Source organism: Mesocricetus auratus, unplaced genomic scaffold (genome assembly GCF_017639785.1).
Source record: "Mesocricetus auratus isolate SY011 unplaced genomic scaffold, BCM_Maur_2.0 Super-Scaffold_100691, whole genome shotgun sequence".
NCBI classification, from domain to species: domain Eukaryota; kingdom Metazoa; phylum Chordata; class Mammalia; order Rodentia; family Cricetidae; genus Mesocricetus; species Mesocricetus auratus.
The window spans coordinates 23,771,363-23,843,451 of NW_024429267.1; positions in this window are offsets into that span (position 1 = coordinate 23,771,363).

Below are 72,089 nucleotides of genomic sequence, written 5' to 3' on the forward strand. Positions count from 1 at the left end.
TTAGTTGTCCAACTAATGAAGGTCTACTAAAAACAGGAACTAAGATGATGGTATTCTAATTGTGTGTTTAGTCTCAAAAGGCAATAGCTCTCAGGAAGAAAAGACACACTAGTATGTATATGGCTTCTCTTGGATGACAAAGAAAAAAAAATGGGAGAACTAAGCACTGTACCTTTAAAAGGCACGATTTACAAAGAAGTGTCCAAATTAGAGCTCACCCTAATAAAGATCCCAAGTATTTTGATGATGAGCTTCAGGCATCTGACTGACACATTGCTAAGAGGAAGCAAAGGTGAATGGAGAGTTCTATAGCAAATTTGGGGGGGGGGGGCGCAGGGTAATCTACAAATTAGAGTAGTACTTTTGAGTATGTGTTATTGTCTCTGAAGAGACAGGAAAACAGTGTCATGTTTATATTCATCTGTTCTCCGAGGAAACAGTGTTTAACCATGTTTTCATACTTGCTGGTTATGGGTAAAGGGTTATTTACAGGAGCAGAGATGACTCAGACCCAGCTGCAGCACCAGAAGTCTACCTCAGCATGACTGACAGTTCACAAAAGTTAGAAACTTTGTACTCTAGAATCAGCAGGCAGCTCAACCGGTTGGAGAATGACTCTTCTAGGCTGCACAGTTGATCCAAGCCTCCAGGTATCTCCACTGATCTGTGTCTCATCCAGGCAGTTTAGCTGGTCGGGGCCTCTTTCGGGAGACTCAGCTTGGCAGAAAATAGCTCTCAGCAGTCTTTACTATTTGTATATGCTTGGGGGAGAGAGAGAGAGAGAGAGAGATTTAATGGATTACTTTCAGGGACTTTCTGAAGGCTAGTTCATTTCTTGAGTTTCAGGAGCTCCCCTGCCTTAGAACATCCCGTGTTGATGAACCACCCTTCAACATCTAAGGCTTTAACCCAGGAAATTACTATGTACCAAGGAAGTCACAGGTCAATCTTGGATTCCTTCCTAGGGAGATGTCTACCTTGCTTATTTGCATTAGGGTCTCTATGGGGTCTGAATCTTTCTATTAGGCTAAAGTAACAGGCCAGTGGATTTCCTGTCTCTCTTCATAGCATATTACACTGTTCTTGGCTTTTTATGTGGGCTTTGGAATATGAACCCCGGTCTTTTTCACACATGTGCAATAAGCACATGGCACCATTTCTCTAGTCCTGCTCAGCTAAGAATTTTGTGAAAAACAAAAGTAATGACTGTATTTTGTAACTTCTAATACTGTGTATAATATACTTTATAATAATGAAAATATATAATTTTAGTAGAAATGATTTATGTAAATTTGACAGAGTAAGCTGAACATATAATAACCCATTTTAGATTACACTTTAACATGTAATGATGGCGAGAAAATAAATTATTGGAGAAGAAATTATTTGTTAAGTGATGTTGGAAAATGAGCTTGAAAGAAAAATGGAATTGTAAATTAATTGAAACAAATCATTATTTAAATGTTATTTAATAACATTGATGTTTTATAGTAGTATCTTTCCTTGCACTTCAATGAGGCATTTGATTTGTGATGGCCTGAAGCAAAACAGAACAAATTTTTTTTTGTTATACAAGTGCAAAGAAACACAAGTGCTTTAGGGTTTATAAATTGTCTTGCCAAGCATTGATGCTGAGTATATATTTAAATGTTCACAAATTTAAATTTAATTATCAGGATTTTAACCTGAGTTACAGTGGTCTTCAGGATGTGGTTAAGTGTGAAGCTCTGCCTATGTGCAGTAGAGTAGTTAACAGCAAAAGAGTATATAGTGTTTGTCTTTTAACTTTTCTGCTCTCTGCCAGTAAGGATAGCATAGAAAGAAAACTGCTCTAATCTGGGTCTCTCAAGAAGTAGAAATGAGTGGTGCTTATCCAAGTGGAGGATATAGGAAGAAGAGGTTCAGTGAAACAGCACTGGATACTGAGTAATTCAAGGAAGTCTAACAAACTTTCCACAAGACCTTCATCCAGTGACACAATTAGTTTCTGTGTTTTTCACAGTTACTGGTACATTATACCTCTTAGTTTCAGTGACTGGGATGCTGGATTTCATAACATGTCATAAGCCTTCCTATGCTGCCAGCGCTAGGACATGACTGCCAACCTAACTAGAATGACGGACCCCTAGATTACTAAACCGTACTTGTGGGTATGTCTGTGAGGGTATTTACAGAGATGCCTAGCCTACATGATAGAAGAAGGAAGGGGAGACTCTGGGTATAGGCAGCATTATTCAATAGCAAGACTACAGATGAATGTAGAAGAAAGAGTAAGTGTTAAACATCCCTTCTGATGCATAGGTATTGTTGCTGTCAATATCTAGGGACATCAGACTGCAGTTTGCTCAGTTCCTTTGCTGCATCTTAACACCTAAGACTCCCCAGTGAGCTTCCCTGCCTCCAGTCTCTGATGGAGACAGTATATTATAGCTGTCTCTTATAGTTAGGCTTCTGGCTTCTTTATATTGTTTTCAGTCATCTGTATTTATATACCTTGCATGCTTATACTAATCCTTAAAATTACTGTAAGTTCCTTTAAGATGGAACAGAACTAATATAGAACTAGTATATATATTCCTTTAATATTTAATTATGAAATTTTCTGATTCTGTGTTTTTTGTTACATTTGCTGTATGATTCATGCCCCTCAAATATGTGTGTGTGCATACGTGAGTGTGTGTGTGTATGTGTGTGTGTGTGTGTGTGTGTCTTTCTTAGATTGAATTACTATTACTATGATGAAACATCAAAACCAAAAGCAAGTTGAGGAGTAAAGCATTTATTTGGAAGTTGAACAGGAATTCAAACTGGGCAGGAAACTAGAGGCGGGAGCTGATGCAGAGGCCATGGAAAGTAGCTACTTACTTGCTTGCTCCACATAGCTTGCTCAGTATGTTTTTTTAAATAGAAATAAAGACAATCAGCACATGAATGATGCCACCAATAATGAGGTAGGCTCTCCCCCATCAATCCCTGTAAAGGGAAGCCTTCCCACCAGCCTGTTCCAGAACCACATCAGTCCCAAATAAACACACAAGAGGCTATATTAATTATGAAGCTGTTGGCCTTGCTTTTTTCTTACTGGCTAGCTCTGACTTAAGTATTTACCCCATAATTGTTAATCTAAGTATTTCTCTTACCGGAGAGAAGTTTCCGGGATTCTTATCCCTATGGTAGTTACATCTTGACTTCCTGTGTTTCTCCTACCCAGAGTCCTCCTCGACTCCTAGTCCCACCTATCTTGCTTCCCTATTGGCCAACAGTGCTTTATTGACATATACACAGGACTTCCCCCATCAAATCCCCAATTAGGAATATGCCATACAGGCTTACCTCCAGCCCCATTTTACAGAAACATTTTTCTTACTTGAATAGTCTTTAATTGTATTTAAATATTTTCCCAATAGTGACTCGTATTTTCTTGACTCGAGATCCCACAGGAGATATGCCATTGTATTTCATTTTCATTTTTGATCCCTTTTAACATGGAACAATTCTTCATTCTTCCGAAACATTATAATCCTTTTAGCAATGTGCCACCGTAGACAGTGTTATAGCACTTGTCCAAAACTAAAAGTGTACATTCACATATATGTCACTGTAAACGGTGTTATAACACTAAAAGTGTACATTCTCATACACAGCCATAAGTCATAGAGACCCCTCAGTTTTGGGATTACTAAAGGAAAGCATGCAGGGGTGTCTATCATTTTATAAGCAAAAATCATATATTAATTAAAAAATATGCATCATATTCTCATTATGTGGAAGAAGGTAAATTATTTCATAATGATAATGATGTTACTAGTCAGAATCTCTTAAAAATTTATCTGTGCCTCAGAGAACAAACTCTTGGGAATTTCCATTTGAGTCACATTAAAAAGAATAAGAATTTAAGAATATTGAGGTATATCCATTTAAGATTGAAAGGCTTTGGTTGATCCCAGTGTTATTGCATAGCTTTTATTTAATCAATTATATTTTTGTCACTCAGTAAAGCTAGCACATCCCAAAGGGAGAACTGATTAAAATGTTTTTTAAAAGTTATGGTGAAAAAGGGCATATATCTTAAATTATGGAATGGATTTCTAATGGTTAATGTTCTTGGACAAAGAATCAGAATTTTACTATAAATTATGTTTATTCAAGAAACATAAATAAAATATTTTTAAATTGAGAGGGAAATATAAAATATTTGTATTTGGAGATGACATAATTTTACAGAAAAATCCTAGTTACTGACTAATATCTTGTATATGTAAAGAATTCAATGACAAGAGATAAACAACCCACTCAAAAAGTGAACAAAGGACTTGGATAAACATTACTATAAAGAAGATATTTAACTGTCCAGAAAGCAAATGGAAATAAGCTTACCATCAGTAGACATCAGGGAAATGCGAATGAAAACCACATATGCATTCCACTTCATGCTAAGAGAACTATAATTAAAAACAGATATGGAGAGGGTGTGGGGAAATTGGAACCTTCCATACAAATGGGTGGGAATATAAGATAGTCTTTCCCCCAAATAATATGGCATTTCCACAAAGCATTAAATATAAATTACTACATAATCCAGCAGTATATTTTCAAAGGGAATGAATGTTTACTGACCTTTAGCAGTTAGCACTGTAGTCTGAGAGTCATTAACTCTAAAGCCATGATGCCAACCTCAAATTTTCATACATTCAGTTATTTGAAAAGTTTTGTTTGACAGTCTCATACACTTCCCTCATCCCCTTCCCTCTTTTGCTGGAGTCCTCTTCTCAACAAGTCTTCCTCCTACATTTATGCCTTCTCATTGTGGAGAGGATGTGGAGAGAGAGGAACACTCCTGCACTGCTGGTGGGAATGCCGACTCATACAGCCTCTTTGGAAATCAGTATGGAGATTCCTCAGGAAAATGGGAATTAATCTACCACTAGACCCAGCAATTCCACTCTTAGGCATTTATCCAAATGAGGCAGGTTCATACAACAAGGGCATCTGCTCCACTATATTCATAGCAGCATTGTTTGTAATAGCCAGAACCTGGAAGCAACCTAGATGCCCCTCAACTGAAGAGTGGATAGAGAAAATGTGGTACATTTACACAATGGAGTATTACTCAGCAGAAAAAAACAATGGAATCTTGAAATTCGCAGGGAAATGGATAGCACTGGAAGAAACCATCCTGAGTGATGTAACCCAGTCGCAAAAAGACAAACATGGTATGTACTCCCTCATATATGGATTTTAGATATGGATCAGGATAGTGCCAGTCTGCACTTCCACAGATAGAGAGCCTGGGAAACAGGAAAGAACCTAAAAGATATGCATATATGCATAGTACCCAAGAGAAGAGGATGGAGACAAGATCCTCTGAATGGATGGGGAGGCCCACAATCTTCCTAAGTACAAGGTTAAAACCTATGGGAAAGGTGTGGTGGGTGGTTGTAGACTTTTCTATGGTTTAGCCTCCTTGGAAAGCCTAACACTAATGCCAATCTACTCACAGTCATCATGTTCATAGAAAGTTGATCTGGCTTCTTACTGTTCTCAATGCAGTAACCTCCACCTCTAGAACTTCACATAAGGTGAGAACAGTTGTGAAATTCCTTGTGGAGGACCTGCCATTTGTTTGTAAATTAGTTCATTTAAAAATGCGGATTACATATATATTTTAATACTGTACAGCGTTTTTTAGTTTTTAGGAGATCAACAATGACTTTTATGTCTTGCTTGACCAGAAGTAGAAGTCTCATACAATCTTTGTTCAATTCCTTAGTTCTAGGCTTCAAAATTCTGGTATATGAATTAATGACCATAAAATAGGTCTCTTCCATAGTAATGGTTTCTGTGATCATTCACTTTCTTACATAAAAAATTGACTTATTTATTTATTTTTAGTTTAAAGTATTTGATGATAGATTATTAGATTAGGATTTTCAGATTATATCTTGTTAACTCAGGGTGACCTTGAAATGGTTACCAGATTCATCACTCTCCCCAGTGTATAAGGCACCCCATTCATCTTAAGTTTTAAGAGACATTACAAATCTGTCTTTTGCAGGGTCAATTTCTTTGGTGCCACAGTGCTTTTTAGAGTCACAAGGACTGACAGTTGAAACTTACTGCTTGTTACATTAAGTGCAGTAGTATTTAACAAGATGATACTCAAAGACAGCACTTGGATTTCTATCATTAGCCCTAACAAACTCAACTGCTTTCACATACATTTGAGATCCAGAGGATTTAGAATGTGTCAATAAATGAAGGCTTTAGGCTTTATTAAAGAATACAAAACTTGAATTCCTCAAGCCCTTAATAATTTATTTTCCCATAGATTTCTCTAGATGATGTAGTTGTCTGAACACACTTTCTAAATATTTTGGATTTTGGAAATCAGAACTTAGCTCAATAAGGAGAATTAAGTGGAAAATAAGACACATTCATACAATATGCTGTCTTTCATTTCCTGTTTTCTATAGTTATCAGATTGTTTATTTCTAAAGAGAGTAAGTTCCATTTATATATTGCATAGTTCTATAGCTGTGGCATTTGACAAGAAATATACAAAACTATGAATTTACTTCAGTGCAGTAATTTGAAGAGGTTTTGTGTACCTCTGCCTCACAGGCAGAGCACAAATTTACATACATAAGACTATGCTATGTGCTTTTGATCATTGTGGCACAGCTTAACACTGTTAGCAGGTCCAGTCATCTGCTGAATAAAGTTCTGATCATCAAACCTGTCATTTTAGGTGTCACAATTTCATACTACAGGATTTTCCAACCTTGTCATTGGCCATGAGACACTTTTCTTGGTGATAGTAATCAGATAGTTATTTGAGAAACATGGAGATGAACACTGGAGTTCTGGAAAGGAACACTCAATTTAGTGGGAGAAAACAGAGATGTGGGATTTATATACCTAATTTCTCAACCCAGTTATAATTCATCCCATTATGATATGTTTAACCTTAATCGGCTGTACAATTTGGAATGGAAGCTATTAACAATCCTTCTAAATTCTGACAATTTTTAATTAACTTTTAGTTAGATTATTTTTGTAATTTACATAGGCAAAGTAAAGGGAAATGACACTGTTGAATCTTCTGTGTTTTTACCCTGCCCTATCCATGTATGCTGTCATTTTGGTAAGAGAATCTTAAAAAAACTTGATGATTTGACTTAGAAATATGTCTAAGTTGGTTTGAATAAAGTGCCACATGAAATTTTTTTCTTGGTTTGATTTTCATAAATACCAGCAAAAACATTTTTAAAATCTAACTCTGCAAACTCAACTTTACATTTTGAGAAAATATGGAAAGATAGAATTTCCTTTGACTTACAAGAATGTCTCTGACAGCATGTAGAATAAAGGATTCTCAACAGCTTTCCAAAGTTAGAGACTGAGTACAAGCTATGCTTCCAGAAATATCTCATCCTTCAAGCTCACTGAGAAAGTAGCTAGACCATTTGTCAACAAAGAACAGATTTTCTGCTGAGGTAATTTCTGCTAACACAGTCCTCTCATTCCAGGTTGCACTCTGTGGCCAGAGACCACACCTTCTATTTCAGACTTTGTGACAAATGTTCCTTGTTTTTACACTAATCCGGACCCGACATTGGTAAGACTGCTTTAAGTAGATAATGTGTCTGAATTACCTCACTACCAAGTAGGTTCAGGAGACCCTCCACCTACTCCACCCAGGCACTAAATCTAGTGCAGAGTACCACTTTGGAACCTTCCTTTGCTTAGAGCTTAGAGCATCTGCTCTTCTCGCTAATGACAACTGAATGACTTCAGTTAAGTTCTGGCATTTCAAAAGGAGTATTAGAGATAACTAGGCAGGTGTAAATTGAGCATAATTTCGGAAACTATGGTTTTCTTGATAAGGAATTATGAATTTTTGCTTGCCTGGAACTTTTCTGGTTAGATGTGGTGATGAGTTTAGGTCATTGGAAATATACTCCACTGAAGCTGTGAACAACTGATGACACTAAGTAGTTCGAACAAGTTTCTTGAGAAATTGTTAGTCATTAACTTCACCTTAGCCCTTAAGAAGGATCAGTGTGCCCTTATATTTCAGCATTTTCATTGGAAAGGAAAATTAAATTCTTACTTTTGAATAAGAATATATATATGCTGCATGTTTAACATGCATACTTAATCTCACAGTTGTCTTGCGAGTGGAGAAAATTGCTGCTTTTTATGCACAAATGAAATGCAGTAAGAAAAGAAGCAGCTTCTATCAAATCCCTCAACCTCACGTGCCTGATTTGAAAGCTGTCCTTTTTTTGGGGGGGGGTGTTTTATTGAGTCTCCCTCAATCTACCTTTGTTCCTTAAATTGTAACTTATTAAGAAAAAAATGCTCTCAGTTTGGTCTAACACTTGTGAAAGGAGCATGAAATAACTCTACCGCATCAGTAGAGGAAAACTTCTTCAAACACGTCTCTTGTTAAAATTGCTTAACTTGGGGTCACGGTGGCAGATGCTTATCATGCCCGTAAGTCAATTACTGCAAGTTTGAGGTCATTTGGGAATACAAGGAATTCTAGGCCTACTCATACCATGCGTAAAAAGAAAAAAAAAAGATGACAACAAGGAAGTAACCTAATGACCAAATGAAACTGGTTAACTTTCAGACATATTTTAACAAAAAACAAATATTTCACACTTTCGATAAAGAAAAATAAGGAGAGAAATGAAAACAATACACTTTTCTCATTTAAGTAAAATAGTCAATTAATATATATATGAAACAGTTTCTAACATCGAGTATTTGCTTATTCTTATTATTTTTCCAAGTTTTAATTTGAACATTTATAAGGAAAATTATATAAAGAACAAAGATTAAATATGATCATTTGTCTTGTAATATATGAAAATGGAGTTTATAGTATCTATGTAATACTTTTAACATGTGCAAAATGAAACTGACCTTCTGTTTTGGACAGATATGCTAAATAAAATTTGGAGACTACAATATTTATATGTTTATATATTATGGTCATTAAAGTTTTCTGTCTTTTTGTATAGAATTTTGGCCATAACAAAACTGAGAAAGAACTTGATGACAGAAATAAATAGTTCCATATGTTAAGAGTCAGCCAGCTAGTAGCTGACATACCCAGTTATTTACCTAATGACAAGTAAATGGGGAAGCTAAAGTGAGGAGAATCTCAACAATTTATTTTTTCTCTTCTGTGGTCATTAAAAATCATTTCCCAAAAAATCTGAGACAGAATAACACAGACACTATAGAAAGGGTAATCTGTGTTATTATTTGGGGATAAGAGTTTACAGTAGGGAAGAGGCAAGTACAGATATTCAGGGCCAAGAGCTTAATAGGAGTTCATTGGAGAGCAGGGCGCCAATCAGGAGTGCGTGGAACACTGAGATAATGAAATCTTGGGAGGTAGGGCCTGAGAAGCAAAAGAGACTGTGTGACAGAATAAAAGCAAAGTCTACAATTTCTTCAGAATTAGCTCTTTGGATTGCCACTATGATGGAATGCTCTAGTATTTTAGTACTTTGTGTAACCCATTTTCAGGCTGTGAATTGAAACTGGAAGCTTCCTAGAAGCTGTGAGCACATGGCTGTGTTAAGGGAAGCAGCATAGGTAGTGATTCCTTCAATTGCCACACAGATTAGCCAGTGTCATTGCTCACTGTGATGCATAAGCAGAGTTGCTTTTTGCCTAGTCATTCCGTACATTTGCACACTAATAATGAGTTTTTGCAATGAGGAAGCAAATGCACAGCTGTTGCTGAAGTACAAACAGTGTAACTCTGCAAATGAATCCAACTATTCTCTCTGTTTTCTCCATTACTCAAACTTCCAAAGAAATCAAAATTGTGATGTTTAAATTATAGCTACTATGAACTGTACATGCAGGCAAAATTAGCTGAATATATTTTTATAAAAAATGGTGTTTGCTCATATCTATCTTGTTCTGTGTAAAGAATATAGAAATTGATATAATGCTGCAAAATGAATTTTACTCTCACCTTTCCTCCATTACTTAGTAAGTTATAAAGAACTGCATTTCCCACAGAACCAACTTCAAAATCAATACATAAATGAATCAGGTTATTTCATGCTATTTAGGAAATTATTACCACCTATGGTTCACTTTTCAAAGAAAGATACTAAGTGAAAATGAAAACTTCTTTCAATAACATCTTTCAAAATTCAATGTGAAAAACCATGGTAGCTTCCTTCTAAAGCTGAATCTGATTTGGATAACAAATTCATCAGTAGAACTTTCACATATTTAGCTTGCTAGGGAAAATAAATAATGATTGTGTCCATTTGGATGTCCATTTTTCTCATCCCCTAACAAATTAATAGCTAAGACTTCAAAAAGACATACTTTATATATGTTATTTAATAATTTTACAAAATAACTTTGAAAACTACTAAGCCCATCTATAGTTCATATCATAACAATCTGGAATTTTGAATTGCTAAAATTAAGTAAGTGGTATGTCTTAAGTGGTATGCCTTCCTTAATTTCTGTTAGAACCATTCAAGATGCTCTCTGAATGTAGCAAATCATAGAAAATGTAGGTTGTAATAAGGCACCCAACAGAAATTGACTATAGCATACTAAACCATTGTGCCTGAACTGACTCCTGCCCATGCTTCATGTTCCATATTTCCATTTTCTGGGATTCTTAAAATTATCAGCAACCAAGTTGTGTAACAATTAAATCAGAAGTTTTGGTTCTATATCAAGCATTAAGGTTTTTAAAAGTTCCCATGGTGTTACCTTGACACATGTCAAAAAGGAGTATTATCTTTAACAGTGTACAAAAATGAGATTGTTAAAAAGTAAAATAGAAAAAATGCTACCCAAACCAGTTGATTATTGTAGTGGACTGAGTTCTAACACTCTTTCAATCAGTTCTCAATGAAAATAGCTGACTATTTTTCCACTCTGGTTAAAACAAATTCTCAGATAATTATATGTAGATGGCAGTATTCCAGTGAATTAATAACCTGTTTATGTTGATGTCTACATTATATCTGAGGATAGGAACATGCATTCATGTCTTCATTAAACACTACTCTGGATTTTGTGACCATATACCAGCATCACTCATAGGGGAAGTCATGGAACTGAGGCATATACACCATCTCCATATGAGAAACTTGCAAACAATAGTAACAACATAAGTGCAAAAGTAGAAAACATGAAAAATAAATTTGAAAAAATACACTGACAGACAAGAAAGAGGATAGAGAGCATGGGATGGAAAATACCTGGGTATAGGGTAAACAGAGAATAGGAAAGGGCATAGTGAAAACAATACATTTAATTAAAAGCCTAACTGAGGAGAAAGAAGCCTGCCGTGTGGTAATTTGGATATGAGGGTACCCAGTAGGATAAAGTCAATTTCAAATATCCAGGCCATGAACTTCCGGAGAGTCCAACAGAGAACAGGGTGTCAGTCAATGAGGCTGGAACAAAGAGATGACATTACTGGTGAACCAGGCTCCAGGAAACAACAGAGCTCATGTGATCTGCGTATTGTCAGAACTTGAAGAACTCATCACAGCTCTGGTTAATCATACTCCCTCAGGACTGTGACTTTCATCTTTCCCTCCCTGCATGTTATAAAGCAACATCAGTTTCTGGATCTACTTTAAATATTACAACATCTTAAATGCCATTCTTAAAACTCACATCCATTCCACTCACAAGTTTTTCATCTTCCTCCATAAAAATTGCATTCAATATACACTGTCTGTTTCTTTCTCTAACCTGCCAGTAGAGCTGGAACAAATGGACAATGAGAGCATTGTGAGGTAAGGTCAGAAAAGTGCTTGAGGTCATGTGCCAAGGACCTTTACTCTTCTTGCAGCGGTTGGGGAGCCAGAGAAGGATTTTAAGTACAGGACAAGGCAAGAACTGACTTACCTTTGAAAATAGCCACTCTGATCAATGTACTAGGGACTGACTAGAGGAACATATGGCAGGAATAGATCAACAATCTGTCACAGAGTTATAGAGTGTTACATGACCTCAAAGAGAATATTCTGGAATTAGAAAGGCACATATGCCTTTCTCAAGTTATTCAAAGAAGCATGTGTGCCATGGCATGCTCAGTTGAGGAATATGAACAGATTATCTGAAAAGGAAGCATGTAACTTATTTCAAAAAGAAAAAACAATAGCAGTGTATCTACAATGTTGCATTCATAAGTGGTATAATCCGCATAGGCACAGCATGCATGCACAGTCAAGATGTTAAGTAGTTTCTACTTCACATAAGCAATGAGGTAATTAAAAATGTTTTTAAGTAGCTAAAGAATGAGGAAGAAAAATTTGAATGATGAAAAATTGGAGGCAAACAACTGATTCTTGCCTCGTTCTCAGTCTAGCAAAGAATACAAATTACTTGCAATTTAATAAAAGCAAAACTAGTGTGTACAGAAATCAATTGAAGTAGAAGATGGTGAAAGATACAAATTCAATAGAAGTATCGAGAATGGGACTGATGGAAGCAGAGGCAAACACACAACTAAGCACTGAACTGAACCCAAGGAACCCAGTGACAGAGAGAGAGGAATGATGAGCAAATTGGCAAAGAATGGGCTGGCAAAACCAGCAGAGACAGCTGATCTGAACAGGGGAGTGCTCTTGGACCCCAGACCGACAGTGGGGAGGCCAGAATGGGACTGATCTGGACCCCCCAAATGTGAGTGTCAGTGAGAAGGCCTGGACAACCTATGGGGCTCTGAGCTGTGGATCAGTGTCTATCCCTGGTATACAATCTGTCTTCATGTGCCTATAGCACAAAGAGAGATGCTCTCTCAGCCTGGACTCTTAGGGGAGTGCCTTGACCCTACCAAGAGTAAAGTGATAGACTCTAGACATCCCCTATGTGGAAGGATTTGGCAATAGGGTGGGAGGGAGGGTAGAAGGGGAGTGCGGGAGGAGGGGAGGGAGAGGGAACTGGGATTGACATGTAAAACAAGCTATTTAAAATTAAAATAAAAAAAATTAAAAAAAAAGAGAATGGCATCTTTGAGGGAGTCATTTTTTAACTGAATTCTTGAAGTCAGGGTGTTTTTATTTTTAAGTCATAAAGAGGAAACAAGGTTGTGAAAGAATGAAAGACACAGGAAACTTCCATGAGAACTTTTGAGCATATGGGGAAAAAACCCCAAAATCCTCAGCTAGGGAGTCAGTGGCAGAACAGTCTAACTTGGTAAATCATTGAGTTTCCTGGGATTCCTTACAGGAATATGCTAAGATGTCACTGATAGAAACCTAGAAGAATGAAAAAAAATGTTGCAACGCAGAGTTCTCTTGAACAACTTGCAGGCAGCCACAGGCCAGAAAGCCTCCTTTCCCTGTCAGTCTTACTGCTTATTTTCCTTGGAGGGGAGCCTTGTGAACAATGTAAAGGATTTTCTGGGATTTGTGGGTTGTTTCCTTTCTAAGCCTTGTAAGCTTTGTTTGCTTCCTGAATCTTGAGGACGCTCCTCAAAAGGAATATCCCCATTCAGAAAAAAAAAGCTACACAACAAGCTTCCAATAGGATGCATGGTCTCTGAAATATAGAACACAAGCAAGGGCATAAGGAGAAAGGGAGAGAGGAAAGAAAATGGCAACACCAAGGAGTTGGTAGTGTTTGAATGCTTCTACCATCTGAGTGGACCTAATGGAAGACAGCCTTGAAATTCTCAGGCTGGCCTTGTGGAAAGATGTTGAGGGATGTCTTTGATAATATCAAATCTTTGATAAAGATTTATCAAAATCTTTTATACTTGTTAAATACTTTCTGGTGGAAGAAGCCTGGATAGAACACTGTTCAAACAGTCTACACCAGAAACATAGGGTTGTGTTAGACCAGCAGATATGAATGCAAATTAAGGGATGGGCTCATGAGGTAAGTCAGAGACCAATTCAACTGTTTTTGGTGACAAATTATTTGACAAGAAAAGAGAAAAAGGAATTTCAATGGCATGCATTCATGTAAGAAGTAGAGAGAAGCTGGGCAGTGGTGGCACACCCCTTTAATCCCAGGACTCAGGAGGCAGAGGCAGGCAGATCTCTGTGAGTTCGAGACTAGCCTGGTCTACAAGAGCTAGTTCCAGGATAGCCTCAAAGCCACAGAGAAACCCTGTCTTGAAGAAGAAAGTAAGTAGAGAGAAAGGATAAAGATCAGGTTAGGTGTGGAATTAATAAAGGATCTGATTGACTTGAACATGTAAAATTATAGAGAGAAATCCAAGATTTAAATGTCTCATAAGAAGAGGAAATGTTTTAATGCATAGTAGATGGCATACAGTACATATTTAATATTTTCTCAATTTGATATGCAGCACTAAGTGAAATGAAATTAGGTCAGCATAACTTGCCAATTTGTAACATTCTAACACGCAGAATCTTGCACTTCCATCACATTTCATTGGTTCACTCCTACCCTACCTGTCAGTGCTAAATTCTCTATACACAGCAAGCTAAGTCTCAGAACTACCACAGTCAATTCAGAGAAACAAAAATGGTGCTGAATTTGCTGTTCGCTGTTCGCAGGTAAATCTTTACTGGGTTGGTAATGTTCATTAAAGTATACTTTTATTTTGATAAACATTTAGCTATCATGCTCAAATTAGATATGTAATTTAAATACAACTAGAAGAAATGAGAGAGAGAGAGAGAGAGAGAGAGAGAGAGAGAGAGAGAGAGAGAGAGAGAGAGAGAGAGGTAGTGAACTTGGGAGACATGGTCCTTCTAATCTGTTATAAAACACCTTGTCACAGTTCTACTGTTGTAGTTCATATTCATTGTAAATGAACGGAAGAAAGTCCGTGTCTCTGTTGTTTCTTTAAAGAAAAATATAGTTATATAGCTCTGTTTGGCCAATTTGACATTCAATATGATTAAATAATACACATAAAATAAATAATCACTGTGACTACCATATTAAAATAAAATATATTAAAATTTATGCTACAAAGATATTTTCTACTAAATAGTTCTGCATAGTTAGAGCTAATGAAAGACATTTATTTCTCATGCCTCCTTAAAATAACATTCATGTATTTTAAAAAATGTGTGCCTAATGAAAATTAGAACAAGAACCATGAATTCTATATGAATTTATATTATAAATTCACAGAATTTAAAGTGTATCTTTCTTCCCATTTTTACACTGATTTATTGCTTTGAGGTCAATGTCCCACTAAATAATGCAAACATAATTGTGGCTCAAATAATTACATATCTGCTTAGGAATTCCTTGTTTGAGGAACAAAATTATTTGGAAATACTTAAAATTTAAGTATAATTCTTATACAATCTGTTGTCCTTAGTGTGTTTAGAAAGAAAAACTGCATGCTAAACTAAATGATGTCTTTGTTTTCTATGCTTCCTAATGCTGGTCACCATGAGGAGCCTCAGGAATACTTCCTTATTACACTGCAAAATTCACTAATATAACATTTAAGATAGCACATTTATTTTCCTAATCCAAAAATCCCCTATACATATAATACTATTGACTGTATCACAGACAAGAAAAGAAAGGCTTAGAAAAACAGGGAATCTCTTATCCCAACATGACATATTTAATCATGGGCAGAATTATCTTTGACCAATCATGTATACTAATCCAGTATAGGTCTTAAAATTTGATTTGAACGTACCAGCGTGCTGAGAATAGAGAATGCCAGTGCAGGATCATCATGTCTCTAATTTTCCTTCAGTGGTCCAAGTGCTTTGTGTTGTGCTACATGAACCATGACCACTTCTGTGACATACAAGTTCAAGGTTCATTCCCAGTGAACTACTTCATATACTTGTTTTTACCAGAGACTGCACTACTGTATTGAACCAAATCAATGTTCCTATCTCGTATATCCTCACCATTGTGATTGATTACTGAAAAACCTTCACATCTGTTTCATCAGTCAGTGCCATGTCTCACTTTATTATCATTTTATTGTGTTTTATTTTGTCCTTCTTATCCCCCTTCCTCCTCTTCCTTCTCCCCTCCATTCTCACTTCTTCCTCCAGTCTCTGAGTCAGTTAAAGACAAGAATATGAGAATCCTGGGGTGCTCACTTTTGTATCAAAAGTGCTTGGCATAGAGTAGGAATTCAATCAGTGATGCTGAACTGATTTTGTCTGCTTTACCCTAGGCTATATACTTTTCCAGCTTATGCATTGTAACCATGCCAGTTGGCCATGGTGTCATTGTTACCCTTAAGCCAAACTTTTCCAGCACCAGAATCAGAGAGACTTTCAGAAATACAGGCTCAAGGGTCTCACTGCACAATGTGAATCAGAATCTGCTTACAGGTGAACCAAATCAATAGTACTTGGGTCAGCTGTTCTGTCCTCATGTGAACCTTGGTTTCAAGTAAAGGTCTTTTGTTTGCCTGGTATGGGTAAGAAAATAAGATACTCATTAGGAAAATCTCAGTCCACCATGTTTTATTTAATTCCACACAGGAAATCAAAGTGACTTTTAAAGCATTCATGAGACAAACACATTGAACTGTCAAAATTTATAACTAGGTAAAAAATAAAGTATAAACTACGTATGGTGGCTCACACCTGCAACCAAAGCACTTGGGAAGCAAACAGACAGATCACCATGAGTTTGAGGCCAGCCAGGTCTACATAGTGCATAACAGGAAAGCTAGAGTTACAGCGAGTCTCTCAAATTTTATGATACAAAAAAGATAAAAGCATACCAAAAGTTGCTACCAAGATTGAGATCATTTACTGCAACTATATGGGTAAAATTGTTGACAAAAACAAATTCAAGATTGTTACTCTTTTTTTGTCATTTTTCCCTTTCATTGAAAATAATTTCTTTTCACACACACTATATCCTGATTATAATTTCCACTCCCTCTACTTCTCCCATTTCTTCCCCCAACTCCATTCTGTTCCAGATGCACTCCCTTTCTGTCTCTCCTTAGAAAAGAATAGGCTTCTAAGATATAAAAACCAAACATGAAAAAATAAGATAGTAAGATGAAACAAAAACTATTATATCAAAGTTGAACAGAGCAACCCAACAGGAGGAAAAGAGCCCTAAGATGAGAGAGATTCAGAGCACAGTCATTCTCACAGTCGGAATCCCCATAAAAATAACAAACTAGTTGCTATAATATATATGCGGAAGATCTGGTGCAGACCCATGTAGGCCCTGTGATTGTTTCTTTAGTTTATGTGAGCTCATACGTGCCTTGCTTAATTAATCACTTGCACTCCTGGTATCCTTCATCCCTTCTTGCTTTTAAAATCTATCATTCTCTTCTACAGGATTCCCTGATATATTAGGAGAAGGATTTGATGGATACCTCCCATTTAGAATCTCTCTCTCTGTATAATATCTGGTTGTGAGTCTCTGACACTGGAAGTAACCTCTCTGATGATGACTAGATAAAGTGCTGATCAATAATTGTAGCAGACTGTCATTTGTAATAATTTTATTTGTTAATTTTTTTCAGACCAGTAGTTTTGGTTTTAGCCTAGGTCTCTGGGATATCTAGTTCTTGGTTCTTGGTTACCTGAGCAATGTCAATTATGGGTTACTTCTTGTGGAGTGGGCCTTAAATCAAGTTAGATGTTGGTTGACTGTTTCACAATTTCTGTGCCACCATTGCCCTAATATAGCTTGTAGTAAGGACAAATTACAGGTCAAAGGTTTTGTGACTTGGTATATGTCCATGTTTCTCTTTTGATAGCTTGCAGAATACCTTCCTGCACAATAAAAGATTACAACACAGGGGAATTATATGGATATTGCCCTCAGCAATGGGGCCCTGCTATCAGTTTATGGAGAACAACCCTTTGTCTTAGCAAGAGCTTGGGTGGTTTGAGGATTTTTATGGGACCCTGTTGAATGTAATGAGCATTCTCCCACCAGCCTGGTCCCATCACTGCTTTAGCCCCAAAATAACACAGGAGACACTATGTTAAGTATAAAGCTGTTGGATGTTTGCTATGGTTTCTCAATGGCTATCTCTGACTTAATTATTAATCCATAATTTATATATATGAATATATATTTTTATAAGGTCTTATCTTACAGAGAATGCCAAATTCACATTCTCTCCTACTGGGATCACATGGTGACCCCTACTCTTAACTACATTTCTCAGAATTCTTGTCAACTCCTAGTCCCACCTATTATGCTTCCCTATTGGCCAACAGTGCTTTATTCATCAACCAACCAGACAAACATAGACACAGAAGTACGTCCTCCATAATCTCCTCTATTCTGTCTAAATAAAAATGTTTTAAATTTAACGTAGTCAAATTATATATAACAGAGCAGTTGTCAAGTAAGACCTATAGTTACAATATTTAGTTCATTAACATTTAGTAAGATTTAAAGAAAGTATTTCATTATTTATCCTATCCATGTGAGTCTAAATTCTTACAGGTAGCTTATCTTTTATCATAACTAAGGAAAACTATAATTATAACAATATATAAACACTGAAATTGACAGAGATATCTTGCTACCTGTAGAGTCACCCAAAGTTCCTCTTTAATTTTGGGGCATTCAACTTCAGCCCATAGGCCACAGTGTGTCTGGCAGACTTCTCAGCGAAGCAGGAAATTTTAACTGTCCATATGCATTGGAAGTTTGTCAGTCATTTTTCTGAGTCCTGAAGAATGTCTGACAGACTTGTTCGTGATACATGAACCCTTTAGGACTACCCATCTTGTTTTTTAAGTTTAGCAGTCACTTACCCATGGAACCTACATGTCCAGTTTATACAGCAACAATCAAACAGTCTAGGCAAGAGCAGTTTCTTGCCCGAATGGCTAGGTTAAAAGCAAACTCCATAATGAGTTTCTTTGATGCCCATCCTCCTCTCAGACATAATTGGTGTGCCAAGAGCAGTTGTGTCTCACAATCTTAAAAAACCCTAAACCATTTAAATGCCATATATTCTGTAGGTCTTTGAAAGGTTTGAAGAATGTCTATTCATCTCAAATACATCTTTGTATATCTAGAAAACCTAACTAGCCTAGCTATAAATTCTGACTATTATAGGTAACTATAATCTGTATTTAATTATACATTACATTTTAAATGAAGTATACAAATACAATATCTAAACAAGAGAAGAATATACATCTCACAAAACTGACCTTAAAATTACTCATTTCTATATGACATTCCCTTTCTTCCCTTTAGAAAGAGATTGACTGTGATCATTTTCATTTATTAGCAACCCCATTGAAATGCAAACAATATTTGGGAATTTGGGCGTTTTCCACTCCAAACTGCTTCCTGCTGGTTTGGGACATTGTCCATACGATGGGGATCCTGACCAAACTGAGAAATCTGGCCAAGTCCTTGCTTTTGTAGTCTGAAAGGCTGAATCATCTTATCTGTTTTAGATGTTGAATCAGCTGAGCCACTGCTTCAGAGAGTCTTGCTTCATCAAACCATAGAAGTGGGGAAGGAATCCACAGCTTTGCATTTTCTGTGGAAACACAACTAAAAACTCTCCAAGTAACCTGTCCTTATATTTAAATTTAGAAGTCAAAGCATTTTTTAAATACATAAGTTGGGTTAATTTAGCAGCATTTATAACCAAGTGTATTTTAGCAGGTGTTGTTCCTTCCTTAGCAATTGAACAACTGAAAGACAACACAATAGCCTACAGTATTGAGACTCTTTGTGTATTTTCCATAAGTTTGCCAACAATGTAGTCAAATGAAAGCCTTACCTAGTGACAAGAGATGATCTGTTGAGATTCTGTATCCCCATTACTTAGAGTCCTCATTTAGATCACCTTCAAGCATTCCAGAAAGTTTCCACTGCATTAGATTTCTATCCCAATAACCCCCCAGAAACTGTTTAAAACTAAACACGCTTCTATCTTAGAAGCTCCTCACACTTTTCCAACTGTATTTTTTAATTATTCAGTATGTGCATAGCTGTGTGCCTGTATGTGTTTCTGTGTGTGTGTGTGTGTGTGTGTGCATGTTTCTGTTTACTACACATGCACAGAGTACAATTTAAATACCAATATGAGTAGTAACCTATTCCTTTAGGTTTAGATAAAAGTTTGAGTCACCTTTCCCTTTCTCATCCTCTTTGGAATGGAAGGTAGCAGATTTCTTCTGTCAAAATACTTTCAGACATGTTAGTAATAAGAGGGATGTGAGCTTGGAATGTGGTGTGTCACAATGAATCTAGAAAAGATGGAAACAGGCCCTGCCTGCATTGGTCCAGTCATTTCTCCAAGTATCTCCATCAGGGTGATATAAATAAGATTAAATGGGGACTAATTTTCCATGTCACTACAGATTTCAGGAGAATTAATTTTATTCTCAGAGATAGCTGTCATTGGGGTAGAGCATATCCATTCTCATTCCCTAGGAGCTGAAAAAACAGATCTGACACCATCTTCAACAGTTACTGATGAAGCAACAGTGACAGTTAACTAATGACAAATGCCCTGGCTTTCCCTTCAGTGGAAGAAACTATTATTGCAGTACTTAGGGAGCAGGGAAAGATGTTAACTGGTAATTGCCTGGATTTCTTTGCCATTTAAATGAAGACAGAAGATGGAGGAAAAAAAGCAAACAGTAAAATTAGGCTGGTTCCTTTCCATTCAGAAAAAATTGCCCTGGAAAGGAAGGGGTGAACTAAGAACTTCAGTTAGACCCTGAGAGTGACCATGTCAGCAGAGCAGACAGATGGTAAACAATGGAGGATGAAGAGAAGAGCATTCTGCACTTCTCTTCCCTGGTGTCCTACAGCCACAAAGCCACAACTGCTTACTTATGAAAATATGCCATTTACATGGCAATGCAGAACAGCCAAATGGGAATCAAGAATTGCCATTTACCCAGAGCTTGCAATAGCCAGAGCATCTGCCAGAGGTTCAGATGCACATAGAGGAGAGAAAATGTTTGATAATGAAAAAAAAGAAAAGGTCCAATATGTCCTGAAGTGGAGTCTTTGGCCTTGAGAAACTGGTAGTGGATCAGATATACACAGGAAACCTGATGTACTTAGTGAGGGATGCACACTTGACTTTCTCTGATGGGTATAAAGCTGAGACCATCACTTTTTAATCTTGTCATGTTATTTTAATTAGATCATTATACAAGCCACTGAGAGATTTTCTGAATTATTGCTACTAATAGTAAAATTCTTACAATGACTATTGGGCTGTAGATTTAGAATAGATAAAAAATGACTTATTGGAGAAGGGTCTACATACTGTAGAAGAGAGTTCTCCTTTTACACAAGTAGGCTAATGTTGCCTTGATAGGTACAGTCTCTCATTTGTAACTTTGTCACTCAAAAACTGAACCATAACCCAGCAATACTGGAATCAACCTGAGTCTTTAATAAAATGCCGATATTCCCAGATCAAAGTCAGTAGACCTTGGGGCAGGAGAGATGGACATGAAGAGGACTGACTGCTTTTCCAAAGAATCAGAGTTAGATTCCTAGCACCAATGTCAGGTAATTCATAACTACTGGTAATTTCTGCTCCAGTGAATGTGATGCCCCTTTTCTAGCCTGTCGGCAGCTAAACACACAACATATATGGCAAACACACACACACACACACACACACACACACACACTGAAAAAATATTTTTAAAACTCTCCAGAATCTACAATGTGATTATTATGCATGTCAACATTTGAGAAATAGTAGATCATAAAAAGATACACTGTACCACTATCGATTTTTAACACTGTATAACTATTTTAAAGACAAGAAAATTAAGACTTGACAGTTGACAGGCTAGGCATGTATTCTATGATTAGAATAGCCAGGTCAAGAGGGGAGAGGAGGACATGAGGGAGTAGGAAGATTGAGTCCAGGGAAGAATAGAGGAGAGCAAGAAAAGTGATACCACAATAGAGGGAGTCATTATAAGTTTAAAGAGAAATGTGGTACCAGGAAAATGTCCAAAGATCTACAAGGATGACCCCAACAATCTGAGCAATAGCCAAGAGGCTACCTTAAATGCCTTTCTCTGATAATGAGATTGATAACTACCTTATATGCTATCCTATAGACTCCATCTAGTAGTTTATGGAAGCAGATGTAGACACCCAGAACTAAACACTGAGTCAAACTCCTGGAATCCAGTTGCAGAGAGGGAGGAGTTATGAGCAAATTGGTCAATACCAGGCTGGAGAAACCCACAGAAACAACTGACCTAAACAAGCAGAGCTCATGGCACTCAGGCTGATAGCTGGAAAACCAGTATAGGACTGTTCCAGACCCCCTGAACATGGGCGTCAGTTTGGAGATCTGGTTAATCTATGGGGCCTCTGGTAGTGGATCAGTATTTATCCCTTGTACAGGAATGGACTTTGGGAGCCCATTCCACATAGTGGGAGACTTTCTTAGCCTAGGCACCTGGGGGAGGGTCTAGGCCCTACCTCAAATGATATGACAGACTTTGAAGATCCTTCTTGGAAGGCCTCATCCTCCCTGGGGAGCAGAAATGGGATGGGAGAGGAGGTCGATAGGGGGCAAGGGAGGAGTAGACGGAGAGAAAACTGAGATTGACATGAAAAACAAGCTTATTTCTAATTCAAATTTTAAAAAGGAAAACACAAGATTCCCAGTAGCTGCCAAGCCCTGCATTTTCTCTAGAGTGAAGATAGAACCATATGCTAGGGAAATGTCTATATCAACTATGCATAACAAGATACCAGACAACATGACCACTATCAGTACAGATGCTGATGAGGGGTCATTAAGAGTAATTAGTATTAAAAAGCATTAGGAGTCTATGACAAGGACATCATGAGAAAACTTTGAAGATCTACCTTTAGAACATAGTCAATTAAGCTCTGACATGTGACATTTCTTCTATCTCATTGGAACCAGAGAAATTAATATTTTATAATCAATATTCCTAAGCAAGCATTTTTCCTCACAGACAATAAACACAAATAGCAACAATGATAGGACGGTTTTAAACACATATGAATTTTGTAAGCTCTCATAGATTCTGAAGTTGCTATACAAACTGGCAACAAAGAAAAGAAATGAAAGAAATTAAAATCTAGATGTAAAACCTATGAACAATGATTACTAGCATGGCAATATATGCTGAAATGGAACAGTGCTACTTAAACACAGCTTCCTAATCAGACTTAACTCCAAATCAACAGGAGGGAAATGATGCCTGGGGTTGTAAATATAAACAACTGCCCATGACTGGTGAGATCATGGAATCTACAGAAAAGCATAATGTAGTCACTTTCCTAAATCAGTAAATTTCTCAACTGCTTTCTACATACATATTCTTATATCCAAAGATAAGTGTAGCTCTCATCCATCATCAAGAAATCATCTGTTTGCATCAGTGAAGACCATTTCAGAAATTTATATGTTTAAAATGTGCAGAACAATTGGCCAATCCTAACGGATATATCTGCAATACAACCAATACACCTACTGCTCAAGGAGCAACATGACAGAGGGAGCAGGCTTCTTATTGGCTAGCTCTACGTGTAAATTAACCCATTTCTAATACTCTATATTTTATCATAATGGCTTGTGGCTTGTTATCTCACATTTTGCTTCCCTGGTGGCTACCTGGCGTGTCCCTGACTCTGCCTTCTTTCTCTCTGCAATCCTGCTTGGATTTCCCACCTGGCTATACTCTGCCTTACCATTGGCCAAAACAGCTTTGTGCATCAAGCAACACTTAATCGAAGCACACTGAAGGACATCCCACAATCGATCTGTTGACATATTAATGTGAATGGTGGAAAATCTCACAAAGTCCCACTTCTAGATGAAGAACTATGGATAATAAATGGTGTGAAAGAGAATCAGTTTTCACTGATGACGATGTTGGGTAATACCTTTGATAGATTATCCAATCCCAATAATCATCCTTAAACACATGTGTGTATCCTATATATACAGGAACAACTACAAATGGACTAAGGAGAGGGTAAGGTGGAAATGATATGAACACAATACTCAATGTATGACATTCTCAAAACAATGAAATATATACTACAGAAAAAATAATGCTTTTAGCATTGTGTTGTTAAAGGACAGAGAAGGACTTTTTCTTGGTATTCTAGGATTAGAAAGCTGTGGTTGGAAATCTAACCACTGAGCATGTGCAAACAAAATTGTAAAGTTACAGAAGTGTGTCATCAAGAAACCACAGTATCCACATCCAAGTTATGATGCAAACAGGATGAAAATGTCCTACTTTTGTCTCTGAAACTGTCATTTGATCAGACTCAAGAAGTTGTTGATGATAGACTTCTCTATGCTCTGCTGGGTTCTCAATGGCCATGTGAACAACAGAAGCTTCCAGAAGCACAATGGACATGAGCTAAAAGGTCATTGCAAAGACTGGTACTATGTGAATCTTAAAACAAAATCAATGCTGGACTTTGATTTCATCCCCCTCTCTCCTACATATTTATTAGTTCTTTAAGAACATCATACAATGTATTTTGGTAATAATCAACCCTTCTCCAAATCTTCCAAAATCTAACCCTTTCCTTAACCACACATCTTTATGTCCTCTCTTTTTGTTGCCTGTTTTATTCATTCCTCTCCTTTTTTGTCCACATTCTAAAACCATTTAAGACATTAAATTAATCAACTGATACTACCCTTTGCATAAAGAGTTATGTATTTTATAGGATGTAAAAGCAAGACAGACTCACTTCAACTTTTTAAACATTTACAAAAAACAACCTTTATTTATTAATATCTTCTCAAAATGTTTATAACAATGACACAATTTCTCACTAGGTTTTAATTCTTAGAATATAGAATAGAAACTCCATAAATTCCCAATTTTAATGGAGGTGATAAAAAAATCCATCATATAAATGCACTTACTATTTTGAAAAGTATTTTCACCATAAAATGTAGTACAAATATTTTTAAACATTTCATTTTTTCTCAATAGAAAGAAATAATCCCATTCTGGAGAAATGTGCAACACTCCAGACAAGCTTAGCTGAATTGCCCATCTAATAAAGAATCATTACATATGGCCTAGAAGATAAACTTCTATGACAAAATTATAACTCTGACTGACTTATATACTAGTTTTAAGTAATAATTCACCAAAAAGAGTAAAACCAGGAAAAGAAGGTTAAAAAGACGCTCTCAACTTCTCTTACACACACACACACACACACACATTTTTACTGGATATAATTTCAAGATTTCATTATTTTTTCCATGGCACAATAGGAAAAGGCATTAAGGAAAAAAATGAAGCCATTTTACTTCCTATTGAGACTAGAAACCTTTCCTAGGACATTATGTTCAGTTTGTTTCATGTTTTATTTCTTTGGAAAACTCAATAGTGAAGACTCATGGAAACCCTGAAGATTATCTCCTATGCACTGCAGTTCTGATCTATAGAGACTGCAGACCTCCATGTGGCAGAGTAAAACCACATTTCATGGTCATGCCTTGCATACTCTAGTGGAAATACATCACAAAGTCCCAGGGCTAGCCAGAAGTATATTCAATAGCTACTAGTCATTGTGGCACTTACCAACATTTAAGTAACTGTAGCATAAATTTTTGTCATACTATTCCCACATATTTCATATATCCTTTTAATGTTTAAATCTTCTACAAAATGCTACACTTCATAAGTTGAATTTACTCTATTATAATTTACATACTATGCTAGAAAATTATATATCTACTAGATACATGGTATATATACATATATATGTAAGCTGTAGTTGTACAATATTCCAAAAAGATATAAACATAATAGCATACCAAAGTCATAATGCAAATACATGGAGAACCAAAGGATAAAGCATTAGTTCCTAGAGTTCTAAATAAAATCAAGCAAAAGTTATTACCATATGCATTCCCAATGTAAAACATCATTAATGGGAAGAAAATGAATATAAATTATCCAACATTTCAAATACTCCAAATGACAGAAAGTATTCTGATTACAAAGTAAGTGTGCATCTCTTACATTTATTCAAGCAGCCAACCTGCAACGTTATTTTTACTTCATGATTTTTCCTTTGGTAGTCAAGCCCAGAGAAGGCATCATATTTCCACCTTGCCTGCAAATTCAGGAGTGCTGGGAGCTATTAAAGAGGGACCAGTGGTGGTTTCAGAGTCAATATACAGAAAGCATATGTCTTTGGTGAGTCACAAGGCTAACATCTTTAAACACAAAATAAAATATTCTACATATATCATACATTTCTCCCTTCAGAAGACTAATATGCTGAAGTTTAAGACTCTAAAATATAAGTGGATACAGACTTGGAACATCTTTAACTCTGGATAAAAAATTCTACATTTCAAATAATGTACTATGCTGTAAGCAACTGGTACAAAGTAAATTATCCTAAAAAGTTACAATATAGGTCCAATTTTGAAAATATGTCTTGAAATGGTTATAGCCTTTTAAAATTTGAGGTCTCCATTTTTAAGTAACTTATATATGTAGACCATAAAATTATGGCCTAACCTAGCTCCTTCAAGTCTCCACGCACACCCTAAAGCCCAATCTCCCAACATCATGTCTGGTTTTTGGATAACCAACTTAAGTCCCCTTACTCTTGCCATGTGTGCATGATTGTGAAACTGTTCTCTGGAGCTAGGGAAACTTACCACTGGTTGTATCCTAAATAGAGATAGTTTCTACCTCTCCCAGGAAATATCCACTGCCACTATCTCCTTATTAATGAGTGTGGCCTGGTGATCATCTAGCACATCCAGGCTGGTGTGTGGCATAGCTTGATCTTGTGCAGCTCTTGTATAGGTAACCATAGATGTTGTGAGTCCATGAGGATGATAGCCATGTCAGGTTCAGAAGACAGACCCCACAGGAATCCTTCCCTTTTGATTATGAAGTGATAAGACTTTGAGGGAAAATTATCAAATTATAACTTATCCTCATTGCTTAAGCAGATTCAGAAGGGTTATTGTTGATGGAATGAATTAAACACTAGTAAATATAAGAGTGAACTCTGAGGTGATAAGATCTTTCATTCTTTAAACCTGCTTCTTAGGAAAACACCTGAGGCAGGGAAAGCAGTAAGATGAAGAAGAAATGAAGAAGAAAAACATTATATGAACAGTCAGAAATCTTGGATTTCTGATATTAAAAGTTTATGGAAACTTGGGTAGTTCACTTACTTCTCACTATCTCAGGAGATGATGGTGTTAGGTATTTATCTCTAAAGTTCTTTCTAATGTTAAATTAGAATAATGTTATAATTTAACATTATTATAATTTCATTCTATGATGATGTTATTTGCAGGTTTTTCATTTTTACCATAATAGTAAAATTAACAATGACAATACCAATAACAACAATTCTAGGTTGGAAGAATACAATAATATTGGGGAATAGGTTGCCTCTCCCAGCCTTGATGCAGGGAGTGGGGGAACTTGTTCCTCGCCCAACTTTATGTGCCATGGTTGATGCCCATGGGAGGCCTACCCTGTTATGAAAGGAGACAGATGAGGAGGGGTGGAGGGATAGAGGGGAAGCTGAACAATAGTCTGAGATTTTTCAGGAATTTAACTTAAAATATATTTCTACTAATACCTTCATAGTGAAACATTTAAAAAAGAATCACAGGATTTTAACTATTTGTTTATCAAAACTAGTTGTTTTGTTGAGAAACTTTACCATATATAATTATAGACACAGCTTGTAAGTGACACCAGTAGCATTTAGTGTTATTTATGTGATAAAATTGGGTGGAAAATTTTTATGTGACTAAGGATTCATATCTTCAAGCTTTGAAATCTTTAATAAACTACTTTTTTCTAGCATATGCAGTTAGATTTTTCTAATTTCTTCTTTTTTGCTTTTTATTTCAATAAAAAACAATATTATTTTATATACCCATCCCAGTTCTCTGTGCCTCCTGAACTCCCATGCCCCCTTCTAACTCCACAAGCCCCCATCCCACCCCGCATCCACTCCCAAGGGAGGGTGAGGCCTCCCATGGTCTGTCATGTTATTTAGGGCAGGGCCTCGGTGTGTCATGTTGTGTGTGCCCCCTCCAAGTCCCGTGTCTCCCCGCCCCTTGTAACTAGGTTGAGAGAGTATCCATTCATAGGGAGTATAGCAGTCAAAGCAGATCTTGGCACAGATATAACAACTTTTGTGTTGTCTGTTAGGAGTGGTATCTTACTGTGTTTCTTCTAAGAGCTTTGAATGAAAAGAAAAAAAACGGAATTCTATTCTCCTGAAAGTCCTGACAAGAATTAAAATCTTTATTGGTAAAATAATACTTTCCAGTTCACAACAAAAATTCCGATCATTGGGAATGGAGTTAGCTCTTTCAGTGAAAATGGATAGAAGCTGACTGGAAACCAATTCTTTGCAGATGGGACATGCATGTGTCCATTATGACAAATGTATTGGTGAGCTCAGTTGTTTTACAGTAAAAAAAATATAGCCTGATGTAGCCTACGCTTCTCTTATATTCATATTGGAAATAAATGTTTTGTTCTTCATAGATCTTTAGTTCAGTGAAAATCATTCTGCTTTGTTTAACGTCTGGCTTAAACTAGAAATTGTCATATGTACATTTGACACACCTACCTACATGTGCACACATGTGTTGGTGAGGATTAAAACCAGGGTCCTGAGGAGGCAAAGCAAGTTCCCTGCCTCTGAGAGCCACATCTCAGTATCCAACTTGACATAGAACATTGATAGTTTTACACTACTTCTGTCTCTAAACTAGACAATATTAAAAGAAGGTCAAAAGTTTGAAGGACAAATAGTACATGGAACCATGGAACAGAGAACCTGAATGATGAAATAATTATTTTTGTCGGTATTCCCCAGACATGGGGAAATAATACTGGAGTAATGTCCACAGCAAAGGATTAGGGTGATATTTGAAACCCTGCTGGATTTGTTGAGTCTTAAGACAACATTTGCTTTCCATAATTTTCTGAAATAGTAAATATTTTGCTGTGTTTTGTCATATGGTATTTGTGTGTGTGTGTGTGTGTGTGTGTGTGTGTGAGTGTGTGTGTGTGTATGTGACTGTGGCATATTCATCTCAGACCCTGAACATTCTCAGAAAATATCTGGGTCTATGTATTTTGTTACTGTTTTCAAAAAACCATTCAAACACACTTTCTTCTGTAAAAATATGAATTTTTACATACTATAATTTAATAATTTTCTGCTTCCATTTCCTCCGTCTACATCCTCCTATGCACTCCCTTGCTCTCTTTCAGATTCATGACAGTTTTTCTTTAATTATTGTTACAACATATATGCATTTGTACTTATAAATACATAAATACAACCTACTCAGTCTATATAATATATATGATGATGTTATCTGTATGTATATGTTCTTAAGGATGACTATTTGGTGTAGATGTGGGTATATAACCTGGAGTAACTGCAGAAACCAGAAAAATGAATAGGGACCCTGGGGATGAGGGAGGAATAAAGAAAGGAATAGCAGTACAAGTGAATTGAAAGGGGAGATACAAAAGCATGGGGTGGGAGCTTTAATTAAGGAGAGTTGATAGAGATAAGTTCAATAAGAGCAAAATGGCAAAATAATAGTAGAAATGCCTGAGAAAAAATCAATAAGGAATCAGATCATTTTTATCTACCTAAAATTAGATATAACAAAATAAGTCTGTATATACATCTTTAGTTTAAATGAATTAGTTCCATTTGGATGGCAGTGTTCCCTCAAGAGCCATAAGACCATCTAAAACAAATCTTATTAGGAGGCATGAGATGGGAAATGGCCTTTTGAATCACTATGTCAAAGAGACTACCAACACTTGGTAGGCTATTGCTGTTGTCCTTGGTTATCTCCCACAAGTGGAAAGTATGTCCCTATTGTAATTTAAGAAAAGAAGCACATGAGAGAAGGACACCATATGACAGGGTTCAAGCAGAGTGGTTTTTATTAGGGAAAGGGATCATAAAAAGGGGAAAGGGAAGAGGGAAGACTGCACTCTGGAGACAGGAGCAACAGGAGATCAGAGAGAGGAAAAAGGGGAAAAGAGAGGGAGAGGAGGGAACAGACACAGAGAGGGAGAGAATAGAAAATAGAGAGAAGGATGAGAAGTAGGCAGGGCCCTTTTAAAAGGCAGCAGAGTGAATATGCACAGGCAGTGCTCTTAGTGAATTCATCTGTGGGCATACCCTGTCAAAACTCCAAGGAGAGGCCCATACAGACACCTGAAGACTAATACCTATTTCTGAAGGCACCACGTCCTTCATACATAGGACCTAGGTGACCTGAAATGGATCTGACTTAAAAGCTTTTTCCATGAGAGCTAGCTTTCATAGCAGCAGAGTACTCCATGCAAGATTCCATGTAAGTAAATCAATCAATAATCATACCCAGCTACGATGACTATGAACTACAGCTCTGACCATCATGAAATGATACTCTGAGTGCCATCGTGGCCTGGCATGCACATCTTGATGGTAAGCAACAGCTCTATGATTGGATTTAAGGCCCCATCAATAAGAGGGATTTCATGCCTGGTACTTAAAAGTTAGCCAGTTACCATGAGCTAGTGAAATCATGGAGTTTGGAGGAGAACCCACAATCGCCATTTTACTAAGTCAGCATAATTTCTAACTACATCCTAAACATGTATCATTATACCACAGAAAAGTATAGTTCTCACCCCTCATCCAAGAAACATCTCTTTGCAGCACATGGAGACAATTACAGAAAGCCACAGCCAATCAAAATCCAGAGAGTAGGAGATTATGTGGTATCCAGTTCCAACTGATACATCTACAACAGAATTCTTGCATCTGAGGCTCAGGAATCATCACAGAACAAGGGGCACAAAGAATATAAAAGCCAGAGGAACCAGAATTTTGATGTAATATTGTCTTCTAGAAACATCAGAGAAGCTACATCATGTTAAAATTATTTAGTTTTTCTCAGCATTATTTTCTTTGTTCAGTACTTGAGCTCAAATTCATAATTTTCTAATGCTATTCAAGCTCTGTGAACCACAGAGTTATATCCCAGAAGAGCGTTCTTATATTTTCCTCTTTTAAAAGCTAATCAAATCTCTAGCAATGATGCTAATATATGTTTAATATTTCAAAATTTTACAAGTTTTAAATTTGTTTTCAGAACAAGTTAATAATTCATGTGCAATCTAAGATGCTTTAAAAGTAGTTGTGAGAAAAGCTAAAAAATCATTTATGCTCTTCAAAAGAAGAATATTAATGAGAAAATAAGAAAAAGAAAACTTGTAACTAGAGAATAACCTGAGTCCCTGTACAATGATAGGATTTAGATATGTGCACCATGAAAACCACTTCCTAAGACCAGCAAGAAGTAAATGGCTTCTCTGTGACCATGCCCATCAGTATACCTATGGAAATATGAATACCCTGTGGAAATGAACATCTCTGGTGAGAATAGGAACAAGGAATTCCATGCAATAAATGAAAGAAGTGAAGTAATGTTAAAATGCTCACTGCTTAACATTCACTTTAGAAAATGTTCATTAGGTTGAACATTCTCATTCTGAGGTATTCCATAAGCATTTTAAAATGGTGCTTCTAAAGCTATATCTAATCAAAATAGTTTTACAGGGAGTTGTTTCTTGGGTTTTTTTGGGACTAAGGCTTTGTTCCATTCCTATAATCATGGAGGTCAGTCACATGTATCGAACACTTCCCTCTCCTTGACAGCATAAGCAAAGAAAACTCAGTGATCATCAAGGTGTGTCTATACTATTTGTTCTGTTTCTTGGTACCAATATTTTCTTTAAGTGACATTAAATCCACTTAAGTTTTCACATTCATTTTGTTCTAAGACAAGAAAGTAACAGCATGAAGAATATAGTTCTTGTTGACTGTAATTCTGCCACTGACAATCTCCTTTATATGTGAATGGAAAAAGAGATGAAAAACTCATGTAAACTTGTATTATTCAATTTTATATAAGTAAAACCTTAGTAAAAGTTGAGAGGAAGCAAATTGACAACTATCATGGTCAACAGAAGCAAGTAGTACAAAAAGCTGCACTGAACCTTCTCTGATGGTTTTTCTCTCTTATATCTTCTGCTTGCTAAGCTCACTGTTTAGTTTTGGAACAGTATGCGTGTTGAATAGCAATGCATCCCTTGTTCCACTAAAGTTGGCAGTGCAATATGAAGAATAGTAGCCTGCCATTCAGCTTATAAATGTTAACCCTTACACAACGTGTGTGTCTTATTGTGGTATAAATTATTACATAGATGTTTGATATCTATCAACTAAGCAAACTCAAAAACTTTCCAATGACTTAAGATATTTAAAGCATGAGCATTGAAGCTCAACATTACTCTACTTTCCCTAACTGCCACCATTTAGTGCTTATCTATACTACAGTTTTATCTGTACTACAAATAAAACGTATTACAAATAATTAAAACCTACCTTTCATGCTGCCAGACACATAGAGCCTTACATTTGCAATAGACCTTTCCCCTAGCAATGTGTTTTCTGCTCTAAGAGAGACATTAGGGAAATACAACGATTATTACTTTTGCTTAAATCAGTATTTGTGTTCACTATTCACTATACAACCTATGAAATTGTGAGGTGGAGTGAAACTGTAAGGTAGAGTTTTCAATAAAAAATTATTGGAGGTGATGTTGATAAATCAGTAACTTTTAATAGCTAACTGTCTTCAGATGACTCGCCTATAAACAATAATTCAAGTAACACTGAATAATGTGAACAGTCTTCACTTTGTGTCCCCTCTAAGGCCTACTTAGGATACTAATGCATGTCATGCACGCACCATCAAATGTCATAATTTCTAGCTTCCTGAAGTCTAATCAATAGGAGTTTCTACTGGCAGCCAAGTCCCTCAACCTGGCCAGCATTATCTTGTTGCTTCTTGATTAGGTATGCTTCAATTCATCTTTGCAACCACAGGCTGTTGAGTGGGAGACTTTGGCTGCACAGTGAGACATGACTCCCAACATCCACCCCACAGTCACTGGATGCCAGGATCCCAGTTGGTTCAACAAATGCAGTTACCAGAAATTCAGCCTATTGTCCCAGCTCAGATGACCAGATCACAACAAGCACGCTTTGTATGATGAGTTTGAATGATAAAGGTATACTCACAAGTGAGGCGTGCTGACAACATTTTTCAGGTCAGCATGTAACCCTTTTTTATTAAAAGTACTGATTTTCTTCTTGTTTGAGTTTGTCCAAGTATATTAATGTATACATTTTCAGTAAACCTCATAGAATGAAAGATAAACTCAAATATCCTAGTATGTACTAAAATAATGAGGTGATTTGAAATAAAGTTATGTGAGGAAGTTCATGATGTTAATGCAAGTCAATCATGGCTTAAACGACTCATCACTTTCGATACTTATGCACTTTTATGTATTACAGTGGAAAGAGTTACTTGGGAAAACTTCTCTGGCCTCTGAGATCTCTTTGAAGATTTCAAGTTTCATGAAGCACATTATATTAAAAGAACATTCACATCAATACTTTGATTATTTTGCCAGAGAATGCATCCCAATTTTAAGTTAAGTTCTTTCTACTGTCTAGGTTTCATGACTGTTGTGGATCAGTTCTCTAATGCCCTATTTTCAATGATAATTTGGAACCCAGGAAGTAAACCCTCCATATAATGAGCAGAGTGCATGTACTGTATCCAAAAGTTCATCAGTATCCCTTTCCTCTTTTCTAAATCTGCTCCCTGTGTCCTTGCCGTGTTAGTCTTGATAAAGGAGTGTGTTTATCTGTGTTTTTATTATCATGCAATACTTGAACTGAACAGAATGTCATTGGCATGGTTGGAAGGTAATTTTATTGTATCATATTTCCTGAACAATTTTTTGTAGTTAAAGCTATGATTACACAGCTCTTTGTCCAACATGATATGCACATGAAATTAAAGTAAGTAGAACTACAAAACCTCTGTGTTCACCACATGCCTCCCTCCTGGTGGTATGCAGGAAATCCACTCACATTCTATATTATTACTTTTCAGCTTGTGACAAAATTTTACCTTCTTTGTGTTCACTTGTCCCATTCACAAAATTAAGGATGATTCTGTTAACTAGTATATAACTATCTTCCAAAGCACCCTCACCTCCTAAAACTTATTAGATTTACTAGTTTAAGAGTAATAGATTAATACCAACTAATTATACTTTATAATCCACTTACCAAAAATTGGATCAAATAATTACCAAAAATAGTTCCAAGTAATTTCTATTTTAGATGTATATTACATGTATACTTTATAGATCAATCTATTTCAGTTTAGTCTTCAGTGTCCTCAATTATATTTGAGAAAAATGTACATAGTCTCATTCTATATCATAACTGGACAATTGTTAAGCACATTTAGTTAATATATTTACTAGATGTACGTGTAACTCCCTTCAGGGTAGGAGCTGTTATAAACCATATATTTGTGTATAAGTTAACCATGGTATCTGGTATTCAGACTCATGAAATCTACATTCTCATTCTAAAGACAGAAAAACAGGTTGAATTAAACAAATATGCTTATAACTTTAGTAAAATTAGGGTGATGATGTAATTGATGTAAATGGAAAGGGGAAGGAAGAGAATGGCAGACTCGGTTTGGAATGATTTTTAAAATTTGACTCTGTATATGTATTCGTTACTAACAAGAAATCAATTCCATATTATCATATGTCATAGTAACTATTTGGAATTAGGCAGCTGTTTATAGATACTGATGACTTTTTGGATAAGCTTTAAAACAGTATTATTATACAGTTTTGAGACAATGCATTTTGTCTGAAATATGGGAAAATGATGGTTAAAATTTCTCCTACTGCCTTAAATAGTGTCCTGAATCTTCTTTTTTTTATTTCTTAGGAACAAACTCATAATACATATCTCTAACATGTTTAGGTCTGTCATAAATTTTTAGCTTTTGCAAAATTATATACATTTAGGAAACTCATTACAAAGAGTACTATGCAATTTTGTGTTCATAGTTTTATCCCTTGATGGTATTAGGCTTGCTAGGAATTTCCAGGCTGTGAGCAGTACCAGCTTGCTGGAATATCTTAAAACCACCATTTGGCTGCCTAAAAGAGATATTGTTTCCAATAACATAAAATGAAGGGAAAATATTGCCCAACTCTATCAGGATTGATGAACATGATTGTACTATCTATTCAGTTTGCTAGCATAGATGAGTACTTACTCTAAATATAATTTTACAGGATCAAGTTTTGAAAAGCAATGAGTTAGATTAAACCTACAATTTGTGTATTAGTAAAAGGGAAGTTAGGTTTCAAGGAGGCAGAGCTGGAGATAAAATCTTAAACAGTGATGACAGATTGGAGAACCTCTCTAGACCACAGCACAAACAGTCAGGCAAGAATAGATAAAAAGAAGTTGTTATTTGAAGAATAACAATTGAGAACTAAAGCAAATAGTTAAGATGGTGACAAACAAGTAAATTCTAAACCATTCCAAAGGTCTCTTAAAATAAAGATTCTGAAGAAGAAATAAGGCTCAACTTACAAAATAAAATGGACTTGACAGTAAAACAGACCTCAGGTCTCTAGACAAAATTTAGGCCTGATCTTCCCATTTCCTCTATACATATCTGTTCCTCATCATACTTGCTGACTTTATAAAGGGTTAAGGCACATGACAGCAGTGAGCCTCACCCTACTTGAGTTTCCAATAAAGAACTGATGGAAACCTCATAGTATCAGAGTATGACCTTCCTTATGGCTAAGTTTTATTTGTGGCAGAAAGCTGTAGGACATTTCCTGAGTATTGTGGAGTTGGGGGAAATTCAAAAATCTGACTGTTTTTGAACATTTTAATCAAGCAAAATCAACCTAGGAGCAAGCTTTCTGACAAAGCAGAACAAAGACAAGCAGAGTCCAAGTGGAGAGGGTAATGATGATGAGAGCTGGTGAAAGGTAGACAATCCCAGAATTGTGGGAAGAAATGGACAAAGCTCCAAGTCTAAACCCTAGACTGCTAACTGGTGCCAGGACACCAGTTAGCAGTCTGACATTCAGCTGTAGTCTAAAAGCCTGGTCATTCACAAAAAATACTCAAAATAGACAACTCATTGACAGAGCTGTGTGTAGTTGGGCACACTGCAGACAAGAATGAAACCCAGAGCACTTGGAGATAGGCTTAAGCCAAAGTACAAATGCTGGACCAGAAGATTCTTGCAATTGTGACAGGGTGCAGTCTCTCCTAATGCAACTTGGCTATTAAGGCTTCTGATTTACTTATGTATACACATTTCATTATCTGAAAAAGAGGAACATGTAGGCATCAGTAGCTCATCAACCTAATTAAATCCTTTATAACAGTCTAGCTGGTATAATAGTGGGTAGGATAACTCATGGGGTGAAATGTAGTTGGAGTTCCAAGTGACAACTAAACACAGATAATAATGGTATTGTTTACAAAATTGTAAGAGGAGTATGTACAATTTGGTAACTGCCAAAAGAAGGAAGTGACTCCCAAAGCATGAATGAAACAGAGATTTGTAATTGGTTTCTAAATGGAGCCAGGCAGATCAATAAATCATGGGAGTAATCAACCTCTTGGAACTCTGGGCTGAAGAATGATACTGGAATCTCTGGGAATGCTGCCCTTTTCCAGTGAGACAACGATATAGGCAGGAGAGAGAGGGAAATTACCAGCAGCTAGCTCAGCTGCTTCAATGCAAACACTGAATTTGAACCTCCTTTGCAAAGTTACAAGGAATTAAGCACATGTAAAATAATAACAACCACAATGGCTAAACCAGAAATTCCTCCATATTCATGTCTACACTACCAAGTAAAAACATCATAAAACTACGCACATAACTTCTTCTAGGCACAAAGAAACTTCATAAATAATTACTCAATGCATTCCAGGCTTCAGTCATTGCTCCACTCTCTTAGGAGAAGCAAATGTTCAGTGTCAATTTTGTCTCCATAATGATCAGTAGCAGCAAGTAACTGTAGGAAAGCCCAAGTCAGTTACTTTTATCAGTGGAGTAGAAAATAATAGATTAAACCACTTTCCCTTCTTTAATGACATTAGTTTACATTCTATTAAAAGGAGTTCAAAACCACACAAAAAGTTTATCAAAGAAAAATACAAACTCAAATTACAGCCTCATTTTCTGACATTTTGAAATTGACTATATAATTTTCTTCAAAAGACAAATGAGAGGAAATAACATTTTCAATTTTTTAAGTGTTTAGCACTGCTGTGTAGGGGGTCATTTAATATAGAGATATGGTCTAAAGAAACATATAAAACATACCCCAAAGATTCAAAGAAAGTCTACTGTTTTCTCTGGGGGTTATGAAGTTGAAACATCCTGAGAAATGTGTACTAATACCTTAGAGAATTTAGTATTTTATCCATTTTCTTTCACAGTTAAAGTTTTTCCAGTGAAGAGAACTATTAATCTGTTATCTGAGGAGCTGATCTATGGCTTCTTGTGTCTGCCAGGTTAATATATGTTTCTATTTAATCCCAGGGACAGCACATAAAGATAAGCCATGATATCACTGATGTTATTTTTCTATTTTTCAATATATCCCCCAAAGAAGACTTTGATCTCAATCTTTTATTATTATTCCAGAAATTATTAATTTCTAAGTATTCTGTGCTGATTTAAAAATGAATAATCATAATTCTCCTTACAGAAAAATATGTATGGTATGTTATTGTGTTAACAGTATATTTTCATGTAAATCTAATTCTATGTATATCCACAATGAAGAAATAATGTCTTATTTGGCAAGTTTGAAAATTAATCTTTCTGAAGTCAAGAAGCTGTAATGAATATGGCCTATTAGTCTTCATTGCCTCTATATGGCTTCAATACTAACACTATTGTCTCAAGTTGTGTGTGTGTGTGTGTGTGTGTGTTAGAGAGACAGAGAGAAAGAGACAGGCAGACAGACAAACATACACACACACAGAGACAGTGAGAGAGAGAGAGAGAGAGAGAGAGGGAGAGGGAGAGAGACAGAGACAGAGACAGAGACAGAGACAGAGAGGAATGAACCATGAAACTCAAGAAACTCCTGGGCCTTAAACATGCCAGGCAGGTACTCTAGAGCTTCCACAACTCACTAATTGCCAGAGTACAATGTGAACTTTCAGTTGTGTTTCAGACCCTGGATGTTACAACTGTAGGCCTTGTGACCTAGCCCAGCAATTTAGGGGGAAGGAGAAGCAGTGGAGTTGTATCATAGCTCTTCTATGTTTGTTTTTGTTTCTGATATTGGAAACCACTCTTCAATAGTGTTCAGTGATCTTCTACTGAGTTACATAGTGTTTAGGGCTTTTAGTAGAAGATTTTCAAATTACATTATATGACGTTTAGCTCACTCTACTCTCTGAACACATATGGGAATGTACAGATTTGCAGATTTTGTTATCACTTAAAATAAAAAAAGACTTTCTGGTGTTTATGAACTACATTTTAGAAAACAGCATAGATTTTCAACAGCTGTTTGTAGGAAACATATTTTCAGTAACAATAATTTGCTTTATGCTTTGATTATATTTCATGAAATTTATTCAAGGGACCCCCAAAAGAAATACTACACTAGAATATCATTTTACTTTCTTTTAGTGGAATAAATCACGAGAAACATAATCACAATATCACGAGAAGTTATTTTATTCTTTGGCACTTATCTCTTTAGTATCATGATTTTTTACTGCCAATTTATCCTGCTGATCATTAGAAATAAAAAAATACTTCTTACCTATGTTTAGCATGCCATCACCCTTCATGTTACCTGCCTCCAATCCACTGTGCTCTATTTATGAGAACCTAACTTAAGGGAGAAGGAATTGTATTGCATCATTAAATTAATGACAATATTATTTATAGTGGAGAAAGCATCTCACTATAGCAGGCAATCTTTGAAACTGAAATCTTCTTGCCTCAGACTCTAGAGTTCTGAAATTTCATATAAGCCATTACATATGGCATGATCTTTATTTTTTTTCTTCTTTTAAAAACTTTTTGCATTTGAAAATTACAGGGTATTATCAGTATTTAAGTCAAGACCTGACACCAGGTAGTTTCAATAAAAAGGAAAAAATCAATTCCAGTCAAATATTTAAGGGGAGGTTAATGGATTTTAATAGTCTTTAAGTAGTTCTTCTCACATGAAGTGAATTCTAACAGACAAGGAGACATTTAACCTGTAACTAAATTGAGGCTCTCTAAGATAGGGCCAGTTTCCCAAAAAGATAGCTTGCAGAGATCTATCTGTCTCTGAGCTGCCCAAACTTAGGGTGTGGATACCCACCTTGGCTGGCACTGCCTAACAAGGGAAAATTCTCTTATGTTGAGGTTAGATATCAAAAACCAAAAGATATGAGTAGGTCACACATGTAACATCAGTTTTCTTAAGTATAATGATAGCTTAAAATATTGGTTGTTGGCAAGAGAGAGTTGACTCAGTGGTTAAGAGCACTTACTCCTCTTGCAGAAGATCTGAGTTTGTGCTAGCACCCACATACTGTCTAAAAGCCATTCTTAACTCCAACTCCAGGGCATCCCATGCCTTCTCCTGACGTCCAGTCCACCAGCGTCAGTCACACATGTGCTACATATACATATCACACAAAAAACGGTATTTAATTGAACACCTGATATTAAACCATATACAAATGAACACCCAATCTTTGAGAAAGAAGCTAAAAGTATACAACGGAAAATAAAGCATCTTCAACAAATGGTGCTGTCATAACCGGGTGCTGGCTTGTAGAAGACTATAGATAGGTCTGTGTCTATCGCCATGCACAAAAAATGATTTTAAAATATGTTTTATCAATTGGAAGACAACATGGGTGGATCAAAATAATTCATTATATTAAACATAATTGAACAACGTATTTGTCTTTCACCTTCAGACCCACATAACACATTGTTTAGAAGTAGGAATCCAGAAATCACTACTGAGATTAATCAGCATGAGATTATAGTACTAGTCAGATCCATACCAAACACTCATAAACATCCTAATTACTATTTCTCAGGCATGAACTCAGTGGAGACAATCAGCTACAGCATCCCAATAAACAACAACAACAAATAAACCAGGTTACCAAACATTAGCCTTTTTGAAACATATCACATGTATTTATTTATAGTATTGGCCTTGCCTATATTTAAATAATCTTATGAATTTTATAGTTCTACTTGGTAAAGCTTACTACTAAAAAAGCAAGCCTACTATCAAAAGCCATATACAAGCTAATTTTTATTTTTTCTATAATACCATTTTCTGTCTTTATTATTCCATTCAAAATCATCATATTCCAGAGCTTCTATTAACACAGGTATTACATCAAATAGAATACAACCAAAATGGAAGGACAAACAAAGACCACAATCATTATTCTATCTATTGTGGCATCTTCCGGATCCAAACTAATGGAACTACAGCAGATCTGCTCATTAGTAAACCCATATTTGCCTCTCCTCACCACACGAAATACTCTTTTTAGTTAAGAGAGTAGAGGCTTTACTAAAAGTGATAGACCTAAGAAAAACTTCTAATTTATTGATTTGGGGGCCATGGGAGAAAAAACAAAGGAACAAATACTAGGGTAGAGACATGACTCTTTGTAAGTTTCTGACCTTCTATTATTTCTGGAACAGGCAAATCTTTGTGTGACTTAGAGGTCACAAGTATAGTTAGAAATGCTGATATCCAGAGCCTGTAGACCCCATATTCACTATGACACATACCTAAACTAATTCATATGCCTGTTAACCCAGTGTGTCCTTGAGGTCGGGTCACTTCCATCTTTATGTTAGTAACTCAGGTAGGAGTCATGCACCAGTAACAGCTTAGAAGGGGTGTTTCTTGGGAAGACAATGAAGAAGAGAATGTAGGCTTCTCCAACCTCCTTAGGTAAATTCTCAGGCTTCAAAAATGTTGCATCCCTCCTTTCTTAGTATAGGCCATAAGGAGAAATCTCGTGTATAAAAGAGAGTCCTAATAGCCTTTTTTCAACTAAGAATTCCAAAAATCTACCATGCTATCTCACTGTGTCACCTGGTACTTCATAAGTCCTTAGTTCTACATAAAATGTGTGAAGATGCCTAAAGTTTATTTCAAATCTTTAAGTCTGGTGAACGGGTCTGGTGATTTAGAACACTGGTCTTCCCATGGCTTAGTTTTCACTTCCCATGGTGCAGTTTTCACTTGTTGGCTGGTGGAAGTCCCGAGATCTTCAATATTCTTCCTGTGTCCTGCCTAATTTTTATGTTTCCGTATGTGCTCCTCTATTCTCAAAATGGTCACCAGTGTTTTCTTATCAAAAGTAGTTTTTCATTTTATTTTAAAAGTTCTGTATCAGCTCCCTTATGTATTAGCACTATGTTCCTCCTTTCTCACTGTTCCAGGCACACTGCTTTCATCGTGCCTTTATCACCAAAGCACCTTCTTTTCTACTCCCAGGGTCCCTGCACTTGCTATTCCTACTACCTGGTATAGTCTTCTCCCAAGTATGTGAAAAATTGCTTTCTCAATTTATTTTGCTCTTTGCTTAAATGAGTTTTTCACAGCAGAATAATGACAGGTTTGCCGATGTCCTGAAAGGAACTCTCTGAAGTGACTCTTTTCTTGAACTTCATTTCTTAAAAAAAATCCTTGCACTGAAATTGCATTCCATATATTTGTTATCTCTCCTAACATATGCTACTTTCTAGATCCCCTGTTCTGAAAGACCAAGAAATTTGTTTCCAAGTACATTGGATAATGTAATATTGGTCACATTTTAAATATTTGATGAATAAATTTTACTTTAGACATTGTCCTAAATAAAATAATGAATTCATACAATATTAACATGTAACTTAAATTGTAAGTTTCAGGCAGATGTGTTATTAATAGACATAAAAGCAAAACTAATACTCCTTCTCAAGCTAACTTTATTCTGCTGTTTGCGGCAGGCTAATTTGCTTACTGTTCACCAGAATTGTAGCCCCTGCCAACATATGTGAATGTGTATGTGTGTTTGTGTGTGTATGATGAACTCACAAAGGAATTGGAAAAGTTGTTTTATATATTGATTGTTCCATGGTTAGAGAATCTAATAATGTCATTTGTTATGATAATCATGAACCTGCAGGTGCACTTGACAATTATTGGTAGAATACAAAGCAAAGATTACTTGAGAAAAGATCATTTCTATCTTACATGTTTACTTTTCAATGTCTTGCTGTGTATACCCCAAATGCCCTCTCCTCTTTCCTACATCTTCCATTTACTGATATTCTAGACACACATTAAAGTACATGCCCTACTTTTAATTTTAACAAATCAACAAAATAAAAACAGCAACAAAGAAAACAAACAAACAAAAACACTTGGCAGTGTTTGGGTGCAGATTTCCTGGTGCTGTTGAAAGGGAACATTTCATGACATAAGGGTAATATATTTCCATAGTCAACTTCAGTCTCTTTACCTCACCCATCAAATGGGAATTTATATGCCTACATGGATAAGTTGGGCATAAGTAATTATTTACTTAACACTTTATAAAGGATGAATCCCACAGCTTGGCTTATGGAAGACAGCAATTTCCTTCTCTCTCACCTTTATCATTTGTTCTCCATTTACTTCCCTCTAAACTGTGTCATTTGGGGTACATATCCTTATTTTATCAGCTACTTGGGCAAAGTACATTTGCTTGATTAATATGACAGTCATATCATCCTCAGTAGTCCACATCATTTGTTCTCATGTGTGATTTTGTAGAGTGAGAAATTTGGCAATCTTTTTTTTTCTATCTTCATTTTCACAACTGCAATGTTTTCTGTGGTTTTAAGTTGTCATCTGAGGTTACAGTAATACTTGATATATGGGACACATTTCGTGACCTCAACCAGACAAATTCAATTCTGATGAGCTGATCCAGGCTGGGTCCCACATCTTCTCAGTACTATGCTCAAATTCCAAGTACATGCCATTCCATCATATGTTTCCAAAAAAATCTAAGAGATTTTATTAAGTAACTGGAAACATAATTTATTTGTTGCTATTAATCTTTTTAAAGCTTTGTCAGATATTTTAGATAAATTCCTTTCTCTGTGGATTTGAAGATAGGCAAACTGACTAATACAGTAAAAATAAATCATTACATTTTAATTAAGTAATTAAAAATTAACAACAATGTGTGATGTACCACAATAAAATGTGTTATAACAGAGCCAGTGACATGGTTCTCCTGCTAAAGCCACTCACTGTCAAATTTGATGATTTGAGTTCAGCTATGGAACCCACTTGGTGGAAGGAGAGAATCAACTTCAGTACATTATCTTCTGTCCTTCACACGCATGCCAAAGTGTGAGTTCACACACACACACACACACACACACACACACACACATACACTAGCTAAGTAGATAAATAAATACATAAATTCAAAAGAACTATGTCATAAGAGCTACATAGCATATCTCTATTGACTTATATCACTTAAAATTAATGTAAGGACTTCAAAAATGGAACATGATTGATATTCTTTCATCTTAAGGTTTAACAGAAGTTTCTTTAGTACTTATATTCATATACCATACACACAATCGCATTTGCATCCAGTTATAATATATACAGCCAGTTTTACATACAAATACACACTGATAATATGTCATGTTATATGCACCCAATTTTATCATGAAAGATAGTCAAGAAAAAATAATGACATAATTGTTATTATGATCCTTACTTTGTAAATAAAATGCAGTAGAAATATTTAAGTAACTTGCCCACAGTTATCATATGTACATAGGCAAAACTGAGATTCCTTGGGCTGTATGTTTTTTAAGACTAAGATATGTGATGAACTTCTAAACATCCAGAATGGAATAGCATAGATTTACTGTGAAAAAACTCAGGCCATCAAAGTTAAAGTTACAAGTTTTTTTGATTCCAGGAACCTCTGATACAACAGACTGAGAAAAAGGTAAGTCCAGTTTAATAATGAGGTTAATCAGACAAAAAATTGTAGGAAATTCTGTAACATCTTTCTCATTGTTAATCAAAACTACCACAATAATAAAAAAAATTGAAAGACTAAAAAATCATCACAGAATTTATGGATCCAAATGGTTATGAAGACTAAATACAGATTCCTACACTGAGAAAGATTAAATCCTAAATTAATTACAAGGAAAATTTGACTCTAAGAATGTTGAAATTAAGTCAAAAGTGTCACACTAATGCTAAATTTTTATAGATTTTATTTAAATTAGAAACAATATTATTTTACATATCAGTCACAGTTCCTCCCATCCTCCCACGCCCCACACCGACCCGCCTATCCCATCCCCCATCTACTCCCCAGGGAGGTGAGGCCTTCTATGAGGGATTATCAAAATCTGTAAAGTCATTTGGGGCATGTATATATAGGCTGAGAGAGTATCCCTGTGTGGGAAATGGGATCCCGAAGTCCATTTCTGCACTAGGGATACATCCTGGTTCCACTGCAAAAGGCTCCATAGACTTCCCAGTTCTCCTAGATGATATCCACAATCACTGGGCAAGGTTTGGTCCTGTGTTGATTCCCCAGCTGTCAGATTTGGGTCCATGAGTTCCTACTTGCTCAGGTCAGCTGTTTCTGTGGGTTTTCCCAGTTTGGCCTTGACCCCTTTGTTCATCACTTCTCCCATTCTATAACTAGATTCCAGTGCTTGGCCGTGGATCTCTGCTTCTGCTTCCATCAGCTACTGGATGAAAGCTCTGGGATGACATTTAAGGTAATCATCATTGTCATTGTAGGGGAAGGGCATTTAAGATAGCCTCTCCACTATTGCTTAGGGTTCTAGTTTGGGTCATTCTTGTAGATCTCTGTGCAATTCCCTTGTGCAAGATTTCTATAGTGGCTCCCTCTATTTATGTGTCTCTTTTCTTGCTCACTATATTCCTCTCCCGACTCAATCTTCCTAATCCCTCATACTCTCCTCCCCACTCCTCATCTTAGCTCCTCTTTCTCCACCTCCCTTCCACTCCCCCATGCTTCCCATTTGTTTAGGGATTCTTGTACCTTTCCACTTTTCCAGGGGACTGTGTTTGTCTCTCTTATGGTACTCCTTGTTTCCTAGATTCTCTGGAAGTTTGGATTGCAGGCTGGTAATCCTTTGCTCTATGTCTAATATCCATAACATATTTGTCTTTCTGTGTCAGGGTTACCTCACCTAGGATGGTTTCTTCTAGTTCCATCCATTTGCCTGCAAATTTCCAGATTCCATTGTTTTTACACTAAGTAGTACTCCTTTGTGTAAATGTACCACATTTTCTGTATCCATTCTTCAGTTGAGGGGCATCTAGGTTGTTTCCAGGTTCTGGCTATTACAAATAATGCTACTATGAACATAGTTAAACAGATGTCCTTGTTGTGTGAATGAGCATTCTTTGAGTATATGCCTAAGAGAGGAAGTTGTTGGATCTAGAGGTAGACTGATTCCCATTTTCCTGAGAAACTGCCATACTGATTTCCAAAGTGGCTGTACAAGTTTGCACTCTCACCAGCAATGGAGAAGCATTCCCCTTTCTCCCCATGTTCTCCAGCATAGACAGTCATTGGTGATTTCTTAACTGTATTTCAACCATTTTAGTTTCCTCTATTAAGAATTCTCTGTTTAGTTCTGTATCTCACTTTTTAGTTGAATTATTTGGTGTTTTGGTGACTAGCTTCTTGAGTTCTTTGTATATTTTGCAAATCAGCCCTATGACTGATGTGGGGTTGGTGAATATCTTTTCTCATTCTATGGGCTGCTGTTTTGTCTTATTAACTGTGTCTGTTGCCTTACAGAAGCTTCTCAGTTTCAGGGGATCCTATTTATTGTCAATAATGGTTTGTGCTACTGGTGTTACGTTCAGGAAGTAGTCTCCTGTACCAATTCATTTAAGGGTACCTCCCATTTTGTTTTCTAAGAGATTCAGTGTGGCTATATTTATGTTGAGGTCTTTGATCCATTTGGACTTAAGTTTTGTGCAAGGCGATAGGTATGGATCTACATATCTGTACCCAGTTATGCCAGCACCATTTGTTGGAGATGCATTCTTTTTTCCATTGTATAGTTTTGGCTATTTGGCAAAGACCAGGTGTTCATAGTTGTATGGGCTAATATCAGAGTCTTCAATTCAATTCCATTGGTCTACTTGTCTGTTTTTGTGCCAATACCAAGCTGTTTTCAGGACTATAGCTCTATAGTAGAGCTTGAAGTCAAGCATGGTGATGCCTCCTGGAGTTCCTTTGTTGTATAGGGTTGTTTTGGCTATCCTGGGTCTTTTGTTTTTCCATATAAAGTTGAGAATTGTCCTTTCAAGGTCTGTGAAGAATTGTGCTGGGATTTTGATAGGGATTGCATTGAATCTGTAGATTGCTTTTGGTAAGATTGCCATGTTGATCCTACCTATCAAAGAACATGGGGGATCTTTCCATGTTCTGGTATCTTCTTTAATTGCTTTCTTTAATGACTCAAAGTTCTTGTCATATAGGTATTTCATCTGTTTGGAGAGTTACCCCAAGATATTTTATGTTGTCTGTGGCAATTGTAAATGGTAATGTTTCTCTGATTCCTTTCTCGGCCTCTTTATTGTCTATATAAATTAGCTCTACTGATTGTTTTGAGTTAATCTTGTATCCTGCCACTTTACTGAAGGTGTTTATTAGCTGTAGGATTCTTCAGATCACTTATGTAAATTATCATACCATCTGCAAATAGTGAATGTTTGACTCATTCCTTTCCAATTTGTTTCCCTTTTATTTCCTTTTGTTATCTTATTGCTCTAGCAAGAACTTTGGGTATAATACTGAATAGATACAGAAAGAGTGGGCAACCTTGTCTTCTTCCTGATTTTAGAGGAATTGTGTTGAATTTCTCTCCATTTAGTTTGATGTTAGCTGTTGGTTTGCTGTGTGTTGACTTTATTATATTTAGGTATGTTCCTATTATCCCTGATCTCTCTAGGATCTTTCTCGTGAAGGGGTGTTGAACTTTGCCTAAGGCTTTTTCAATATCTAGTGAGATGATCATGTGTGTCTTTTCTTTTTCAAATTGTTTATATGGTGGATTACATTGATGAAATTTTATATGTTGAACCATCTCTGAATGCCTGGGTTGACGCCTACTTGATCATGGTGTATGATTTTTCTGATGTGTTCTTGGATTTGATTTTCCAGTATTGAATTGAGTATTTTTACATCAGTGTTCATGAGGGAGATAGGCCTGTAGTTCTCTATCTTAGTGGTGGTGGCACATGACCTTAATCCCAGCACTTGAGAGGCAGAGGCAGTCAGATCTCTGTGAGTTTGAGACCAGCCAATTCTACAAGAACTAATGCTAAATTTTAAGTCTTGAGAAATCTAATTTGATTGCAATAAGTGTTAACACCAGGGAAGTTTGCTGGAGGTCTTATGGGAACTCTGTGTTGTGTTTGAAGTTTTCCTCCAAATGCAACATTATTCGAAAATATAATGCAAAATTTCCCAGTTTCCTGAGATATTTGCTTACTTACACCTAAAGGATACATGGTTCTAAGCAACACAATATAATCTACAGTCATTAGAAGAGAAATTCTTGATCTTGGACAATTTCAGTGCCTGGTAAATACAATCTAGAATATTCTGTATGTGGGTTCTAATGTTTTTGACAACTATATGAAAGATATATGTCACTCCTGAATACATTTTTGACAAGATTTAAACAGGTCCCCCAAGGCAGCCATCACACAGAAAGATCTGTTGAAGGTTACCTTGTTGTAATAACAAATAAGTAGAGTAGTAAGGTGTGCTAAAATACTTGAATTTCACAACTAATATTTATCAAGAATTCATTGTTCAAGGTGCTGAGCTTGCAAGGTCCACATTTTCACTGCCTTTGAGTAGTTCACTATTCAATGCCTTAGGCATAAAAAATATTCTCCCCATGGTCTCCAAGGCCAAAACACATATTTCCTTATAAATTTTATATTCAAATTCTTTCATCAATGGCACAAAATCTTCTTCAAATTAATACTTTCCAACAGATCTATACACAGGAGACATCTGCTTTTTCATTAAGTCTATTGTAGTGTGTAGATTCTATCTTCCCTTTGTTCTTTTCTCCAAACACTGCTTATAAAGAGCACTTATTCATGTCCAGCCAGCTTATTTATGTAAAAAGACTGCTGCGACTGCTGCTTCAATAAATATGGGTGTGTGTGGGGGATAAATGGTTGGAAGTGTTAATAACTGGAAAAATGAGATAATAGAATATATTTTAAAGATAGAATTTCTTTTCAGTAAGAAAGACAAATAATAAAAAATTTCAATAGCACATGCAGTATTTCTTTACTAAACAAAGTTTTCTCATATATATATATATTTAGCCAAGTGACTCACTCTCTTCCTGTTGCCGGCCATTCCTGAAGGAGAACTTTGCTACCTCTCCAGCTCCAAGTCTTCCTGTGTGCTACCATACTTCCTGCCATGATGACAGTGGAGTATACCTTGGAACTCTAAGTCAGCTCCAAATAAATTATTTCCTTTATAAGAGTTGTCATGACCATGCTGTCCCTTCACAGCAATAGAAACCCTAACTAACACACTTATTCAGTCAGTAAACCAAACAGGAAGAAAATAACATCATCTGCTTTTCTAGATTGTTGCAAGAATCGAACAGGGAGTTGCATGTCACACATAGAGCAGTGTCTGGTATAGTATTCTAAAAATAGTAGTTACCTTTAGTGGTTCTCCAAGGTCACCTTGGAAGGGCCCTCTCTGACCCCATGGCCATTAAATGTTACAATTAGGTCAATAGAGAAGGTTTTCCCAAAACAATTTGCTAAGAAATGAGGGAAACAACAACCACTTCACAGTATTACTTTATTAGAAAGATTCAAGATCTGATTTATAGAAATAACAGTTGGATGAAGGCACTGAACTTCTGTTGACCTATTCTGTGACACCCATGTTTTGCAGACCAAAAACAATGCCTTCTGCATAGCTTGTGTCTACAAGGAGACAGGGGAATGAAGCTACCTTGAACTGTAGATTCTCAACTATTGACTCTCAGTGCTAGGCTTTTAACACTTACCTATTTTGCTTTCAATTTTAATGATTTAGATATTTCTTCCCATATGGGAGTGCCTTTACCAGAGTACTTATTTCTGTTGGGGGAAGGGGAGACCTTCAATTTTAGGTATACGATTGCATTTCACATAGACATAGATATTAGTACCTGTGGGAAATGTCCATGCTAAAGAGAATTTTCTTTAATGGATCTATTGCTTTTTAAAGGGGAAACTGTCACAGGACTCCTTGGCTGTTTCAATTATGGCTAGAGGCAATCCATGCTTAATTCCTAATCTTTGCAAGAAACGAGAAGGATCTGAGTGCTGGCCTCTTAGCTCCTGAAATTAGGGAACACTTTCCCCACCCTTCCCTGCTGTCTGCCTCTAGGCCCTACCTTTACTTTCATAAGTTGCTACAACTCAAGCAATAGATCACATTAAGATAGTGTGAAATAAAAAGCTAGCTTTCTGAATCAAGAGTGTAGGTGACAAACTCAAAAGTTCATTCATTAATGACCAAGAAGCAACTTCTACCCAAATGCCAAAATCCCATAGAAGCTTCACTCTATAAATGATTGATGTGATGTGATGGTTTGATTGATGTGACTGTTGGCCTGGTGCTTCTTTCCTCTGGGAATGATTGGCATGGACCCAGTGTGTGGGGAAGGGGAGCTGCCAGGTAGGGATGGGGATAGGGATGGGGATAGGAAGACGGGGTATATTCTGTGAAATGGAAGAGTGACATGCCAAAGCATGTCTAGAACTGCCAAGGAACCATAAATAAGAGAGCAGGTGGAAGCCATCAGATGAAACATACAACCTATGGGGCTGAGTGACAGTCTGGAGACACGTGGCCTGGGCCCAAGTATTCTTTCCAGCTTCTGTTTTACAAGAGCCAAGATAAAATGTCTAGAATTGCATGTAATGAGGCCGATGCCTCTTTGTAATGGTCAGAAACCCCTATGGCAGGTTTTGCTGGTTTTCAACCGAAAAAATAAAAAAGAAATATTTATAATCCCAATTTACCGATAAAGAACTTTAACATATTAATAAAAAGTTTTATAAATCATGAAAATGGAAGTTTTCCAAAAAATATTCATACAGTTTTCATAAAGGAGAATGAATTAGGCATCGATTCTTTGTTTATAGCATTGTCAGCTAGTTTTTATCTTCTATGTTTTAAATCAGCAGGTTTCCAAAACAGACTAAAGTCTAGGCCAACAACACTCGCTGACACAACAGATTTATATCAGCACTCCGACAGCTACGACCATCAGATTTAACAGCCCATAAAACGGCTTTGGAATGGAATAATGGGCCACTCAAAAGGCTAGCAGGAAAGGACTGGTGGTCCCAGCGTTTGAAAACGATGCTATGTGTCAATTTAATCGTCAAGCCCACTAGCTTGAAGCTGGAGAGTCACTGCTGAGCTAATGAGGGTTGCTGGAAAAGGTGCTTGGCGGCTGAGCAAATGCCTGTTTTTGCTATTGGACTTGATGCGCTTTGAAGACCGACATGGAAAGCCTTCGCTTGAACCAAATAAACCCTTAAGCATCAGATCCTGCGCATCTGTGTGACTTCCGGGTGCATTTTTGAGGGTAGCAGCAATTTTAAGGTGTTTTAAAATGAGGGTTTTCTCGTGAATGTGAAAAAAATGGAATTTATAACAAGGTCACTAATGGAATGTATTTGCATGACTCATTTATCCTTTTATAGCACATGCATGGCCAGACGGGGTGTTATCTACTCTGTCCCTAAAATTACCTTTTGGAGACGTCCAGCTTTTGGAAACTTCAAAGAGAGTGGACAAAAAAAGTTATTTTGTCGGTTTACTGTAAAAACAGATAATTGGATTTTAAATCAAAGAAAAAAATCTTTAGAGATTATGCAGAAATCTGTACTTCAACAAGCTTGTGAGGTGACACTAACAAAAAGAAATGGAGAAAATGAAATTAAGATTGTAAAGATGTACCCCTTTAGCATTATAAGAACATAAGAAAATTCCATGCCTTATATATGCTATGTTTCAATGGTAACAATAGCTAGAAAAATACAACAAAATTAAATAACCCAATCTAAACTTTTCTTTAATTTTAAGAAACAAACACATTAACCTGGCAAAGGTTCTTGCAATGAAGTGATTTTTCCCCCTCCCAGTTAGTGAGTGACACAAAAATCCTGGAACAAACATATACATTTTCTACAGGCTACTTCAACATTTTATAAGGCCTTAAAGAATTTATAATTTTAAATTTATAAGAAGCAAAAGGCGGCTTGCTCATGCTTTAGTGGACTGTCTCCCCTTCTGTATTTGGATGTTTTATTTGGAATTGGACACCCAATAAGCTACCACTAATGCAGGCTTATCCACTGTCTTTCCCACTGAAAGGGTTCATTAATTCATTGAATATGTTATGGACACAACCAGTAAAACAGCTCATTTTTGTTACGAAGCTCAGGACCATATTGTTTTCATCTTTGTCTAAAAACGTTCTAGTTGCATGAAGCTTGAGGTTAAAAGGCACAGAGAAAATAAAAAGAAGTTGATGTTAAAGTTAAAGGTTAGCTTGAATTCAAAATGATCTGACGTCTCTGGGAATCTTGTCAGTGGAGACATTAATTCTTCCAGGTTCCCAGGACTCAACAAGTGTACTAGAAAAGTCTACCTTCCTATGGAAATATAAGCTTTCAATGATGCTCATTGTAAAACAATGTTAAACCCCTGACTGGAGAATAATGGTCAACATGAAAGGATGATCTTTCAGTCTCCCTTCTACAGTCCTTCAGGTAAGAGACTATCACAAGGCCCTTGAGGATGAATCTTCCCAAAAACAACTGAATACAAGAAAATGAGCATAAGGGTAGAAAAAGTTATGAGACAGAGGACAGTAAACAGCAGGGCTGACACTAAAGCATTCTTCCAAGTGCTGTTATCCACTTTGCATTTCTGTTTCTAGAATCCAGAACCTCTGGTATTTTCCTTTATCTAGGAAAGACAAGAGTGTTAACCCCAGCCTGGAGAAGAGAATATAAAAAACTATTCAGTGTTTGATGACACACAGAACATTTGATATTTAAAGAGTTGCCTGAAAGGATAAATGAAATATCTGTTTCTCTCTGCTAGCTCTTGGTTAAGTTCTATCACAAGAAAAATAAATAATGTTTCCAGATTATCTGTCAGACACTTGCAGTGGAATCCTGTAAAGGTTAAACTACAGTGTTCCCACCCTTGGCTTTTATAAAGGTGAAATTTAAACCTTGGACATTTAACAGCCTGCTGACTCTACCTTTTGTGAGAAACTCTATCATAAATTTCTTTCAGAATTTTGTTTGCTTTTTTAACATAGATTTTAATACTACTTTTGTTGGGTAGATAGGAAACCAAACAAGTTATCTCCCAGGGTTTTTATACCAGCTGCCAAGGTCTCTTCGAAGCTGCTATCCCCCAGTCACTTGAGGTCCGTGGCACAATGAGCTAGCTCCATTTCCCTTCCTCTCTTCCTTTCCAGTGCTATTTGAGATCTACAGATTGGTGACCTTAAACTTGTTCAGAGGACTTTGGAAAATATGAATGCAAAATCACACCCTGTAGACTACTGAAACAAACCCTCTTGAAAGGGACGTAGGAGTGTGCATTTTACCTAAAGTTCTTGGTATTTTAAAAACTTTAAGTTGTTCTCAAGTATCACTTAGTAATGTCCAGGGATTCAGGACTTGTTGGTTTTGAATTTAACAGTATGGTTGATGTGAAATGTCCCCCACATATGTGTGTGTGTGTGTGTGTGTGTGTGTGTGTGTGTGTGTGTAAGAAGATGAGAAAGAAAGAAGAGTGACAGAATAGAACAATAAAAACACACAAGAAGACTTTCTACTACATAAAAATCACTAGTGAGCTGCTTATTTCTGGGGTAACATTAAGAAAAATGTGCAGAGAAAGCAAGAATTTCTGTAAGGAAACTAGCAGGCTTTTTTTTAATGGACTAAAACTTCTGAACTCTAGTTTCCTGGTAGCTAAGCACAAGAGCTTGAATAAATCACTTTATTTTTAAAGCATTTTATGCAAAAGATTTTCTTTGGGCTATAAGCCAATTGCAAGGGTTTGATTACTAGATAGTTGCCTAGCTTTCCCAGGTAAATTGTTATTACAAACATTAAACCTAGGGTACCAGGGTATAGCTACTACACAAAGAACATCATTTATAGAAATGTTAGGCCTACTTACAAAAGTAGATTTTTTAGTCCAATTGTTGGGTCTATGTAGTGTAGACACAATGTAGAGTTTGCACAGTTCTGAAAACAGTTATTGGAAGCAAGTTTTCAAAATATCTCAAAGCATCACCTTCAGTAAATGATGTATACTTACATAATAGCATATACAGCATTAATACAGGTAAATCCATTGATGAGCCATGTGACCAAGAGCTAAAGTACTTTATATTACCCTTTCATTTTTTGGAGAGTTCACCCAAATTATTTCACTGGAATCATGGAGGATTACATGAGTGCAAATGACACTACCATGTAGCCAAATTCAGCAAAGTTTGAAGATGTGTAGAAAATTTTGAGTATCTCTCAGAGTTGTTAAAAATGCGATAAGCACAAATACACAATTTGGAAATGGTAAAATTATAGCACTGATCATATTTTTTTAAGAAAGAAAAATCTATACTACAATGTCTGGTGGCACTCAAAAGGATGGAGAGGCACATCTAAGGGTGCAAAATTAAGTAGAGCTAAGAGTAAGAAAGGAGACATTTGGAGAAAATTGCTTAAGTGTCATTTTCTCAAAGCAATAATATATTGTATTATAAGGAAACAATTTGTTTCCTATTTTTAAGAAGCAAAGATTGGAGAGCCCCAGAGGAAAGGAAAATCCTTCCACGGTGGAGGATTGACCTGAGTGAGGGAGATTCAAACAAGCCCTCTATGCCCAAAGGCAAGCCTGGCTGCACCTTGCTGGTTTGCTTAAAAGATATTTTTGTGGGGGCTGGGGGGATGAGAAGGTGGGGGTGGGGGTGGGGTGGGAGTGGTGCTGAAGCTATTTCCTAAAACAGAAGAACCTAAAACATATAATCAAAGACTATTTAGAAAATCACAATAATGAGATATTTTACTCTTAAAAATGTTGACATGTGGCCAAAATTGTACTTTGTAAAGTAGTAACTTTTATTACTTTAATGGTTCAACAGGAAGGAATAAAAATAAGCTAACTGCATGTCCAAAGGAAAACGGAAAACAAGAATAAGAAAACAAACCCAAGGCAGGCAAAGAAGTGAATAAAATAGATACAATGTTTGAGTTCTTACTCTGCTAGTTCCTTCCTTCCTTCCTTCCTTCCTTCCTTATGTGTGTTTGTGTGTGTGTGTGTGTACCCATGGATGTCCTAGAACTCACTTTTTAGACAGGCTGACCTAGAACTCAGAGATATTCTTGTCCTTGCTTCCCAGACACTGGGATTTAAAGGCATGCACCTTTACCATCCAGGTGACTGTTACTTTCTTTAACTACATAAATTAATTTAATCCTCCTTACCTCTTAAAGCAATAGATGATTTAATAATACTATTTCACCAATGTGAAAACTTGAGTGTGTTTTCCCCCTATCGGATAGTGGAATCCATAATTCATCAAAATAATGCCTATTTATTATAAAAACAAAACTACAGTGAAACTGCATTTAACTTGGAGTACATGTAGAAGCCAGGAAACTAGAAAGGGGTATAGGAAATTCCATTAATGAAGGTGCAGGATATAATATAAGTAAAATGAAAGTAATCGGTGAGAACTACTGGGAAGATGGAAGGTTTAAACCGAGAGGTCAGCTGCGGTGGGAGCAAATGAGAAAGTAAGGGGAGGGTCCGACAAAATGTAAGATATATGAACAATCCATATGGAAACCTATTGTCTTTAAGTCAGTAATTGGGTAGGATACCAGGACACATGTGATATGAAAGAAGATGGGGAGGAAACAGGACTTAAAAGGTTTAAGCAGAAATTGGGGTAATGTGAGGGGGAAAAGGAGGGGACAGGGCATGGAATAACAACAACTACATATGTGTGAAAATGTCTTATGGAAAACTACAAGTTTTGAGAGCTAAATTTAAAAATAGAGTTTCAAAAAATAGTTTATTTTTGTGTGTGTATATCCTCTTGTTTTTTATTTTTTTATTTTAATTTTAAATAGCTTGTTTTATATGTCAATCCCAATTCCCTATCCCTCGCCTCCTCCCACACCCCCCCGTATCCCCCCCCAGCCCCCACCCTATTGCCAATTCCTTCCACATAGGGGATATCTAGATTCTATCATTTCACTCATGGTAGGGTCCAGGCACTCCCCTAAGAGTCCAGGCTGAGAGAGCATCCCTCTTTGTGCTATGGGCACAGGATGTCTGTTTGTATTCCAAGGATAAACACTGATCCACTGCTTAGGGCCCCTTAGGTTGCCCAGGCCTCCTCACCAACACTCACATTTGGGGGTCCGCATCAGTCCCATGCTGGCCTCCCCGCTGTCGGTCTGGGGTCCAAGAGGTCTCCCCCTGTTCAGATCAGCTGTCTCTGATGTTTTGGCAGCCCATTCTTTGCCAATTTGCTCATCGCTCCTCTCTCTCTCTGTCACTGGGTTCCTTGGCTCCAGTGCAGTGCTTAACTGTGGGTTTTTGCCTCTGCTTCCATCAGTCACTGGAAGAAGGCTCCGGGATGGTTATAGACATCAAGTTCATTATCAGGAATGGGCATTCGAGGTGGTCTCTCCACTATTGCTTAGCTTGCCAATTGGTGTCATCCCTTTAGATCACTAGAGGTCACATGGTGCCTGATCTGTCTTCTAACCTATGATTCCTTCTTCCCCTTTTAGGTTCTTTCCTGTTTCCCAGACTCTCTATCAGTGCAAGTGCAGACTGGCACTATCCTGATCCATATCTAAAATCCATATATGAGTGAGTACATATCATGTTTGTCTTTTTGTGACTGGGTTACCTCACTCAGGATGGTTTCTTCCAGTGCTATCCATTTACCTGTGAATTTCAAGATTCCATTTTTTTTCTGCTGAGTAATACTCCATTGTGTAAATGTATCACATTTTCTCTATCCATTCTTCAGTTGAGGGGCATCTAGGTTGCTTCCAGGTTCTGGCTATTACAAATAATGCTGCTATGAACATAGTGGAGCAGATGCTCTTGTTATATGAATTTGCCTCATTTGGATATATGGGTCTTGTGGTAGATTGATTCCCATTTTCCTGAGGAATCCCCATACTGCTTTCCAAAGTGGCTGTACGAGTTGGCACTCCCACCAGCAGTGGAGGAGTGTTCTCCTCTCTCCACATCCTCTCCAGCATAAATTGTCTTTGGTGTTTTTGATTTTAGCCATTCTGACAGGAGTAAGATGGTATTTCAGAGTTGTTTTGATTTGCATTTACCTGATGGCTAAGGATGTTGAGCACTTTCTTAAGTGTCTCTGGGCCATTTTAGCCTCCTCTATTGAGAATTCTCTATTTAGTTATGTACCCCACCTTTTAATTGGATCCTTTGGTGTTTTGGAGACTTGCTTCTTGAGTTCTTTGTAAATTTTGGAGATTAGCCCAAGAAAACATGTCAATTGCATGAATATCTCAGTGTCAGAGAGCCCACAAAGACAGGTGTCCTCTGGCCCTTACAATCTAAAATTTTACATGTATAATCAGCACTAAGACACTGTGACAAGAACTCCTGCAAAGAAGTTGCATCTGCAGAGGCTAATTGACTAAATAGAACTGTAGTACTCTGGAGAGACTGGAATGTTGCAACGCTAGTAGCTGATTACCTTATCTTAGGTTAATTCTCGCCCTCCAGAACAGATGTTCATTGCTTACTTCTGGTCTTCACTAACATAAGTTGACTGTCTTAGCTAGTCTTTTGTCAACTTGAGACAAGCTAGAGTCATCTGAAAAGAGGGAACCTCAACTGAGAAAATGCCCCTGTAAGATCCATCTGCAGGGCCTTTTCTTAGTGATTAACCGGAAGGACTGAGCCTATTGTGAGTGGTACTATACCTGGGCTGGTGGTTCTGGCTTCTATTAGAAAGCAGGCTGAGCAAGCCAGTAAGCAGCACTCCTCTGCAGCCTCTGTATCAGCTCCTGCTTTTTGGTTCCCGCCATGTTGAGTTCTTGTCCAGTCTATCTTTGATGATGAACTTGTCTTTTGGTCATGATGTTTCATCACCGTGACAATAACCCTAACTATGTCTGTGACAAACAGAATTTTTTGGCTTTTTGAGAACTAGCTCTTGTAGACCAGGTTGGTCTCAAACTCACACAGATCCACCTGTCTCTGGAATTAAAGGCGTGTGCCACCACTAGTAGATTTTTTTTTTAATTTGGGAATCATTATCTTAGCAGATCACTAGCTTCCACTGATCATAAAGCTAAGCATGTCATCAGATGGCATTTTGTGCCTATAGAAAAGTTTACCTCATCTTGCTGTAGCCATTTCTCTTTTGTACCCACTAATGTATTTTAAACTTGTCTTGATTTATGACTTTGTTCTTTAACACTATAAAAATATTCATGAAATTGCTTCTATGTTGGTAAATGGAATTTAAATGTGCTCTCACTCCATGGTCACTTAAAATGGCTTCCAAATAAACTGTTTCTTACTCCCTTTAAGGTGACCTCCGTGGTTTTTGCATCAGCAATAGAAATAGAATTAATGGTAGATGGATATTGAAATGTAGAGGAAGCAGGAAGGGAACAATGCATCCTGGCTCATACAGAATGAATAAATAGGCAAGCCAGTTCCACCCACATTTCTGTAATCTACATAACTTCATCCCTGTTTTGGCTGAATTATATATATATATATATATATATATATATATCCTGTATTTTCTCTATCCATTTATCTTCTGATGAACATTGGGTTGGTTTCAACATGGGGCCATTGTGTTAAGTTACATAAGTCAGACCTACAAAAACAAGAATCACCTATTTTCTCTGATGTGTGGAATCTAGGAAAACTTGAAAATCAAAAAGAGTCTACAAGAGATGTGGAAGGTGAAAGGGGAAATGGGGAGTAGGGAAGATGGGAAATAAGAGTAACAAAGGTGTGCCTATGAACAAAGCATACTATATTAACATAGTAGTAGAATGGTACATGTATAAAAATATATAGATCCCCTAATAAGAAATAACAAAGCCTCAAAGTGCTGACAACCATAGATAATGCTAGGTAGAGGGTATAGGAATGTCCTTTGTATTTTTTCTTGTCCTTACATCTTTAAAAATTTACACTCTTTGTGTAAGTCTTTAACCTGGAGAGGCTGTCCCCAACTAATAGAATAAGAAACAGAGGTAACTTTAAAATGTGTATATATGGCCTCTGGAACCAATCAAGTTTCTAAGTACTCTGGGAGAAGAGGATGCCTTGAAATAGATGATCATAAACACAACACAGCAATAACAAGTGAATAGATAACATCTAAATTAACAAATGCAATTAGTATATATATGTGCGAAACTTACAGAAACTCAAAAACAATACAGAATAAAAGAAAATAGCTCTAGCGACCAAAGTAGAATGAAGGTTGGAAAAGGAGATGGGTGGATTTTTTAAAGCCCTTTCTTGTAATTTAAATTTGTGTCTGTGCATTTATATTACTTTGATAAAAATGAATTTTAAAACCCTATTTAAAAAGCATTAAACAAGATAGGAAGCTTAGCAATACATTTTATAGCTAAAATAGTCCTGGTTTAATAAAGACAGGATAATATTTAAATCACAAACTGATAGGCTCATGAATATAGATGAGAAATTTTAAGAAAAATACAGTTCTGGTAAATGCCACTCAAAATAGAATTTTTTAAGTTAATATAGTGTGTTTATGTATTGTTTCTTCTCGATATGAATTATTGACTTACTATATAAGAATATATTCAAACAATCACATAAAACTCAAAAGGAAGCCCAATGCACTCTGTGCACATGGACCAAATTTCATTTAACAATGTTGTTGTTGATGGAAGTTTCTGTTCAGCCTGGTTCTGGGGCCGTTTGGTCCCAAATAAACTACAGAGGCTTATATTAATTATAAAATGTTAGGCCAATGGCACAAGCATTTTACTGGATAGTTCTTTCTTAATTATTAACCCATAGCTATTAATCTATATATTTCTACATGGCCTTATCTTACAAGAGCATGGCTGGTGTCTTATGTTCCTGGGAGCTACATGGCATCTCTTTGGTGGCTCCTTCTCCACATACTCTCTCCAGAATTCTCCTTGTCTGGTAGCTCCACCTATACTTACTGTCTGGCTCCTGGACAGTCAGTGTTTTATCCATCAACAAGGAAGAGAAACATATATACAGAAGGACATTCCCCCAGCATATTGTAATATTGTTCTGTTTTCTTCTTGTTAATACAGGGCCTCATTGTGTAACACAGGATGGCCTAGAACTCAAGATCTCTTTCTCAAGTGCTGGACACTGAATAATATTGAAGAGACATAATTTAGTTATTGTGGTTTGAGACATGGCTTCATAACTCAGGTGAGCCTCAAACCTCTGTGCAACTTCAAATTTTCTTTTCTCCAAACTGGGATTATATGTCTGTACCACCATGCTTGATTGATGTAGTTTTGGAGATTGAAGCCAGGGCTTCATTAGGGTAAGCATGTATTCTACCAATTGAGCTAATCCCCAGCCAATAATTGGCCTCTTATTGAGCAAATGAGATCCTAGAATTAGAGAAGAATTTGGCTGTCCCCTTGTGGAGAGTAATTTTCTGTATGCCATTTTTGAACAAATATAAATCATTATAGTACCATATTGAACCCTGAAGTGGGATGATATATTTGCAGTGAAGAAATCACATGGACTTTGAATTTGTTGAACTTTCACTCTAGTGATCAAGGTGGCCAAATAATACAGAGAGATATCATTTCTATGTTTGCAGGGTTTAAAATAAATAAAGCAGTGAGGGATAGGGATCAATGGAGATTCTATTTCAGATGAATTGCTAAAGTTCTTGTGTAGACGTAGTGCCAGTTAAGAAGAATGTGTCTGGTATGACTATGAGGCACACAAGCACTTCATCAAAAACAACCTTGGTTTCTTTTGTGAGCTAGTAATGGGGTAGGGGCAGTTTTAGTGAGGAGAGTTTGAGAAGGTCAGGGCTCACTAGGTTATTGGCTCTGTGTGCCAGATGGCAGCTTCCTTGGCTTTCTCGCATCACCTTTAGTATGCTCAGTACTTAAAAATAGTTTATTTGTAAATGAGAAGATAGCACAGTTTCAATCTTCCTGCTTTCTTCCTACTCTAGAAATGTACCTGTCATGTGCATCTTCTGAACTCTTTCTAAGATTGTTCTGTTGCTGCTTTCTTTCTTAAAGCCACTGGGCTATGTCTCCAAACACCTTCCCCTGGCCAGACTCTGCCTCTTCTAAACACTGCTGTCCTGATACTTCTGTGTGGGCACTGCCTGGCCATGACCACTGGCCGCAGGCCTCCTCCCAGCACACTGTTGAAGGTTGGTGGCTTTTCTCATTGGTTTACTTCAGTTTCTAATATTTGAAAATATTGCCCACTTTCACCACATAGAAAGTCCAAGAATTTGTAACTCTTTAGAATGTTCAGCAACAAGTTGAACCTAAGAACTGTTAGAGCAAAGGAAACAAACCTACAAATCTGAAACAGCAGGATCCCTGATGGACAGGACAATAACAGGATATCCAAGAAGAGCCCCAGTGACAGTCCATTACTGGTGTTACAGAAACCAGAGCTCTTGAACCAGACCAATGACTCACAGAGAACACTTTCAAGAATATGTACAGATGTATGGAATAAAGAGTAAACTGTATGACTCACTGGTCCATACTACCTATTCCATGACAATATGCCAAGATCATTATTATTCTCTTCTTCTTCTTCTTCTTCTTCTTCTTCTTCTTCTTCTTCTTCTTCTTCTTCTTCTTCTTCTTCTTCTTCTTCTTCTTCTTCTTCTTCTTCTTCTTCTTCTTCTTCTTCTTCTTCTTCTTCTTCTTCTTCTTCTTCTTCTTCTGCTTCTTCTTCTGCTTCCTCTTCCTCTTCTTCCTCTTCCTCTTTTTGTTTCTTTTAATTTTTTGGGGGGGGGTGACTGGCTGCAAGGACAGAGGGAGGATTTCAGGGGACAGGGAGATAAGTGGGATCTGAATGCACAAAGAAAAGTAAAAAAAAAGTATAAGGTAAAATAATAAAAAAAGCTCCAAATATCTTGAATAAGAATAACGTAACTATGAAGATAAGTGGTTAACAAAATAATTGAACAAATATTGAAAACCACAATCATTGGTTTGCTATAATGCAGTTTTGTGAACAAAAGAAAAAAACAAGATAAATAGTACAATAAAAATTGCTAAGGACAGGGGCATGCTGATATTAAAGTAGAAAACTAAAAGTTACCAAAATAAATTTTAAAAAGTGATAAAAAGTTACAAATTACAATGAGGCATGTTTTCTATACAAAACTGGCTCAAGAATACCTAAGGTCACTGAAGATGTTCTAAGGGAGAGCTAATATTTCTAAACATGTGAGTGACTAAAATGCATTTAAAATAATATTAATATAATTTAGTATAACCTGAGTATTGTTTTAAGATGCCTTTGTTACTTTCTTATTGCTGTAATAAGACACCATGGCCACAGTGACCTATAGAAGAAAAAGTTTACATAGAAATTGTGTGTTTCAGAGAGTTGGAGTTCATGATCATCATGATGGGGAGTGTGGCAGCAGGTAGGCAGGCATGGCAGTGGAGCAATAGCTGAGATTTCACATTTTGATGCTTGACCATGAGGCAGAGGCAGTTAACTCAGAATGCTTAAGCATTTGAAAACACAAAGCTGAACCCCATTACACAGTTCCTCCAACAAGGTCACATCTCCTAATCCTTCCCAAACATTTCCCACAGTTATGAACTAGGTATTCAAATATATAAGCCTATAGAGACCATTCTCATTCAAACCACCATAAAAATACTACTTTAGACTATTCTTTCATATATCAAAGATTGTTATCTAATGACCTAAAAGTCTTTAATCATTACCCAGCAACACATACATATGGGGATTCTCCCTTTAACCTCAGAGTGACTGAAGAGGGTTCATAATAATTAAAGCCTAAATTAGTATTATTCAGTATGAAGAGATGCTATTCATGCAAAAGAAGCAATGAAGAAAAAGAAATAAATTAGTGATAAGCAAGCAAGTGAAAAGAAACAGAGGGAGGCCTTTTCTAGGGAGCCTGACATTCTAGGCCCACAGTAAAACTTGGATTTCAATGTTAACACTCTGATTTCTTTTTCTTCATTGTTACATCAGTCATGCTTAAAACAATGAAGAGATACTGGATGTTATATGAATGCTTTGGACAGAGCCCACACTGTGAGATAACAACACTGTCTATCTTCAACTTTCTATTTAAAATTTTTGTCACTAAGGAAAACACCACTTACTAGTCACTATTACACAGATATGTATGTACTTTATGTACATTTCTTTGGTGATATGAATCATTGTATAACTTCTAAAATATTGTGATATTATTTAGTTTAGGAAAGAGTTTATGTGTGTGGTTGGAGGCGTGGTCATTACAGTGATGGAAACAGAAATACCTTTGTATCCTACAGAGTTATGTGCTAAGCAATGAGACAATTCCTTTCCTTCATGTGTTAACCCAATAAACAAGCTATTACCAAAAGGAAGAAAATATTCTATTTTATTACCACAACAGCTAAATTAATTACTATTCACCATAAAAATTATTTTATTTTTTCTAAATATAAAATACAATTCACAAATCCTCCCTAAGTCAAGAAGTTCTTTGAGGTGAAGTTCTTTCTTATTTATCTTTATACCAGTTGGCTCCTAGTTACACATTATAAACTCAATAAACTTTTACAAAGATGCAAAAAACTTAAAACAAACTGTTTAAAGGCAATAGAGTATACCCTGAGTAGACAAAGCAGAGAAAAAATGGCTAACTAAAATACTATTGCAACAGGCAGTATCTGTGGGAATTTTTGTTTCAGTGATTCACATGCTAGCTTAAAGAGACAGGTGACAGAGTTCAAGTAAAGACTTCACAGACAGAAGAAAGAAAAAAATCATGATTCCACAGAAATATTTTATAAGAAGGGTATAGACAGACTCAGCAACCACTTGCAAATAATACTCAGAGATTTATTATTAATTATAAATGCTTAGCTGAGAGCTTAGGCTTGTCTCCAGCTAGCTCTTAAAACTTATATTAAACCATTTCTATTAATCTATGTGATGTTTGTTTACCTCGCTTATGAACTTCCCATGTTGCTTCTCTGTCTGGCTTGAGACTCCTCAGACTCCACCCTTCTTCCCAGCATTCTCTCTGCCCTGAAAATCCTGCCCGGCTGTCAGCCAATCAACTTTTCAGTGACAATGAGAGCAACACTTTTTCACAGTGTGTAGGATTATTCCAGATTGATAGAGTTCATCAATAGTGGAAAGTTGCACATTGGCATTCAACAGGGAGTTGCATATTAAAACACAAGGTGATAAAAAAAATCCTAGATAAACACTAAATCAAAAAAATAAGAAATATGTGGAGTAGTAAATGTTAAGTGTCCTGGGTGGTAGTTTGAATGAGAAATGTCCTTCTTACGCACATACATTTGAAATCTTGGTCTCTTTTGGGTGGTTCTGATCAGGGAGGTTATAGAACTTTTAAGATGTATAGTATTGCTGAAAGAAGTACATCGCCTTGGGCAGGCTGTGAAAGTTTATACCTCACCCCACTCTCTGATTACTGCTTCCTATTCCTGCCACTACACCTCTACAATTATAAACACCTAGCTCTGTGAAACATGGGTAACATAAACTCTTCCTTCATTTTTCTTTGCTTATGGTATCTAGTTACTGCAAAAGAAGGTAAGTGAGACAAACACTATTCTATATCAATATTGCTGGAATACAAACTTACAGTCTTATCCAGCAAATCGAATCCTACAGACTTACCTAAGAGAAGCACATATGCTTTTACAAAATATGCAATATAATTTATAGTATTCTGAAATACTGTAGTATTTCATAGTATTCTGAAATAAGGAAAAATGTATCCATATGTAATTTTTAAAAAAGAACCTCAATATGATTGGATACTCTTCAGCAACAATAAAAAAATGAAGGCATCATAAATGGAATTCAAAATTATGCTGTGCAAAAGAAACAGATACAAAGCATACATATTCCATGATTCTGTTTGTATGAAGAGCTAGAGAATACACAATAGCATATGAAGAATAAAGTGGGCCGCTCACACTTTAGACCCAGTATCAGGTTGGAGGGACTGGCAAGGCAGAGTGAGACCAAGGAAAGGAGAGATTGCCCCATAAGGTTCACAAGACAGATCCGTGAGTCTGGCAACTGGTGAAGGGCAAGGACAGCTCCAGTGTTCTTATGAGCTCAAGGCCAGCTCTCCCATCTGCCTCGGGCTTTGATGAAAAGCAAGGGTGGGAGTGTGGGGGAAGGCATCTCTTCCCTGCCCATGCTGCCACATGACAGATGAGCATCGTGACAGCTGTCCCATGCTCATAACTTAAGGGCTCACTTACCTACAACTCTCTCTGCCAACTGGATTGGCTCTATTGTGCTCCCAAGGTGAGGGACATATTCAGCTCTAAAGAGGCGATATTTGTTTAAATGCATGGCCTGTAGTAAGGCAGAACATTACAGTAGGAAGTACACTTTAGACCAACAAAACTGCTGGAAAAGCAGAAAGGAGTGGGCAGAGCTGGGATCCCAACATCCCCTCGTGGTCTACCCACTATCCTAACTACCTTCTACTAGGTCTTGCTCGCTCAAGGTTCTGTAATCTCCCAGTAATATGTTATAAGATGGCAGCAAAGACTTTATGTAGCTCGTGGCATTTGGGAAACCTTTGCGATGTAAGCTCTAATACCATATTTTGAAATATATATTGTTTTCTGTATGGGTCATTGAAATCAGAATATTATTCATGCCTTTTACTTGCTTTACCTCTTGTGATTTCTAAAACAAAAACACAAGTACTTTGTAGGATTTGTCCTATTATCAGCATCATAAAAAAAATCTAGGCTCTTCAATACTATGTGCTATATTGACTAATGTGTTCAGTTTCCTATACCCTCTCCCTACACATATTGAGGGTGAAAGTTTCAGTTTCACATAATTTCATGTTTCCCATTCCTCCTTTATGTGTTTTTTATCTTTTCATAGAACTCTTGAATGATAGTAACAAACAAAACAAGAAAAAAAAAACACAAACCAGTCTACGTATAATGAACATGAGTGGGAAACTACGTATGGGTACATAGGCAGACATTCTTCTTTTTTTTCTTTCACTTCCCATTCATGTTTAAATAGTGTAAATAAATGAGAAAGCTGTGTACTGGTTATAACGGGATATAGTAACCAAAAAATTACAATCAGAATAATAAAAGGTAGCATAGGGAATCAGGTAAAAGTTTGTTAGTGGAAGAATTAAGACATCACATAATTTTAATTTACATAGACTTAAATGTTCCCCAAATCTAGGGTAATACATCCTTTGCAACAGAAATCACACGTGAGTTTTCCTAAGAACTTGCAATGACTTTTCAGTTACATAGTATGCCTTCTCTGCACGCAGATGGGAGCAATAGTATTTCTAGTGTGTGACAGCCAGTTGCATAATGGGCTGTACATGATATGATACAAAGTCTTAGAAAGGTCCACTTAGGCTTTTTAAAAATTCTTCTCAACATTCATAGAACTGGATAACGACTTCTCATAAAGTCCCCTCTTGGTGACAAAGATGACTGCTTTTAGGATTAATTCAGAAACAGCAATAAAGTAGATGTGAAAAATCCTCAAGGAAAACCAGAGTGAGCAGTCTCCTCATTTCAACCACTATTTGCAAATATTTATTTGTTCCTCTCTAAACCTCAGAGTTTGTTTGATTTGAAGCACTAAAGCATCAATTGCCTTGACCCACAGACAGTTTTCATGTGGCAGAAACCACCTTGTAAGCTAAAGGCCAAGCATTCAGTGTCTGTGTCTGCAACAGTGTTTCCCTGTTAAAGGATCTGCAATTCTGGCTTTCAATAGGGTTAATTGTCAAGTCACTTCAGAAGGTTTCCTAGAACCTTAAGAACTCAGACCTCACATTTTTTATATGATTCAGTTTCTTATGAAATGAAGGGAATTCCTTGTCTCTCCCTGGGATGAAATATGAGGTGTTTGCTCTTTTCTGAGCTAATTTTAAAAGGAGACATAGAATTATGGTGGCTGCTGGTTGGTATGCTATGTCCCCAGACATAGGAGGCAATGTAAAAAGCTGGACTCCTCCACTTCGATATATTTTCTCCAAAGTGTGATTCTGCTCATTGAGAAAGCCCCCTTTCCTTGCTCACTAATTTCCTCCTCCACAAATTTTAGGATAAGGCCATTGCCTTTTTTCCTTGCAATCATTTAACTCTGCACATTAATTTTAATTTATTGAAAAAATGTAACATTTATCTTGCCTACAGTTGGAGCAAGCCATTGAAGGATAGCCCTGGCAACATCAGAACACTTTTGTAGGTTTATATGTTGTGACTTGACTTCATGTGACTTCAGTAACATTCTCTAGATATTCCTCTTGGTAGCAACAGAAATATTTCAATAGGGTGAATTAAAAAAAACATTGATATTATTAGGATCTGCCAACCATCTGGCAAGATGAAGAGGAACTTTTTTAATAGATCAAGGAAAGGAAACAAAAAGCTGTCATGCTGAAAACAGATCAAAGTTGTGGCTCACTATTTCCTTATGTAATTAAGTTACAATACTGCTGCATTGCATAGAATATGTTTCCCTGCTACTCACATGGATGTTGCCATCTCGTTGTCTAGTCCTCATGTCTTCTACCCTCACGTGTAGCACCTTCCCCAAACACAAAATGTGAATAAGCTGTGTTGTGGCTTGAAGATATGTCCCTCCCCAATAAGCTCATAGTTTGAGTGTTCGATTGAAAACTGTGGAGTCTTTAGGAAGTGGAGCTAGATTGGTAGAAATAGGTCACCAGAACTGTACCTTTAAATGCTATGCCCACCTTGCTTTCACTCTAAGCTTTCTGTTCCCTGATATCCTGATTTTTGTAGAAAAACAGTTGTATTTCCAGATAGTTTTCAAACTCAATTGAAGGATAAACACTTTGGTTCCATATCATATGTGGTAGTTTGCAGGTCATAATATGTATAAAGAATATATTTAACAAGCAATTAATGTATTTTTCTCTAAAACTAACTTAAACTAAAATATATCACTGTCTTAGAATTAAACATTTTCTTCATTAATTTTTTATATTTTGTAGATTTTATAAAAATGCATATTTAGTGCAACAATAAAATTTATATAGAAATTAATCTGAAAAACAAAATTATGTCTGTTGACAATTTGGATATATACTTTTGAGATATATCTGTTAATATCGTGAAAATATTCAACATCACTAATCAGAGAAATACAAAATCAAAATCTGAGATATGACCTCTATCAATCACTTGTCTTGTTGCTGTGAGAATATACTTGACAAAAGTAACTTAAGAATGGAGTGACTTATTTGGTTCAGAGTTTTAGGGTATAGTCTATCATGGTCAGAAGAGCATGCTCACAGGAGTACGAGGCAGTTGGTCTCATGTTAGCCATATTCATGAAACAAGGAGAGAGAAATGATTTTCTTATCCCTTCCTTTTTGTGTTGAGTCTCAAACCCTAGCCTATGGAATGGTGCCACCCACATTTAGAGTTGTCACCACACTTCAACTAACCTACTCTAAAATATTCCTTACCTATAGATGATAGTCAATGCTATAGGGAAAACAATATATTTATTTACCAGAGACAGAGTTGCACAAGCTAGGAGTTAGAAGCATGGCTGGCTTCCAAGAGAAAGAGAGGATCCTTTTCCTTTCACTTCCTCTTACATCTACCTGTGCTAATTTACTTGTCTCCGCCTTCATGGGCAGATAGCTTTGTGGGGTTCACCTTTAGGATTACAACCTGCTGGTAACGGATCCACATGGTCCACATGTGCTTCTAATGTTCTCTTTTCTATCCATTCTAATTCTTTTTCAGCCTCAGGTGATAGTACTCATGGGCTGTTTAGGTCTTTATCTCCTTTTAAAGCCATTTTCAGGTGTTTTCAATCATGCCCTTCTACACTGATAATTGTCTCAAGGAAAAGGCTTCCCTTTACATAATGGTGATCAGGAGTGGGATGATGAATTTCCACATAGAATGACAAAAGATTTAAGGGAATTTTAGAAACAAAAGAACGGAGAAAAGCATGGGTTCTTGGTAGCAGCATTTTACTCAGGTGTGCTCTATTTTGCTAGCGACAAGCAAACACTCACGCGGCTTCCTTAAGGGAGTCTTCCTGACTCAGCATAAAAAAAACCAACAAGGTTGTTTTAAGAGGCTCTGCTAACGATTGAAAGATGTGTACGTACAGCTGGAAGTGGCAGTGACCACATCTCTAGGCTGGCAGCTTTTGCTGGATGTCAGCATGGACTGAGGCGATAAGCTGGAGTCACGCTTACGTCCACCATCTTGGAAAAACTGCAGTTTAAACAGCCCCAGTTTTAACAGATAAGACACGTGGTCAGAAAAACAGAGATTTACAGTAAAGTCAAACTTTGATGAAGAAAAACCTCTAAATGTTTACAATGTGCTTAAAAATATATGTAAGACTGAGAGAGAAAAAGAAACGGCATAATGGTAAATAGGGAAGCAGGTGGTGGTGGCACACGCCAGTAGGATTTGCTGCAGAGGCAGAGGCAGGCAGATTTCCAAAGAGAAACCCTGTCGCAGAGAAAAATAAATTAAAGTAAAAGAAATAGAATAATAATAGGAGATAAATAAATAAGCCACTTAAAGATGGAAAATACACAGAGAGTCTGGATACTGTATGCTATTTTGTTTTTCAGTTTTTTGATTGCTCAGGAAGGAACAACTGCTAAAGTACACTTGATTATAAATGCTGCTGAATTAATTCAACTTATATCTTTTGAAAATGCCTTGACTTCAAAATTTAAGTATAAGGATATGTTACTTGGGAAAGGAGTTTTTGTTTATGTTTCTACAGAAAATGAAAAGCTGAGGATTCCTTCCAGGCTTCTGTAGTTTGATGAACCAAGACCCCAGGAAGCAATGGCCCAAGTGATTCAACATCTAAAACAGCTAAGATGATGGAGCTTCACAGACCCTGAAAATAAGGACTTATACAGGTTTCTGAGTTTTGTCATGATCCCCATGGTATGAACAGCACTCCCTTCCAGCATGAAGCAGTTTGGAATGAGCGACGTCCTGATTCCCATCTTGTTTATAAATCTTTGTTTTCATTTAAATGGGGTTGTTTATAACTGGCTAATGATCACAGCCAATCTCTTTTAATGGTAAAAAGGAGAATTATGGTATGGGTATGGTTTTTCATTTATTGATACAAATTCAAGGTCAATATTGTGATACGTATATTTCTCCTCTTGATTAAGTATTGTGCTTATACTGATCTTTTAAAAAATAATGCATAATTAAATACAGATTATAGATAGAATTTATAGTTAGGTAAGTTAGGTTTTCTAGATATACAGAAATATATTTGAGATAGATAGGCAGTCTTCAAACCTTTCAAAGACCTTCAGAAAACGGCATTTAAAATGGTTTAGGGTTTTTCTTGACATTGAGAAATGTCTGCTCCTGGCAGCACCAATTACGTCTGATGGGCATCGAAGAAACTCATTATGGAGTTTGCTTTCGACATGGCAAGATTAGCCATTTGGGCAAGAAACTGCTCTTGTCTGGACTCTTTGACTGTTGCTGTACAAACTGGACATGCAGGACCCACAGGAAAGTGACTACTGAACTCAAACAGTCCTTCAGGGTTTCTGATTCATGGAAGAGTCTACAAGACTTTCTGCAGGACACAGAGAAATGACTGACAGACTGCCAATACAGATGGACAGTTTTGAAATTTCCTGCTTTGCTGAGAAATCTTCTGGACACATTGTGGCCTATGGGCTGAAGATGTATGCCCCAACATTATAGAGGAACTTTGGGTGACTGTCCAGGTAGCAAGATGTCTCTGTCAATCTTAGTGCTTATATATTATCCTTCTGTGGTCTTTGATAGAGTTGAAGGCAGATAGTTATAATTATAGTTTTCCTTAGTTATAATGAAAGATAAGCTACATATAGGACTTTGGACTCACAAGAATGGGATTGATGATATTTTCTTTAAATCTTGCTGAATGCTGATAGACAAAATATTGTAATTGGGTTCTTACTTGATAATTGTTCTGTTATATATAGTTTGACTATGTCAAAGTTAAGGCCTTTCTTTTTTTTTTTAAACAGAAAAGAGATGTTGGGGAAGTCCTGTGTATATGTCAATAAAGCGCTGTTGGCCAATAGGGAACCAAGATAGGTGGGACTAGGAGTCCAGGAGGACTCTGGGAAGGAGAAACACAGAGAGTCAAGATGTAACGCCATGGGGTAGGAAGCCCGGAAACCTCTCCGGTAAGAGAAATGCTTAGATTAGCAATTATGGGATAAATACTTAAGTCAGAGCTAGCCAGTAAGAAACAAGCAAGGCCAACAGCTTCATAATTAATATAGCCTCCTGTGTGCTTATTTGGGACTGATGCGGCTCTGGAACCAGGCTGGCGGGAAGGCTTCCCTTTACAGTTACCAATGTACTCACAGGCTGCTTCTCATGTTGATTTTGAATCTCATCAAGTTGACAATCAAGATTAACCATCACAACCCTACTCCTTGTCAATGGATGCTCAATCACGTAAATTTTAAGTCATAATTTCAACTTCTTGTCAGCATAGTCTCACAGTCATGTCCACTGCAAAATGTGTTCCACTCAACTTCAAAAGTTCCCAATATAATAGTTCCTGGTACAGTTTAAGTATAAGTGTAGACCTCTTTTGAGAATCAGACAGTCAACTATGAGCCCCTGAACAGTAGCAACTACAAGTTATGCATGTAGACAATGTTCTATTTTCACATAGTCAACATTTCAGAGTTAACCTTCTCATTTTCAGAGAGAGAGGTGGGGCATATAACAAGTAAAGATCAGGTCAGAGAAAGATTAAAAAAACCATCAGGAAAAAATATCAAGCTCCACAATGTAGTGGCTGTCTTTTTGAGATCATGATAAAATCAACTGGACATAATCCCCCCACAACACACACACACTCATGCAAAGCTTGGGAAGTCCTCTACATTCAGCGCTATCTGAATCACATTCTTGTGTTTGCTTTATCTGGTACTTGCATTTTCCCATGGTTTTAGCAACCCTACTCAATATAGGATACAACATTATAAACACAAATTTATTTCAAAGGAAAGCAACCTGAAACAAGAATTACACCAAAGGTGTTCCCTGTACATCAAAACATCTCTTAAGGGAACTGTGTCTCCAGGGTCAGAATACTGAAGCTAATGCAACTTTGGACCAAGTGGCCAGTTCCATCCAAAACTTGGCAGCGTCCATATGGCATTAGTTCTGCGGGCACGAAAGATGCAGGATTGAGAGGGTAATAAAGTCTTACACCACAGTTCTGGGAAAATATGTAGGCCAAGAAATGTGTTGCAGGTCTCTGCACGAATGCCCTGAGATTAGACAGCTATATCGTGTGATAGATTGATTCCCAGTCTCCCTAGACACCACCATATTGATTTCCAAAGTTTGTAGTACAGTTTGTACTCCCACAAGTACTGGAGATGTGTTTCCCTTGCTTCATATACTTTTCAGCATGAGCTGTTACTTGTATTTTTGATATTAGCCATTCTGAAAAATGTAAGACTAAATATTTGATTGATTTTTATTTTGATTTCCCTGACAGCTATGGATGTGGAACATTTCTTTAAGTGTTTCCATTTGATATTCTTCTGTTGAAAACTCTCTGATTAGATCTGCTCCTCATTTTTATATTGAATTATTTAAGCTTGTTGATGTCTAGTTTCTTGAGTTCTTTAAGTATTTTGGAAATCA